Below are 72089 nucleotides of genomic sequence, written 5' to 3' on the forward strand. Positions count from 1 at the left end.
TCGGAGCTTTATGAATCTTTTGTGTCGAATCATGATTCGGATCGCGCGTCAAACTGCCAAACTGCTGAAATCACGTGACTTTGGCGCTCCGAACCGCTGATTCGACACAAAAGATTCATAACGCTCCGAAGCTTCCTGAAGCAGTGTTTTGAAATATATAAGCCGTTATTTTGTTTTTTTTGGCGCACCAAAAATATTCTTGTGGCTTTATAATATTAATATTGAACCACTGTACTCACATGAACTAATTTAAATATGTTTTTAGTACATTAATGGATCTTGAGAGAGGAAATGTCATTGCTCAGGCCTCACTGAGCCATCGGATTTCATCAAAAATATCTTAATTTGTGTTCTGAAGATGAATGAAGGTCTTACGGGTGTGGAACGGCATGACATTATTTTCATTTTTGGGTGAATGAACCCTTTAATACATCAGTTATCATGAACTAACAATGAGCAATGCACAGCATTTATTAATCTTTGTTAATGTTAGTAAATAGAAATATAATTTGTCATTGTTAGTTCATGTCACAGAGCATTAACTAACGTTAAACATGTATTAGTAAAAATTAAAACTAACATTAACTGAGATTTATAAAAGCATTAGTTCATGTTAACTAATGGTAACAAATGAAAGCTTATAGTAAAGTGTTGCACAAAGTAAACGCTGAAGTCATTTGAAGGCTCGTCTCATTGTTTGTGGAGAACTCTGCGTTCTGTCAGGCGTCCAGAAATGAATCGATGTGGAAGCAGACCAACAACGCACCTGCGAGCGATTCTTGTTTATTCTGCACAAATCTGTGCCGACAGCTTACTTAAACAGTCAAAACACAAATGACACACAAATACCACAATCATTCACAGTCAACAGCTGCAGCTGCGCAACATCTGGAGTGGAAACATCCCTTCACTGCTGCTCGTCTTCCTCCTCCGCCACGATCCTCTCGATGGCGGCCCAGTCCAGTTTGCTCAGAACGCTGCCGGTGCTTTGAGAAAGAGCGTCCAGATCCAGATCTGCGAACGTTTCATCGCCCTGGAGAAAACAAGAGTCACATGAGCTTCTGTGCAGAACGCAATACTAGTGTCATGTTTCCTGCGCAGTGTGTACTGCAACCCTCTGGTATTCATTTCACTATTATTATTATTATTATTTATTAAATTTACAAAACAAGGAAACGATAATAAATAAAATGCAAACAAGGAACAGATACTGACAGCACTGCTTATAAACACTGCAGATCTCCATATGACAAACTAATAGAGACAGAAATTATTGAGTAACCCTGATTGTGCCGTCAAAACCGACCGAAGACAACTAGATGAGTAAAGTTTGATGACAAAGCCAGGTCTGAACGTTTAAAATAACTTTGAACGGCATGAAGTTTGAAGGTTTTACTCAGAGAAAGTAAAAAAATATATAATTACTAACATGTTTTAACATATTGCTAACATGTTTTAGCATGTTGTTAGAATGAATTAGTAGGTTTTTAACATAAATTAGCATGCTGCTAACATGTTTTAACACATTCCTAGCATTAATTAGCAAGTTGCTAGCATGTTTTAATATGTTGCTGACATAAATAAGCATGTTTAACACATTCCTAACATGAATTAACATGTTGCAAACATGCTTTAACACATTGCTTGCATAAATGAGCATGTTTAAATAAATTGCTATCATGCTGCTAGCATGTTTTAACACATTGTTAACATGATTTAACACTACTAACATGAACTAGCATGTTGATAGCATTTTTAACACATTGCTAACATGAATTAACAATTTGCTAACATAAATTAGCACATTTTAGCACATTGCTAACATGATTTAACGGTTTGGTAGCATGAATTAACATGTTAACACTGCTTGAGCATGTTTAAATAAATTGCTAACATGAATTATCATGCTGCTAGCATGTTTTAACACATTGTTAACATGATTTAATGCTTTGCTAGCATGTTTTAACACATTGTCAACATGATTTAACGCTTTGCTAGCATGAATTAGTATGTTTTAGCACGTCGCTAGCATGAATTAGCATATTTTAATACATTGTTAACATGAATTAGCATTTTTCTAGCATGTTTTAACACTGTTAACATGATTTAACACTGCTAACATGAACTAGCATGTTGATAGCATTTTTTAACACATTGCTAACATGAATTAACAATTTGCTAACATGAATTAGCACATTTTAACACATTGCTAACATGATTTAACGCTTTGCTAGCATTAATTAACATGTTTACACACTGGCTTGAGCATGTTTAAATAAATTGCTAACATGAATGATCATGCTGCTAGCATGTTTTAACACATTGTTAACATGATTAGCGCTTTGCTAACATGAATTAGTATGTTTTAGCACGTTACTAGCATGAATTAACATGTTTTAATACATTGTTAACGTGAATTAGAATACTGCTAGCATGTTTTAACACATTGTTAACATGATTTAACACTTTGCTAACATGAATTAGTATGTTTTAGCACGTTACTAGCATGAATTAACATGTTTTAATACATTGTTAACGTGAATTAGAATACTGCTAGCATGTTTTAACACATTGTTAACATGATTTAACACTTTGCTAACATGAATTAGTATGTTTTAGCACGTTACTAGCATGAATTAACATGTTTTAATACATTGTTAACGTGAATTAGAATACTGCTAGCATTTTTTAACACATTGTTAACATGATTTAACACTTTACTAACATGAACTAACATGTTGATAGCATTTTTAGCACTTTGCTAGCATTAATTAACATTTTGCTAACATGAATTAGCACGTTTTAACACATTGCTAACATGATTTAACGATTTGTTAGCATGAATTAACATGTTTTAGCACGTTGCTAGCATGAATTGGCATGATTTAATACATTGTTAACATGAATTAGCATGTTTCTAGCATGTTTACCATGTTAATAGCACATTGCTAGCATGAATTAGCATGCTTATATTAGTATTTTCAAACAATTACTTTTATCATGTTTTGCACTTGGATATACTATATATATATACACATTTAGAATACTTCATTGTGGCTGGTTTGTAGATTGTACCTCAAATTGCTCTGGATTTTCGTATTTTCTCGTTAATTTCCTATCATTTCTGGCCATTTAGCATTTTGTCAGAAGTTTTGTCAAGTCAGCAAGTTTTGTGCCGTTAAAAATGAAGAAAATGTCTTGGTCTAAAATGACCGAAGACAACCAGAGGGTTGAAAGGACACAGACTGAACTAGGTTTTGTTAGTGTTTGTGAACTTCTCACGTGTGTGACGTCATGATCCTCCAGCAGAAGAATCCTGTGGGCGTCTCGGTCCTCCACATGTGTCTGATCGTTCTCTTTCACTGCTCTCTGTTTGGATGTGTGGAGCCCATTTTTCATCCCTACAGAAGAAAAAAAACGTATGAAACATATGAAGGAATGCCGTATATTTGCATATATCCTTGTATAATTATATCTGTGTATAGATTATGTTGTATATACATTATTTGTCTAGTTTGTATTCGGGTCATTCTACAGAAGTGGTTCAAAGCCAGAGTTGGGGACGTCTTGGGGAAAAAAAAGTTTGTTTTTCCACAAATTTTGTATGTATGCAAATTGTGTAATATCCAAGATACACATTTCTAGTAATTGTGCAGTTAATTCTCATATTGTATTTTCAAAAAGTTTTGGAATATTTTTCCTCTCGCCAAATTTGTCACTACCGAAACACAATAATAAATTATTTAATAAGAAGGGTCACATTGATCTATTAAGATGTATTTACCATGTAAATATATATTTTGCTATTTTTTGAAAACGTTTTCACATGTAAATCAATAACAATTACAATTTTAACAATATTTCAAGTGTAATTTATGAGATTTGTTGTATTTTGAATCTTTGTAAAAGTCATAAAGTTTATCACACTGATTTCAAAGTGAAGGATCCATTAGTTTGAATAAACATTGAATCAAACACTATAATAACATCTTAGATGATAAATCAGTATACTTTATTTTTGACAAAACATCCCATGATTCGGTCGTGACTGCACATTTTCGGTAGAGACAGTAATGTGTTGGTAGTGACCACATCACATGACACGATTTAACTCGCATACTAAAACATATTAATGATTTACATAACTGCATTAAAATTGTATTTATTTCCCCCAAATAAATGACTGTGTTTCCTTTTGTCACTACCAAAACAATGATGATTGTTTCGGTCGTGACAATTTTAGACACTTTTGAGCCGCTCAAAGATGCTAATCAGCACATGGTTAGCTAGCACAGTTCTGAACAGTTGTACACACATAAAAACTACATTTTATTGAGTAACACCCAAAAAAGTTTGCTTAATTGCAGAAAAAAGGTGTTTGTTAGTGACGTTCCTTAAAGTTCCACACAGATTTTCAGACTTTTGAACACATTAAACTCAAAATATTTTAAAGGGGTGGTTCATTGCGATTTCACTTTCTTAACTTTAGTTAGTGTGTAATGTTGCTGCTGAAAAATTCATAAACGTCCATTAAAAGCCGTGCTTGCAGAGATTCTGCTTGACCCTCTTCATCGTTTCTGCTATTCTGCTATTTCGGGCTCAAATTGATACGGCAATATTGATGCCGTTATTTACATTCCCTCCTAAACAAAGACTGGACCGAAGCACATGCGATGTTTGCCTGTAACGGTAAGGGGCGTGGGCGTGACAACGTATTCCAGACAGCGAATCGCAATACATAGTGCCAACTAACCAATCTCAGCCCATTGCGTATTTCTGAGGGAGGAGCTTCATAGAACCAGGAACTTAGAGCGTTTTTAGCAGAAGAGAAACAGCGGTGTAGAATAAAAGTAAAATATATGAATATGGCGTTTTTTTAAAAAACGAAGCATTAAGACATGTTAAACACAATCAAGCCTAGAAAAACAAAAACAGTGAACCACCCCTTTAATATAATTTTCACAAGTTGAAATTTAGGGGTTAGGGTTCAGGACAGACACCTCCCAATTGAAAGTACCCAATAAATTATGATTTTTTATATATTGAGCTTACTGATATTTAAATATTATTGTGGGATTCAATAGATAATAGATCTAACATTTGAATACTTACATGCTTTTTAAATCTGTTTTTTGGTTGTGGGACAGCAGTTTGCACCAATTTTGTAGAACGGCACATATACATATATATATATATATATATATATATATATATATATATATATATATATATATATATATGAAGAGTTTGGTTCCAAAACGCAATAACTCCATTTTGATTAATTTGAGTAAAAAGGTGTTTTCTAAAAAACCACTATTTTCTGTTTCAGACTTTCACATAGCATCTTTTGGTAATTAAAACATTAAACATTCAAATCTACATTTTGATTTTAAAAAGTTTATTATAAAAACGTATTATTTTTTTCCCAAAATGCAATAAATCCATGACACTTTTTTTTTCAAAATGCAATTAATCCATCAATATAAAAGTTATTTTTCAAATTGAAAATACACAACAAAGTAAGTTGATTCACATATATGACAGAGTCTGAACTTTGCCAATATTTATCTTATATACAGGCATTTTATTAAAAATACATTCAGCCGTCGCTCCCAAAATGAATTCAACGGGTCATCTTGTTAATTATATAAATTATTTGTTATTACCGATTAAAGAGTATCTGGTTAAATAAACACATTTGCCGAGTACATTGGTATTAAAAACGGCTTTTTAAAAAGCCTTCGATGTTTACAGTGCGTGGAATGGTGCGCTGTGATTGGTTGAGAGCGGATATATTGCGTTCTGCAGAAAAAGGAGACTGGCGTTTGTCGCGTTTTGGAAAGACAGGGAGAAAACATTACAGAATAACACGACGGATATCGCATTTTGCGCAAAATTAATAAATGACTTTTCAATACTGACCAGATACAATACTAATTTGGGTGGAAACTCATTTTTTTGAAAATGGCGTTTATCGCGTTTTGGAACCAAACTCTTCATATATATATATATATATATATATATATATATATATATATATATATATATATATATATATTGTTTACTAGAAGTTTCACCAAGACAAATTGCTCATACTTAGCAATCAATCTCACACTGATTCTGATATTTTTACAAAAACACATTCAAAATCTCCATACTCTGATGAACAGTCTTCGTCCCTTGTCTGGTTCTCAGGTCGGACAGCATCCCACGGCGAGTAACCTGGGATAACCGATCGCCTGGAAGATCGCTGGCTGAATGTGAAACATGGGATTGAAGCGATACTCGGTTTTCAAATGATCACGATCAATATTAATAACCAAAATCATTAAATTATACAATATGAACCTGGTCTGTGCAGCCCGAGCCTCCCGCTCAATGAGCCGCGGTCTTTCGCAGCAGATTTCCTCTGAAGCACAACAGTCTTTCCGAGAGAAGATGCCGAGCGTCTGTGTGGTCCGCTGTGGTTCTTCGGAATTCTCTTATTTTTCCCAGAGGATTGACTTCTGCTCCTGAAACACAGAGCAGGACATTAAGCGTGATTTGTGCTCCTTCTCCAAACAAAACATTGGCTCTGTTATCAAAAACACAAAGAGTCGCCAAAACGTTCCTGTAAAGATGCATCACATTTAGCCGATTTTGCAGAAGGAACAGTAACACTGACCTGAGTGTCTCGTGGGGATTTGTGGGAAGGTTCAGCGGCGTCGTGAGCAGGTCAGTGATCAGACTGCAGGCGTCACGAGCTCTCTGTTCATGATGCTCCTGAAGAACCATCCTGAGAGCACATGGAATAATATGAAGCATGTGGGAAACCACTGGATAGGTGCTCAATTCACATACTTGTGCACCATTTTGTAGTATAAATAGCTATCAGACTCCGACGCTCAATGACAAAATCGGTAAGTGTATTGAACACAACTAATGTTAGTTTAACACACATAAACACAGAATCATACCTGTCTCTTTCTTCTTTGCTTTTCCTGTTGGTTGCCAGATCTACAGAGGTTGGATTCTGCAACGGGAGTGAATTATTCAAGAAAAGTAAAGTTATCAAGAGTTTTGTGCAAAACTACAGCTTCAAGCTTTCTTTATAGACTTCAAAACATTAACCCTCAGGGGTCTGAGGATTTTTGGGGCCCTGAGAAGTTTTGACATGCCCTGACATTTGTGCTTTTTTCAGTTGTTCATAAACATATTAATGGAAAAAGTGTCATTACACTGTATTCAGCACAAACTAGGCTACCATAATATGTGAGGAACATGTATGTACATGTTTGTGTTTTTGAAGGAATAACATTTATGCGTGGTTATTGAAAAAACAAAAAACTTAAGTCACTGAAATAAGGCCAAAAAAATATTAAATTTGTGTTTACAAGATTTCTGGGTAGTAGACTAGAGTTTTTGCTTCAAAATGATGTAAAATTATCCTGCCTACTCATTCATATAAAACAATATATTGATTTATATTTATATATTGATTTTTGTAAGACACTTTTTGATAAGAAACACAGTATGCATGGAGGCGTGAATCATCATGAATAATGCTGTGATTCACACCTGAGAAGAAAAAAGAATCGCATAATGAGCTGTAATAACCTGCATATTAATGAGCTCTTTCAGTCAGGTAGGTTGTAAAAACCCTTTCATGATCATGCTGATAACAGGATTAATGTCCACACTTGACAAAAAACATGATCATGTGAAGAAAATTTTGTATAGGCCTATGTTAAATTACTGTACCAGTCAAAAGATTACAGAAATAAGGCTTTGCATGAAGAAACCGTAAAGAAAAACTAAGAAATACTGATTCTGACTGATTGACAATCAGTAACGTTTGTTCTGAAGCGTCTCACGTGTGTAAGAGGAGAGATGAAGGGTCTGCGCTCGCTCTCTCTCTTCTCTTCTCTCTGTTTGCGGTATTCTATCAGTCGCTCTCTCTGCTTCCTCCTCATCCACATCCTCAGATCCCTTCGCTCATCCTCCATCATGGCTCCGCTCGGCTTGACCTCTGACCTGCCGCCCACCACAAATAAACAGACCAATCAAATCCATCAGTAAATATGTCACACATCGCTCACTAATCTTACTTAGCAGGGCTGATGTTAGCCAATCATAACAGAGATCATTTACATTTAGATTCATCAATCAGACACTTTTATCCAAACAGGGTAAGTATTAGACAACTAAACTATTCAAAACAATTTTTGTTACATTTTGTTATATGAAATATAAATAAAATAAATTAATTAATATTAAATAAATGAAGTAAAATAAAAAATAAATTAAGGTAAACTAAAATAAAATAATAAAATAAAGTAAAATAAAAAAGAAGGTAAAGTAATTTAAAATAAAGTCAAATAAAGTAAAATAAAAAAAGAAGGTAAAGTAATTTAAAATAAAGTCAAATAAAAAATAAATAAAATAAAGTAAAATTAAATTAAAAAGTAAAGTAAAATAAAGTAAAAAAATAAAATAAAATAAAGAAAAATAAAATTAAAAAGTAAAGTATAATAAAGTAAAATAAAATAAAGTTAAATTAAATTAAAAAGTAAATTAAAATAAAGTTAAATAAAAAATAAATAAAATAAAGTAAAATAAAATTAAAAAGTAAAGTAAAATAAAGTAAAAAAATAAAATAAAATAAAATAAAATAAAGAAAAATAAAATTAAAAAGTAAAGTATAATAAAGTAAAATAAAATAAATTAAGTAAAATGTAAAATAAAAAAAATCTATAAATCTAAAAATATATTTTTTAATTATTTCAGTTATTTGCAAAGGCAACATTTCTAATTTATGTTTAGATTACTTTGAAGTACTAAAATGACTACAATTAAAACTGAAAATGAATAAAAACAATATATACATATTTAAAAATACACAAAAAAAAAACTAAAACATTAACTAAACTTAAAAATGAAAATGCTAAACGTAAAAATAAAAACTAATTCAAAATATTAATAAAAACTACTAAATTACCAAATTAACATTGCATCTGAGTAAAAACTGCTTATGAAAAACTAATGACTAACACCTTAATATGATTCCAGGGGAAGAAATATATGTTACAACTCCTATCAAAATTGTAGAATTAGGATTAAGCATCCTAGTTAGCAGGATTATTGTGAATCTCACCTGCTCAGGTGAAGCGTTCCTGATCGAGACAGATCCAGCGCTGATCGAGATAAAGCCCCGTCCCTGATTAACTCACACAAGATGTCCTTCACGTCGCTGAGGCCGCTCACACCCAGAGTCTCCTCCGCCAGTCTGATCAGAGACAAACAGAGGGATGAAAAGGAGGAGAATCACAGTGACAAATAAAGAGACTGGCATCACTTTAATACAAACTTACTTCCCAGGATCCTCAAGCAAAGACTCCGTCAAATCCTGCAGGGGCAGAATCAACAACACAGACATCCATGAATGCAGCTGTAGGTGTGTGTGTGTGTGTGTGTTTGTATGTGTGTGTGATGCAGGTCTCTCACCTAGATCACTATCTCGCTCACGCTGCTCTGGTTTCACTGAAAACAACAAGATCATGTTAAACTGAGGACCTGAGGAACCTAAACCACACCAGTGAACATGAGTGTCTGAAACTGGATTAATACACAACGCAATGCAGTCGACATCTATTACACAAAATCTAAAATAGAAACGATTTACAGGCGAAGTGTGTGTAAGGCTGGGCAAGTCGTGTCCCCTGCCTTCTGCTGGCTTTTAAAGGGAAATGCTGCCATAACTGCTGGTCTAGGATCAGTTTTCTCCATAATAGTATATCGGTGAAACAGATTTGGCAAGCGATTAAATGCACTTGAAAAAATTAAAGTATGAAAAAGTTACAGAAGTTTAAATTTACTGTAAATCTAAACATTTTTTATTTTATACAAAATGTATATTTTATCAAATATATTTGACTCTGAAGTTGCTATGAAATGAAGCCATGTCTAACAAGTTGTGTTCTAAATTTGAAGTTGTTAATTTATGCTAACAATGTGCTAAAAATGCTGACAACATGCTAAAATATGCAAATGTGTTAAAACATGATAGCAACATGCTAAATTATGCTAACAACATGCTAATTCAATGCTAACAATGTACTAAAAACTGCTAACATGCTAATTAATGCTAGAAATGTGGTGAAACATTACAGCATGCTTTAATGTTTTAAATCATGTTAAAACATGCTTGTAACATGTTTAGTCATGCTATCAATATTAAAACATGCTAATTCACATTAGCAGTTTGCTAAAACATGCTAGCTTGCTAATCTATGCTAATAATGTGCAAAATCATGTTGGCAAAACATGCTAATTCATGTTAACAAAGTGTTAACATGCTAATTCATGCTAAAATATGCTAACATGTTAAAACATGATACCAACATGCTAAATTATACTAACAAGATGCTAATTCAATGCTAACAATGTACTAAAAAATGCTAACATGCTAATTAATGCTAGCAATTTGGGCGAAAACATTACAGCATGCTTTAATGTTTTAAATCATGTTAAAACATGCTTGTAACATTAAAAAACAGGGTGTGCTAAAACATGCTAGCTTGCTAATCTATGCTAATAATGTGCAAAATCATTTTAGCAAAACATGCTAAGTCATGTTATCAAAGTGTTAACATGCTAATTAATGCTAAAATATGCTAACGTGTTAAAACATGATAGCAACAAATGCTAAATTATGCTAACAACATGCCAATTCAATGTTAACAATGTACTAAAAAATGTTAACATGCTAATTAATGTTAGCAATGTGGTGAAACATTACAGCATGCTTTAATGTTTTAAATCATGTTAAAACATGCTTGTAACATTCAAAAACATGCTAACAACATGTTAAGTCATGCTATCAATATTAAAACATGCTAATTCATGTTAGCAGTGTGCTAAAACATGCTAGCTTGCTAATCTATGCTAATAATGTGCAAAATCATGTTAACAAAGTGTTAACATGCTAATTAATGCTAAAATATGCTAACGTGTTAAAACATGATACCAAAATGCTAAATTATGCTAGCAGCATGGTAATTCAATGCTAACAATGAACTAAAACATGCTAGCAAACATGCTAATTTATGCTAGCAATGTGTGCTAGCAAAATAACAACATTCTATAATGTTTTAAATCATGTTAAAATATGCTTGCAACATTCAAAAACATGCTAGCAACATGTTAAGTCATGCTATCAATATTAAAATATGCTAATTTATGTTAGCAATGTGCTAAATAATGTTAGCAAAATATTAATTAATGCTGAGTGTTAACATGTTAATTCATGCTAAAATATGCTAACAACGTGTTAAAACACGGTAGCAACATGATAAATTATGGTAGCAACATGCAAATTCAATGCTAACAATGTACTAAAACATGTTAGCAAAAAACTTGCTAATTAATGTTAGCAATGTGGCGGAAAATTACAGCATGCTATAATGTTTTAAATAATGCTAAAACATGCTAGCAACTTGTTAAGTCATGCTAGCAATATATTAAAACATGCTAAGTTATGTTAGCAATGTGCTGAAATAATGTACCTGCAGGAGGAGAGCGCTCGTGATGGACTGAACTTCGGCTCAATACAGAAGAAGACAAAACCTCATCTTCTCTCTGTGGGTCGGCCGTCCTTCCAAACCGATGCGGTGAAGGACAGTAACTCCTCACTGTTCACAGATTCAGTACAAACACAAAAGTGCTCAACGACCTTGTTTATTTTATCTATATATAAAGTTATGAAAGTTTTCTAACCTTCTTGTACGACTCTGAGCGAGCTGGAGAGAGGTTTCTTCTCCACGCCGGCCGTCATTGAGGGGCTCAGAGACTCAACAGTGTTCACCAGCTGAAGAAGAACAAGGGCACAAAACAGTAAATCATGCTAGCAATGTGCTAAAACATGGTAACATGCTAATTAATGCCAGAAAAATGCTAAAACATGCTATCAACATGCTAATTCATGCTATCAACGTGCTAAAACATATTAACAAAATGTTAAAACATGCTAATACAAGCAGCATTTTTAAAACATACTAACAGCATCCTAAAACATGTTAGCAAAAAAGTTAAATCACGTTAACAAAATGTTCATGCTAACAAGCAAAATGCTAAAACATGTTAGCAATGTGTTAAAACATGTTAACAACATGCTAATTAATGCTAGCAACATGCTAATTCATGTTAACATGCTAACAACATGCTAACAACATGCTAGTTCATGCTAACAAAATGCTAATTCATGCTAAAAACATGTTAAAACATGCTAACAATGTGGTAATACATGCTAGTCAAAAGGTAAATCTGGCTAAAATGTTAACAACATGATAATTCATGTTAACAATAGAGTTAAAAATGCTAACTGCAAGCTGGGTAATAAAAAATAATTCTATAAACTATAATAATATGCTATAAAATTTATAATAGTAACTATAAAGTATTACAAAATCAATATAGCTTTAAAATAACGGATTTAAAAACAGAATCAACTGTCAAAAAATCATAATAAGGGTGTTTTAATAAAAAATTTTCTCTGTGATTTAGATTTGAGATTGTTTGTTGTTTGATTCACTCACCAGTCTGGTGTTGGCGAACTCTTGCTCCATGTGATCGGCGATGCTCTGCAGTCTGAGCAGCTGAGCGTCCATCTCTGAGAGCCGCGCTGAGATCTGACTCCTGGACATCAACGCTCGCTCCAAACCAGGCGTCTGAACGGCCTTCAGCACGCTCAGAGTCACGGGGTCTCCGCCGAGCACAGCTTCAGGAGAGTCGCACACTACTGAGGGCCCTGCGGGAAATAAACACCAGTTAGTCTGGATAGTCCTAGACATGCTAGCAAAATGCTATCAACATGCTAATTAATGCTAACAACATGTTAAAAAATGCTAACAACATGGTAATTAATGCTAGCAGCATTGCTAAAACATGCTAGCAACATCCTAAAATGCTAACAACATGTTAAATCATGCTAGAAATTGAATTTATGCTAGCAACATGCTAAAACATGCTAGCAACATGCTAATTCATGGTATTAACATGCTTAAACATGCTAGCAATATGCTATCAAAATGCTAATTCATGCTAATAAAATGCTAAAAAATGCTAACAACATGGTAATTAATGCTAGCAGCACTGCTAAAACATGCTAGCAACATCCTAAAATGCTAGCAACATGCTAAATCATGCTAGCAAAATTATAAATCATGCTAGCAAAAAAATGCTAATTCATGTTAACAACATGCTAAAACATGCTAGTAGCATGCTAATTAATGCTAGCAGCATGCTAATTAATGCTAGCAACATTGCTAAATCATACAACCTCCTAAAAATGCTAGCAAAATGTTAAATCATTCTAGAAAGGTAAATTAATGCTAACAAAATGCTAAATTAATGCTAACGTGTTAAAACATGCTAGAAACGTGTTAAAACACACTAGCAACATGTTATATCATGCTAGCAACAGGCTAATCATGCCAGCAAACATGCTAATTCAATGCTAACATGTTAAAATGTGATAATTTTCTGATTAATGCTAAAAATGTGTAAAACATGCTAGCAATATGCTAATTCACGTTAACAGCATGTTAAAAAATGCTAATTCATGTTAACAACAAGCTAAAACATGCAGGCAACATGCTAATTTATGCTAGCAATGTGTTAAAACATGCAAGCAACATTCTAATTGATGCTAGCAAAGTGCTTTATCACATCAGAGAATGTGCGGTTAATTATTACTGAAATATTAACTTATATATTTAGGTCAAAGGAATTTGATGAGACTTCCTGTAAATGAACAATGTACCTGGAATCTCTGCAGCCGGATTCTCAGTAAAGTGCTCAGTGTTGTTTGGGGCGGGGTTATGGGCGGGGTTTACGACAGAAGCTGCTAGTAGGTGGAGCTGAGCAGATGATGGCGGTGATGGAGGCAGATTCTGAAGGAGAGAGTCGTCTGTCAGATCGATCACATTGAGAAACCTCCGTCCCTCAGGATTCTACAGTAAGAACACAGAGAGAATTACTAATCAAACTCGCAATAACTGTCAAAATATTGATTGATTAGATTATAGTCTGATGGTTTTATTGCAGCATTTCCCTACAGGATCTGCGTTCGACTCTGCAAGCCTTCTGGTTTCCGGCTGGTCTGATGATTTGTCTTTAGAGTAGAGAAGATTCAAGAACACGTCTGGAGGAACGACTGGAGGAACATCAAGCAGCCCTCCTTCAGCTGTGAGTGTAGAAACAAATCAGAAGAGCAACAAATAATGAGCAAATAATGATATATATGCACACACACACAAATATATATATGTGATCAGAGCTTGAGATCACATTCATCTCATGAACTTACGAGCAGACGGCATGCTGGGAGATGACTGAGGTTGGACAGAAATGGCTGTATCTGTGATGGAGCGCAGCGGCTCTAGAGTAAAGGAAAGCAGAACTGACATTAGAGAAGATAAAGTGTGTGATATCAGGTGCTGGGACACGATCAGACCACATACCCGCTTCAGTGTTCGTACAGGCGTCCTGGATCTCAGGAGGTCTCTTCTGCGTGGAGGCGAACGCATGGAGCTCGGCCGAGGTGACGTACACCTGATCCAACAACGGCTGTCCGCTCAGAGCCGACTCAAAGCTGCCTGCAGCACAAACACATTTGAGGAAAATAAGGAAGACAGTGATGTTGTTGTTAACAAAAACTAAAACTATTACATTTTTGGTAAATGGAGTTAAAAGCTTAAATCAAATCAAATATAAATATATTAGGTAATTATCACATATATTTATATAGTCAAATATATTAGACAAAAAACTTATAGAGTTTAATAAAGTTTAAATTTAAGTACTAAAATTGCTAAAAACTAAAACTGTAATAATAATGAATTAAAATTAAATAGAAATATTAAAAATTACTAAAAAAGAAAAACTGTAAACCGTAATATATATTAGACAAACAAACAAAAACTGAAATAAAATAAGTAATAAAATTACTAAAACTGAAATAAAAATGAATTAAAACTAAATAGAAATATTTAAAAAATGACAAAAGCACATAAAATTACTAAAACTAAAAGAAAACTGTAAATATAAATATTAGATAAACAAACAAAAATGAAAATGTCTTTCAACTAACTGAAATAAAATAAGTTTAAATTGAAGTAATACAATTATTAAAACAATAGAAATATTTAAAACAGAAAACCGTAAATATAAATATTAGGTAAGCAAATGAAAATGAAAATGTTGTCTTGGCAACTAACTGTAATTAAACTGAAGTAATAAAATTATTAAAACTAAAACTGAAAAAAAATGAATTAAAACTAAGTAGAAATATTAAAAAATTAATAAAAATGACAAAAGTACAAAACAAAATTACTAAAAGAAAACTGAAAATATAAATATTAGATAAACAAATGAAAATGAACATGTTCTGGCAACTAACTGAAATAAAATAAGTTTGAATTGAAGTATTTCAATTATTAAAACAAACTGAAATAAAAACGAATTAAAACAATAGAATTTGTTTTTAAATTATATAGAAAACTGGAAATATAAATATTAGATAAATGAAAATGAAAATGTTGTTCTGGCGACTAACTGAAATAAAATAAGTTTAAATTGAAGTAATACAATTATTAAAACAATAGAAATATGTAAAAATAAAAATAACAGAAAACTGTAAATATAAATATTAGGTAAGCAAATGAAAATGAAAATGTTGTCTTGGCAACTAACTGTAATTAATCTGAAGTAATAAAATTATTAAAACTAAAACCGAAAAAAAATGAATTAAAACTAAGTAGAAATATTAAAAAATTTATAAAAATGACAAAAGTACAAAACAAAATTACTAAAAGAAAACTGAAAATATAAATATTAGATAAACAAATGAAAATGTTCTGGCAACTAACTGAAATAAAATAAGTTTGAATTGAAGTATTTCAATTATTAAAACAAACTGAAATAAAAACGAATTAAAACAATAGAATTTGTTTTTAAATTATATAGAAAACTGGAAATATAAATATTAGATAAATGAAAATGAAAATGTTGTTCTGTGACTAACTGAAATAAAATAAGTTTAAATTGAAGTAATACAATTATTAAAACAATAGAAATATGTAAAAATAAAAATAACAGAAAACTGTAAATATAAATATTAGGTAAGCAAATGAAAATTAAAATGTTGTCTTGGCAACTAACTGTAATTAATCTGAAGTAATAAAATTATTAAAACTAAAACCGAAAAAAATGAATTAAAACTAAGTAGAAATATTAAAAAATTTATAAAAATGACAAAAGTACAAAACAAAATTACTAAAAGAAAACTGAAAATATAAATATTAGATAAACAAATGAAAATGTTCTGGCAACTAACTGAAATAAAATAAGTTTGAATTGAAGTATTTCAATTATTAAAACAAACTGAAATAAAAACGAATTAAAACAATAGAATTTGTTTTTAAATTATATAGAAAACTGGAAATATAAATATTAGATAAATGAAAATGAAAATGTTGTTCTGGCGACTAACTGAAATAAAATAAGTTTAAATTGAAGTAATACAATTATTAAAACAATAGAAATATGTAAAAATAAAAATAACAGAAAACTGTAAATATAAATATTAGGTAAGCAAATGAAAATGAAAATGTTGTCTTGGCAACTAACTGTAATTAATCTGAAGTAATAAAATTATTAAAACTAAAACCGAAAAAAATGAATTAAAACTAAGTAGAAATATTAAAAAATTTATAAAAATGACAAAAGTACAAAACAAAATTACTAAAAGAAAACTGAAAATATAAATATTAGATAAACAAATGAAAATGTTCTGGCAACTAACTGAAATAAAATAAGTTTGAATTGAAGTATTTCAATTATTAAAACAAACTGAAATAAAAACGAATTAAAACAATCAAATTTTTTTTTTAAATTACATAGAAAACTGGAAATATAAATATTAGATAAATGAAAATGAAAATGTTGTTCTGGCGACTAACTGAAATAAAATAAGTTTAAATTGAAGTAATACAATTATTAAAACAATAGAAATATTTAAAAATAAAAATAACAAAACCGTAAATATAAATATTAGATAAACAAATGAAAATGAAAATGTTCTGGAAACTAACTGAAATAAAATAAGTTTGAATTGAAGTATTTCAATTATTAAAACAAACTGAAATAAAAAAAACGAATTAAAACAATAGAAATATATATATTTTTAAATTACATAGAAAACTAAATATAAATATTAGATAAATGAAAATGAAAATGTTGTTCTGGCGACTAACTGAAATAAAATAAGTTTAAATTGAAGTAATAAAATGATTAAAACAAACTGAAATAAAAATTAATTAAAACGACAGAAAACTGTAAATATAAATATTACATAAACAAATGAAAATGTTCTGGCAACTAACTGAAATAAAATAAGTTTGAATTGAAGTATTTCAATTATTAAAACAAACTGAAATAAAAACGAATTAAAACAATCAAATTTTTTTTTTAAATTACATAGAAAACTGGAAATATAAATATTAGATAAATGAAAATGAAAATGTTGTTCTGGCGGCGACTAACTGAAATAAAATAAGTTTAAATTGAAGTAATACAATTATTAAAACAATAGAAATATTTAAAAATAAAAATAACAAAACCGTAAATATAAATATTAGATAAACAAATGAAAATGAAAATGTTCTGGCAACTAACTGAAATAAAATAAGTTTGAATTGAAGTATTTCAATTATTAAAACAAACTGAAATAAAAAAAATGAATTAAAACAATAGAAATATATATATTTTTAAATTACATAGAAAACTAAATATAAATATTAGATAAATGAAAATGAAAATGTTCTGGCGACTAACTGAAATAAAATAACTTTAAATTGAAGTAATAAAATGATTAAAACAAACTGAAATAAAAATTAATTAAAACAATAGAAATATTAAAAAAAATGACAGAAAACTGTAAATATAAATATTAGATAAACAAATGAAAATGTTCTGGCAACTAACTGAAATAAAATAAGTTTGAATTGAAGTATTTCAATTATTAAAACAAACTGAAATAAAAACGAATTAAAACAATCTTTTTTTTTTTTTAAATTACATAGAAAACTGGAAATATAAATATTAGATAAATGAAAATGAAAATGTTGTTCTGGCGCCGACTAACTGAAATAAAATAAGTTTAAATTGAAGTAATACAATTATTAAAACAATAGAAATATTTAAAAATAAAAATAACAAAACCGTAAATATAAATATTAGATAAACAAATGAAAATGAAAATGTTCTGGCAACTAACTGAAATAAAATAAGTTTGAATTGAAGTATTTCAATTATTAAAACAAACTGAAATAAAAAAACGAATTAAAACAATAGAAATATATATATTTTTAAATTACATAGAAAACTAAATATAAATATTAGATAAATGAAAATGAAAATGTTGTTCTGGCGACTAACTGAAATAAAATAAGTTTAAATTGAAGTAATAAAATGATTAAAACAAACTGAAATAAAATTAATTAAAACAATAGAAATATTAAAAAAAATGACAGAAAACTGTAAATATAAATATTAGATAAACAAATGAAAATGTTCTGGCAACTAACTAAAATAAAATAAGTTTGAATTGAAGTATTTCAATTATTAAAACAAACTGAAATAAAAACGAATTAAAACAATCAAATTTTTTTTTAAATTACATAGAAAACTGGAAATATAAATATTAGATAAATGAAAATGAAAATGTTGTTCTGGCGGCGACTAACTGAAATAAAATAAGTTTAAATTGAAGTAATACAATTATTAAAACAATAGAAATATTTAAAAATAAAAATAACAAAACCGTAAATATAAATATTAGATAAACAAATGAAAATGAAAATGTTCTGGCAACTAACTGAAATAAAATAAGTTTGAATTGAAGTATTTCAATTATTAAAACAAACTGAAATAAAAAAACGAATTAAAACAATAGAAATATATATATTTTTAAATTACATAGAAAACTAAATATAAATATTAGATAAATGAAAATGAAAATGTTGTTCTGGCGACTAACTGAAATAAAATAAGTTTAAATTGAAGTAATAAAATGATTAAAACAAACTGAAATAAAAATTAATTAAAACGACAGAAAACTGTAAATATAAATATTACATAAACAAATGAAAATAAAAATGTTGTCTTGGCAACTAAATGTAATAAAATAAGTTTAAATTGAAGTAATAAAATTACTAAAAATGAATTAAAATAAATAGAAATATTGGTAATACTTTATAAAAAGGTCTCATTTGTTAAGTTAATGTACTAACAATGAAGTAACATTCTTAGTTCATGTTAACTAAAGTAGTTAACTCATGTTAACTAATGAAACCTTACTGTAAAGTGTTACCGTAGTATTTAATAAAAATGACAAAAGCACATAATTACAAAAATAAATGCTAAATATTACTAAATACTATAATGATAGTAAAAAATAATACAAAAAAAATCACCTATAGGAACGGCGTAAGCATCGTTCTGATCTGGCTCATCTTCTGCAGGCTGCAGACATGAAAAACAGAAACACACTGAAGATGACATCCTGACATCAAAAATACATAAATTCAGTTTTGGGACACGTGTACCTCATCTGGAGGAATGATGGAGTCCTCCGGTCTGAAAGTGACTCCGATCTTGTCCTCCTTGTTTTTCTCCTCTCTCCTCTTCCGTCTAAATGAGACAAAAGTCCAAATGTTAGACAAAAAACACAAATTTGCACACTAAAAAAAATCATATGTCACATGGTTTGAGCACATAAATCAAAACAGTAGAAGAATTCTAGGTCTGTCCATGACTAAAGATTTGTCTAGTCGCATGTTTATGATATTAATGTAGTAAATTAATGAGATCAGGGTATGGCGACGCGTCACCTCTTGCTGGACGGGCTGGTGGTGCTCTTGTTCTCCAGAACCGTGTCTGTCTTTAAGAGCTGTAGTTTGGTATCGGCACCCGTCTGCTTCGCTGCGGTCCATTTCATCAGCTCCTCCAGCGGGATCAGACGAGGCGCTCGTACTGGAGCTGTGCTGAACCGCAACTCCTACACCACAAACACACCGTCAAACCAAACATCTAAACATTAATGTTGTTTTGCACTGAATATTACAGAGAAATACAAGTTATGCCTGTTAGGCTGTTATTAAGAAAACCTTTAGCTGCTTTTGTTTGTTTTTGCGAGCTCTTAATGTTGAGTCACTTTCCATAAGGAACATATATAATGTTTTTGAGCTAAAATTTATTCGTTTGATGTGAATCTCATGGAATTTTTTTTATTTTTTATTATAAATTTATTTTATTATATATATATATATATATATATATATATATATATATATATATATATATATATTTAAAAATTAAAAATTACTTATAAATAAAGTGATGAGTAAATGTGATTACTGCTCAGAGTGAATCGTAAAATTAAAAGAAATCAATACATTTTCTATTATTTAAAATTATTATATTTTATTATAATTTTTTTTTATAAAAAATATTTTAAAATGTATTTTCTTGACTTATTTTCTTGTCATTTTATATGCTTAATGTTCAATAAAAATATGTTTAAAAAAATAATAATAATTTTTTTATAAAATATTAAATTATGTAAATTTATAGAAAATTATAAAAAATTCAGAATAGACAATTCAAAAGAAAAAATGTTTCAAATTAAATTAAATTTTCAATGATAATAATAATTATTATAAAATCCAATTATTATATAAAATTATAAATAATTTAATTATAAGTAAAGTGATGGATGGGTACATGTGATTACTGCTCAGAGTGAATAGTAAAAATCAAATATATTATTTGATTATTATAATTATTAAAATTATTATTAAAACTAGTATAAACCCAATTATTATACACTATTATAAAGACATTAATTTTAAGTAAAGTGATGAGAAAATGTCATTACTGCTCTCAATAAATAGTAAAAATCAAAAGAAAAAAAACCAAGAAATTACATTTTGAAAAATAATAAATATTATAAAATATCTTATACAAAATTATAAGTTTAATTATAAGGTAAATTTTAAATATATAGTAAAAATTAAAAGAAAATTAAAAGAAAAGAAATTATAATTTGTATTATCATTATTATTATTACTATAAAAACTATTATAAAACTATCCAATTATTATGCAAAATTATAAATAGAATAATTTTAAGTAAAGTGATCAGTAAATGTGATGCTCAGAGTGCCTAGTTAAAATCAAAAGAAAATAAATTATATTTGGCATTATTATTATTATTATTATTATTATTATAAAAACTAGTATAAAACCCAATTATTATAAAAAAAATATAAAGACATTAATTTTAAGTAAAGTGATGAGAAAAAGTGATTACCGCTCACAGTGAACAGTAAAAATCAAAAGCAAGAAATTAAATTTTGAATTATAATAATAATTATTATAAAATATACAATTAGACAAAATTATAAATAATTTAATTATAAGTAAAGTGAAAGGTAAATGTAATTACTTCTTAAAGTGAATAGTAAACATTAAAAGAAAATAATTATATTTTGTATTATTAATATCAAAACTATTATAAAAATATTCAATGATTATGGAAAATTATAAATAGATTAATTTTAAGTAAAGTGATGAGTAAATGTGATTACTGCTCAGAGTGAACAGTAAACATCTAAATAAATTATATTTTGTATTATTATTAATATTATTGTAAAATCTAACATAAAACCCAATTATTATACAAAATTCAGATCAAGACATTAATTTTAAGTAAAGTGATGAGTAAATGTGATTACTGCACACAGTGAATAAAGTACTCCGTCACAAACTAGAGAAAGTAATCAGTTGTTGGTGTAAACGGAAACTCACAGCAGCGGGTGGATCAGGATCTCTGTGCAGCAGCTGAATTCTGGGATAGTGGCCCGTGGCTGTGACGCCCAGGCTGGGTTTGGCCATGGTGGATTGTGGGATATGCGGCAACGTCACGGGTCGCTGGGTATCAGGGTGAAATCGCAGCAGAGGAAGAGCGACAGCAGGAGGAACAGGAGGCAAACGGAGAGGTTCCTGAGCTCCTCGCGTCATCTGTGTGTTATAACGGAGGAGTGACGGAGGAGCCACGGATGCTTCGGCTCGTGTCCTGCCTCTATCCTCGGCTGTTCCGGACAGATGAGGGTTCAGACTGACTAGGGAGGAAGTTGGCGTGAGATGAGGTGCGATTTGGACCCCAGGCGTCCCTCACAGGAAGATGGACAGGAGGAGGAGATCTCTGAGCCGGGTGTAGCTGCAGAAGTCTGAGTCCGTGTGTTATCGGAGCAGCTCTCGGATGGGCTTCAGAGACGCCATTAGAGTGATTACTGGCTGTGGTTAGAAGCCCTTGTGACGTCGGGATGAAACTCCTGCCGTGAGATTGACCGTCCTCTGGCCAGTCTGAGCGAATGGTCAACTGCTGAATTTCCTGTGAGAGATTCAATTAAAATACGGATGCACTCGATTGTCAAATTTACACTAAAGGTGGAAGAGAAGTGCTATTGAAGTGCCAATTTACACAGACTGTTTAATGCTGCTCAGAGGTGGAATAAAGGCATTTACTATTTTAATTTTAATAGTATACTTTTATACTAGGAGCTATTAGGTCTAATTTATTCTTTTATGCAGCATTACATCTTCACACAGAATTCTGAGCAGGCATTTAAATTAGCTGTGTAAAGATTATCTCAGTTATCACATACTGTATGCATCTGCAAATATTAGCATTTTTAATTTTTAATTAATGAATCTTTCTCAAAGGATAGTATGGAAGCTTGTTTTCAATTCCGACTTTATATCTTGCAATTCCGACTTTATAATTCGCAATTCCGACTTTATAATTCGAAATTCCGACTTTATATCTCGCAATTCCGACTTTATAATTCGAAATTCCGACTTTATATCACGCAATTCCGACTTTATATCTCGCAATTCCGACTTGATAACTTGCAATTCCAACTTTCCAACTTGCAATTCTGACTTTATATCTCAAAATTTCAACTTTATATCTCGCAATTCCGACTTTATAACTTGCAATTCCGACTTTATAATTCGAAATTCCGACTTTATAACTTGCAATTCCGACTTTATAACATGCAATTCTGACTTTATAATTCGAAATTCCGACTCTATATCTCGCAATTCCGACTTTATAATTCGAAATTCCGACTTTATAACTTGCAATTCCGACTTTATAACATGCAATTCTGACTTTATAATTCGAAATTCCGACTCTATATCTCGCAATTCTGACTTTATAATTCGAAATTCCGACTTTATAACTTGCAATTCCGACTTTATAACATGCAATTCTGACTTTATAATTCGAAATTCCGACTTTATCTCGCAATTCCGACTTTATAATTCGAAATTCCGACTTTATAACTTGCAATTCCGACTTTATAACATGCAATTCTGACTTTATAATTCGAAATTCCGACTCTATATCTCGCAATTCTGACTTTATAATTCGAAATTCCGACTTTATAACTTGCAATTCCGACTTTATAACATGCAATTCTGACTTTATAATTCGAAATTCCGACTCTATATCTCGCAATTCCGACTTTATAATTCGAAATTCCGACTTTATATCTCGCAATTCCGACTTTATAATTCGAAATTCCGACTTTATATCACGCAATTCCGACTTTATATCTCGCAATTCCGACTTGATAACTTGCAATTCCAACTTTCCAACTTGCAATTCTGACTTTATATCTCAAAATTTCAACTTTATATCTCGCAATTCCGACTTTATAACTTGCAATTCCGACTTTATAATTCGAAATTCCGACTTTATAACTTGCAATTCCGACTTTATAACATGCAATTCTGACTTTATAATTCGAAATTCCGACTCTATATCTCGCAATTCCGACTTTATAATTCGAAATTCCGACTTTATAACTTGCAATTCCGACTTTATAACATGCAATTCTGACTTTATAATTCGAAATTCCGATTCTCTATATCTCGCAATTCTGACTTTATAATTCGAAATTCCGACTTTATAACTTGCAATTCCGACTTTATAACATGCAATTCTGACTTTATAATTCGAAATTCCGACTCTATATCTCGCAATTCCGACTTTATAATTCGAAATTCCGACTTTATAACTTGCAATTCCGACTTTATAACATGCAATTCTGACTTTATAATTCGAAATTCCGACTCTATATCTCGCAATTCTGACTTTATAATTCGAAATTCCGACTTTATAACTTGCAATTCCGACTTTATAACATGCAATTCTGACTTTATAATTCGAAATTCCGACTCTATATCTCGCAATTCCGACTTTATAATTCGAAATTCCGACTTTATATCTAGCAATTCCGACTTTATAACATGCAATTCCGACTTTCCAACTTGCAATTCTGACTTTATATCTCAAAATTCCAACTTTATATCTCGCAATTCCAACTTTATAATTCGAAATTCCGACTTTATAATTCGAAATTCCGACTTTATATCTAGCAATTCCGACTTTATAACATGCAATTTCGACTTTCCAACTTGCAATTCTGACTTTATATCTCAAAATTCCAACTTTATATCTCGCAATTCCAACTTTATAATTCGAAATTCCGACTTTATAATTCGAAATTCCGACTTTATATGTAGCAATTCCGACTTTATAACATGCAATTCCGACTTTCCAACTTGCAATTCTGACTTTATATCTCAAAATTCCAACTTTATATCTCGCAATTCCGACTTTATAATTCGAAATTCCGACTTTATAATTCGAAATTCCAACTTTATAATTCGAAATTCCAACTTTATAATTCGAAATTCCAACTTTATATCTCGCAATTCCAACTTTATAATTCGAAATTCCGACTTTATAATTCGAAATTCCGACTTTATATCTAGCAATTCCGACTTTATAACATGCAATTCCGACTTTCCAACTTGCAATTCTGACTTTATATCTCAAAATTCCAACTTTATATCTCGAAATTCCGACTTTATAATTCGAAATTCCAACTTTATATCTCGCAATTCCGACTTTATAATTCGAAATTCCGACTTTATATCTAGCAATTCCGACTTTATAACATGCAATTCCGACTTTCCAACTTGCAATTCTGACTTTATATCTCAAAATTCCAACTTTATATCTCGAAATTCCGACTTTATAATTCGAAATTCCAACTTTATATCTCGCAATTCCAACTTTATAATTCGAAATTCCGACTTTATATCTAGCAATTTCGACTTTATAACATGCAATTCCGACTTTCCAACTTGCAATTCTGACTTTATATCTCAAAATTCCAACTTTATATCTCGCAATTCCGACTTTATAATTCGAAATTCCGACTTTATATTTCGAAATTCCAACTTTATATCTCACAATTCCAACTTTATAATTCGAAATTCCGACTTTATAATTCGAAATTCCGACTTCATATCTAGCAATTCCAACTTTATATCTCGCAATTCCAACTTTATATCTCGCAATTCCGACTTTATAATTCGAAATTCCGACTCTATAGCTCGCAATTCCGACTTTATAACTTGCAGTTCTGACTTTATAACATGCAATTCCGACTTTCCAACTTGCAATTCTGACTTTATATCTCGCAATTCCAACTTTATAACTAGAATTGTGCGATATAAACTCGCAATTAATTACCAATAATCACCAATATTACCTGAGTTTTGAGGGGTTTGTTTCTCTTTTCCATCTCATTATTTGGATTGAGAGCAGATCCAGAGTTCACATTCACAGGATGTTCGTCATCATCCTGGCTGTTATTAACTCTTTCAGGCCTGGTAGCTCGTGTTGGGAGGTTGGTATCATCACATATAGTGTGTTGGGCATTCTGGGTAAGAGGGATGGGCTGAGACTGATGCTGTGCAGGTAAATTCACATTAGACTGATGCATGTTGGCTTGAGACAGCGGCAGGTTTGCGAAGGACGCGCCCACCACCTGCATGAGGCTCATGAAGTTGATCTGCTGCAGCTGAAACAAGGATAATCAGGAAACTGTAATGGCGTCCAAACCAATGTTTTCCAGCATTAGAATTAACAAGGAAAGTCATGAAGCTCAAATGCACCTGCACTAGTCTGAATAACTCGTCCTGGAGCAGCTGTCTGACGGGGTCTGTCTGTGTTTGGGGTTGGATGACCGCTGCTGAGTCTCTCTGACTGCGGTGGTGTCATGGTCGGTGTCGGCCCGACTGCCTGCTGAACTGATGCAGAAACCTCAGGCCTGAAAGGAAAACACAGATGATATTACAGAGAGAAAATCTCAAATCCTTCTTCGTGACAGTGAGATCTTCCTCACCTGTGCGCTCCACAGGAGACGTGATTTCCCTCGAAACGAGATCTGAAACAAAAACATCAGCTGATATCAAACAGATGAAGGTAAACCGAGTGTTTGAGCTTTGTTTATAGTCGCCATGACAACCGAAACACTGCCTGTAATAAATGACTCTGAAAGCTACATGAGCATCAAGCATGTTCCAAAAGGTTAAAGTTCATGTATGCAGACTCACTGTGAATGTATTGAATGTTCATCCGAGTCCGGACACTCGAGATCAGCCAGTGTTAATGTCTGTGGAAACATCGGGAGAGCTTGTTTTACACACGGATCTGGCACTGATTAGAAGGATGGATCTACTGAACTAACTGTAGATTTTCATGCTTACAATACAGCTATTGTCAACTTATTAAAATATATATTATTTATAATTATTATTTATTATTAATAATTTAATAAATATTATTGATACATAGATAAATAGTAATTAAACATATATATTAAGTGTAAATTATTAATGATAAATAAATAAATGTATTAATTAATACATATTATTGATATTAATTGATAATATATATTAATAATAATTTATTAATGATAAATAAATGGTAAATAAATAATGGTAAATAAATAATGAAAATAAATAGATTTATTAATTAATAAATTAATAAATATTATTTTTATTGATGGATAATATATATTAATTATAATTTATTAATGATAAATAAATTATGTATTAATTAATAATTGAATAAATATTTATATTGATAGATGAAAAATACATATAAATTATACTGATAAATAAATAATAAATGAATAAATATTAATATTGATAGATGAAATATATATAAATTATACTGATAAATAAATATTAATAAATGAATAAATATTGATGTCGATAGATGAAAAATATATATAAATTTTACTGATAAATAAATATTAATAAATGAATAAATATTATTGATATTGATAGATAATATGTATTAATTATAAATGATTATTAATGATAAATAAATGGATGTATTAACTAATAAATGATAAATATTGTTGATATATATATATATATATATATATATATATATATATATATATATATATATATATATATATATATAAAATTATACTGATAAATAAATATAAATACTAGTAAATTAAAAATATTATTGATAGATAAAAATATTATAAATAAATGTATATATAAAACAATTAATTATATGAATTATAAATGATTATGATAAATTAATAAACAAATACATTTGATTTAAATAAAATTTAAATTATGTTATGATGTGAAAAAAAAAAAAAAAAATCACCTAACTGAGACAACGATCAATTACACAGTTTATGATCATTAGACTGAATGAATGAAGATTGATGTGTGTAATGTCTTTCTTTAACAGTGTTTACCCCAAAACATTCAAAACAAACGAGCTATCAGTGATGCATAGAATCATTAATTCATCCTTGATTTATAGGGCAGCACATAATCACCTGATCTCTGTGAGCTCGGCTCTGATTGGCCCATGATGCCTCGGTGACATCAGCAGCACTGCTATCACCTGTAAACCAAACAACAATGAACAACAGTGGATTATATGCTCTTAATCATTCAGTAATAGAAACATAAATAATTAACATTAATCGTAATCAGTATAAAATGATTCATAATTTATGTAAATGACAGAATTAAAATAAAATGTCTTCTAAAACAGAAGCCTGCAAAACAAAATAAAGGCATGCAAATGTCTGTGTAAAACCGAAGACTGACCGTCTTCAGCTGCAGACGTCTGTCTGATCTCTCTTCTGATCTCAGTGATGTTGATCTGTTCATCAGAGATCATCGTGTCTTCATGTTCAGACAGCTGATCATGTGTTTGATCCACGACAGCCTCGGCTTCACACACACTGTGATCAAACATCACACAACAGCCTTAAAACTGCATGTTTATTTGTTAATTCTATCCAGTTGCTTTTAATTATGGTTAAACGCGCTTTCATGTTGCTTATAATTACTTCTGACATCTTTAAAAGCTTTGATTTGATTGTTTGAAAACATTTGACTGGATCAAGACAAGGAAGCTCAAATACTGTATGAGAGTTTTCATTTTTGTCACATGGGTACATCATTCATAGTGTTACTTCACAGTTATCGATACCTTGACTTCCGGTGAGACGGGAACGCTGGCGCGTCTTGGCTGCCGCTCCTCTCAACCTACACTTGTTTTATCGTTGTTTTCTCTTAAAACTTATTTCTTTAGACTGGCTTATATGTAATCTGTATTTTTATTTCTCTTCTTATTTTGTATTGACTGTTTTTTAACTTTGTACTATGTGTAAAGTGCTTTGAGAATATCCTTTTAAAGGCGCTATATAAAATAAAGTTTATTATTTATTATTATTATTATCACATTAGATAGATAGATAGAATGATAGATAGATAGATAGAACGTTAGATAGAACGATAGATAGATAGAATGATAGAACGATAGATAGATAGAATGATAGAATGTTAGAACGTTAGATAGATAGAACGATAGAACGATAGATAGATAGATAGATAGAACGTTAGATAGAACGATAGATAGATAGAATGATAGAACGATAGATAGATAGAACGATAAATAGATAGATAGATAGATAGATAGAACGATAGAATGTTAGAACGTTAGATAGATAGATAGAACGATAGATAGATAGAACGATAGATAGATAGAACGATAGATAGATAGATAGATAGATAGATAGATAGAACGATAAACAGATAGATAGATAGATAGATAGATAGATAGATAGATAGATAGAACGATAAACAGATAGATAGATAGATAGATAGATAGATAGATAGAACGATAGAATGTTAGAACGTTAGATAGATAGATAGAACGATAGATAGATAGATAGATAGAACGATAGATAGATAGATAGAACGTTAGATAGAACGATAGATAGATAGATAGATAGATAGATAGGTAGATAGATAGAACGATAGAATGTTAGAACGTTAGATAGATAGATAGAACGATAGATAGATAGAACGATAGAACGATAGATAGATAGAACGATATATAGATAGAACGATAGATAGAACGATAGATAGAACGATAGAACGATAGAACGATAAATAGATAGATAGGATAGATAGATAGATAGATAGATAGAACGATAGATAGATAGAACGATAGATAGATAGAACGATAGATAGATAGAACGATAAATAGATAGATAGATAGATAGATAGAACGATAGAATGTTAGAACGTTAGATAGATAGAACGATAGATAGATAGAACGATAGAACGATAGAACGATAGATAGATAGAACGATATATAGAATGATAGATAGATAGATAGATAGATAGATAGAACGATAGACAGATAGATAGATAGATAGATAGATAGATAGATAGAATGTTAGAACGTTAGATAGATAGAACGATAGATAGAACGATAGATAGTACGATAGAACGATAGATAGATAGATAGATAGATAGATAGAAAGAACAACAGAACGATAAATAGATAGATAGATAGATAGATAGATAGATAGATAGATAGATAGATAGATAGATAGATAGATAGATAGAAAGATAGAACGATAAATAGATAGATAGATAGATAGAACGATAGAATGTTAGAACGATAGATAGATAGAACGATAGATAGATAGAACGATAAATAGATAGATAGATAGATAGATAGAACGATAGAATGTTAGAACGATAGAACGATAGAACGATAGAACAATATATAGATAGAACGATAGATAGAACGATAGATAGATAGATAGATAGATAGATAGATAGAACGATAGATAGATAGATAGATAGATAGATAGATAGATAGATATATAGATATATAGATAGATAGATAGATAGATAGAACGATAGAATGTTAGAACGTTAGATAGATAGATAGATAGATAGAACGATAGATAGATAGAACGATAGATAGATAGATAGATAGATAGATAGATAGATAGATAGATAGAACAACAGAACGTTAGATAGATAGATAGATAGATAGAACGACAGAACGATAGAATGTTAGAACGATAGATAGAACGATAGATAGATAGAACGATAGATAGATAGAACGATAGATAGATAGATAGATAGATAGATCAACAGAATGTTAGATAGATAGATAGATAGATAGATAGAACAACAGAACGTTAGATAGATAGATAGATAGATAGATAGATAGATAGATAGAACGACAGAACGATAGAATGTTAGAACGATAGATAGATAGATAGATAGAACGATAGATAGATAGATAGATAGAACGATAGATAGATAGAACAATAGATAGAACGATAGAACAATAGATAGAACGATAGATAGAACGATAGAACAATAGATAGAACGATAGATAGAACGATAGATAGAACGATAGAACGATAGATAGAACGATAGATAGAACAACAGAACGTTAGATGGATGGATGGATGGATGAACGCACGATAGAACGATAGACTGTGGACTCACTCATGGCTGTGTTGAGCGTCCAGCTCCGGGAGTGTGATGGGCGTCCCTGCTGACCCCGGGTAGCCCGTGTCCACACTGCTTTCTCTGTCCCTCCTCCAGCCTGTGATTGGCTGCAGCACTGGAGCATCAGGCCCCTCCCTCCGATGGATCTGCTTTGAAAACAGAGTTCGGTTTCACATTTCTGCTTAAGTCCCTGTGGTGTCATGTTTTTGTCAGCTGAACTAAACGTATTAACGTATCCCTTAAGGCTCTGGTATTATCATCCATCTCGGTGATCACTCGAGAGAGACACTCCATGTGACCACAGTGACTGGATTTGATTAATGTGGACCTATAGCGCCCCTTTAACAAGATGTAATATCAGTCTCTGGTGTCTCCAGAATGTGTCTGTGAAGTTTCAGCTCAAAATCCCCCACAGATCATTTATTATAGCTTGTCAAATTTGCCTCTATTTGGGTGTGAGCAAAAACACGCCGTTTTTGTGTGTGTCCCTTTAAATGCAAATGAGCTGCTGCTCCCGCCCCCTTTCCAGAAGGGGTCGGAGCTTTAACAGCTCAACAACAACAAAGCTGGAGAATCTCACGCAGCCAAAATGAGGATTGTCAGTAACGGTGTTCAGCCTTACATTGTTCAAACCGGAGTCGACACTGATGGAGAGACTCAGGAAGAAGTTACAACTTTTAGACGTTTCTGAATGGTTAGTGGATAAATTGATGTAGTTGCTGTGGAGTTGATTCAACTCATCCACTAGCATGTGCCGTCATGTTCATCTTTTGTGTTGAATTGACCCTCGTTTGTGAAGCAGTCCGGCGTAAAATGATGGCATGACAATAACACTCTACTACAACAACTCTTCCTCTTCTCTAAAGCAGCCCAACATGGACCCGCCCCCTTTGTTGCGTGTTCTCGGGGGCGGGGTTTATGTAAATGTTAGGGTTAGTGACATCAGGAAGAAGCTCGTTGTAGTCCCTACCAGCCATTTATTGTAAGAGAATTCTTTAAAAGAAAATATCTCTTTGCATTTATTTGTTTTGATTTTTAATTTTGTATTGGCATTTCTATCAAAACGTAGTTCCATCATGATCCATTAGAGATCTTTGTTTATGTTAGATATGTTAGATCGGGAAGTCTGCCACTTAAAATCAAAATAGACACCCCATCTGTTATGGAGAATACAGAATAAACAGTTTGATCAAAAGCCTTACCTTATAATGGGAGTGATTTGTGTTTTCTACCAGAAGGGCGGCGCTGTATCTCTGCTCTAGCAGCTCCAGTGCAGACAGCACTGCAGGGGTCGAGCCTTTGACCCTGATGACCACCGAATCTCCTCCCTCTGACGTCTTTCCGACTGGCTGGGAGAGCAGGACCCGTCTGTCGGCCCAGCGCATCATCCACTCGAGCAGCCGAGCCAGCTGAGGAAAGCGGTTCTCGAACGAGGAGTCCAGCTGGATCTGAACACCTAATTCAGCCTGCGAGAGGATCTTAAAGGCCGTAGAGTCGACATCTGAGCTGAGCGAATTCACTTTGGATGCAGCGTGTTGACGAAGGCCGAAAAGACTTGGATGTTTCCCAGCATGGAGTCCAGGAAGAGTCGCGTGAGTGTCGGACTGAACCGGACCGATGGATGGTGGCGGTTCAGGGGTGACCGGGAGAGTCTGGAAGCAGTGACCGGCGCGGAACAATGGCAAACGTGCACCTCGCTTACCCCCATCCTTCTGACGGCGTTTGAGAGTGGTCAGCATGTCAAAGGTCACCGAGTGCAGCTCTCCAGTACGGAGACGTTGTGAGAAACTACTCAGCAAAGGCACCTCGGACTCCTCTGCGTCTAGTCTGTCCTTTCCCAGCACATAGCTGAGGAACAAATCTAGGAAGAGCATGTACTCCTCATCCTCCAACTCAAATTCCCAGGTTCCCACTGTGGGTACGGAAGAACCCCTAAAGGTCGACTCTGGTTCTTTGGGCTCCACTGAGCCGTTTCCTTTTCTGTCTTGTTTTGATTTCTCAGGTGCATCATGAAACTTTGCTGTCTTGGAGCTACAAATACCAAAAAGAGGTCAATTTAATTCCATACTTCTCTATTTTTGCAGTATGCAGCATTTATATTGTGCAAAGTAAACATGTAATTATATAGAATTAGTGGGGCGATTTTTCGAGAAGTGCATCTGCATAGAAAAATATAGCTGCAAGCAACAGTTATCGGGGTTCAAGCTTTAAGGTCTTATGCGTAAAAATGCATTATGTTTTAATTAGCAAGCCTGTAACAATGATTATAGATGGAAAAGACCATTTACAGGCAATTTATCATAGGAAATATATGTTTATAAAGCTTTTTAACAGTTATCAAGGTTGAGCCAAAAACCTACGACTAGATCGCCAAAATTGTTTTTTGAAATAATCTCCAATATTTAACGAACGATTTGATGGACATCGGTGGTCCTAGAGGTAAAGTTGCTCAGCATGAGGAGTTCTACCATGTGGTATGAATATCATGGGCATGTGCGAAAAACCGCGTGATTTACTATCCTACGTACGTGAAAAACGTGATGTCGCCCCTTAGTGGCTGTTTTCTCTTTTGAATTTCTCACAGGCCTCTAGCAGAAATTTTGTCAGTTTTGTTAATTTTGTCCATCCTGAGCCAAGGATTCGAACGATATAAGACACCTGAGTCTATGGCGAACGGTTTCGTACTTTTGACAGCTGTAGCGCCCCCATCAGGCCAATCGGGGCAAGCCTTGGTGACTTTGTAGACGGCGTACTACCAGCCCTCAAAGTTTCAAGTCTCTACGACTTACAGTTTGATCTTTCCGATCACTTTTAGGGGCGAGTGCTGATCCTTGGAAATTTGAACAATTACAATAGGATTTCAGCGCTATGGATTCAACGAATTTTCTGGTATTTTGGATTTTCTGAAAAAACTACTTTTGCAAACTAGTCCTACGTTTTTCACCCGATCGCAACCAAACCAGTGCAGCAAGATTCTTTGGAGTCTGTCAATAATTATTGAACAAATTGTCAAAATTTCTATTCAAAATATTCAAAGTGGGCGTGGCCACTTTTACTAAAACGGCTATGCCTCTTGAACAGAATACCATGAATTTCTTGAATTTCACCAAACTCGGTACACCTATGTACATGCTCAGTCTGTGGTCATGTGAAAAAGTTTGCGGCGACTGGCCACTTGGTGGTGCTATAAAATGAAAAAACAAACAAACATGAAAATGGTTATAGCTATGCAACAGTCAGTCCGACTGATTTGAAAACTGGCATGCGATGTCTTTGTCCAAGGTGCCACGATTGTCTAAGAGGAGATTTGCGTATTTCGTAAAAAACACGGCCGCCATCGGCCAATGAAGTTTGAGTGGCTGTCAGACAAGGTTAACATAGGTCGATCGGAATGAAACTCCCTGGGCATGTTTGAATCATGGCCCTAGTGGCCTGTGAGAAATTAGAAAGAAATCGGCCACTGGAGGGCGCCTTCGCGTACCGTACCTGTGCGCAAAGGATTGTTTGTAACGCAATTTTTCGCACACACCCACGTCATTCATACCATATGGTAGAACTCCTCATTCTGAGCAACTTTGGCTCTAGGACCACCACTGTCAATCGAATCGTTCATTAAATATCGGAGATTATTTCAAAAAACAACTTTTTTTAATCTTACTATTTTTATAGTAAAGTGTGTTTTGGCTGTAAATGGTCTTTTTATTATAAATAATTTATTATGTTTTTATTGTGAATATTATTCAATTAAAACATTAAACAAAACAAGAAATATATTGAAATAATACAAATGTACTGTAAACTAAAAAAAGTGTGTGTATATATATATATATATATATATATATATATATATATATATATATATATATATATTTTTTTATTATAAACTGTCAAATTACTACATACTAATATTTACTTAATTTAAAAAAAAAAAAAAATTCAAAAGTTAACTCAAAAGTTAAACCAGCGTTACCTGTGTGCAGATTTGGTCTGCAGCTCCGGAGAAAGAGGCTCTGATAGCGTCTCGGCTGTGTCTCCTTCACTGTACACTAGGGGGCGTCCACAGTCCGTCAGTGTGCTGTCACTCAAACTAGTCCCGAGAGAGAGTCGCTTCAGTATGGAAGCAGCACCACCTCTGTCCTCCTCCTCCTCTCTCTCCCAAAGGTACGGCTCCGGTGTACCCAGATACTTTACCAGGCGGCGAAGCTCCCGGCGTCGCTGCCTCAGCTGATCCTGGATCAGAATCATCATGGTATCGCCGCCCTCATCCTCCCTCTCACTGCCTGGCGGAACATCTGTGAACATGAGCACAGCTGGTTAAGGGCTGAACCATTGACCAGATGTTCTACTTTCTAAACAAAGCAAAGAATCATCATTTTGGGTGAGTTATTGCTTAAAGCAGCTCTTGCCTGGTGTCGAAGCGTCTGGCACCATCACGGGTCTCAGTCTCTGCACCAGTGATGTGTACTTCTCCCGCAGCGGCACGCGAACAGACTCGGTCTCATCAGGAAACACTCTCGCTAGAGTTTCTGCTGTCTGAACATCAGAAATGACACCCAAGTTTTGAGTGACTGAGCAGGTGAGTGATGCACTACAAAAGTACTGTGATGGTACAGTGATCTATCAGATACAGTTGTTTAGATTAGACTTTGATATTCACTACGATTGTTTTTTGAACATGTGTCATCGTAATGTTTTAGTATTCTCTGAGAGTTAGTTAGTTGTATTTAACCAGGTTAAATTTAGAGATTACTAACCAACTAATTAACTCCCAAGACATTATAATGTAAACAAAGTACTAACATGTTAGTTAGTACCTTTATTTTAAGCTGGTTAAATAAAGATTACCAACTCCCAAAGAATACAATGACATTACAAAGGTGCATGTCCAAAAAACAAACAAACAAAAAAACATGTTAGTTAGTTAGTTTGAAACCTTTATTATATCTTGATTATAATCTGATTATATAAAGGTTACCAACTAACTCCCAAAGAATACCAAGACATTACAAAGGTGCACGTCCAAAAAAAACTACTAACATGTTAGTTAGTAAACTTTACTAGTTATTAACCTGGCTAAATAAAGGTTACTAAGAAATTACAATGGTGCATGTCCAAAAAACTACCAACATGTTAGTTAGTTAGTTAGCTACTTAGGTAGTAACCTTAATTTACCAGGTTAAAAATAAAGATTATTAACTAACTCCTAAAAAAATTCTTGTCCAAAAAACTACTAACTTGTTAGTTAGTTAGTTAGTTAATTAGTAACCTTTATTAGTTATTAATCTGGCTAAATAAAGGTTACTAAGTCATTACAATTGTGCATGTCCAAATAAACTACCAACGTGTTAGTTAGTTAGTTAGCTAGTGAGGTAGTAACCTTAATTTACCAGGTTAAAAATAAAGATTATTAACTAACTCCTAAAACAATTCTTGTCCCAAAAAACTACTAACTTGTTAGTTAGTTAGTTAGTTAATTAGTTAGTTAGTAACTAACCTTAATTTACCAGGTTAAAAATAAAGATTATTAACTAACTCCTAAAACAATTATTGTCCCAAAAACAACTAACTTGTTAGTTAGTTAGTTAGTTAGTTAGTAACCTTTATTAGTTATTACTCTGGCTAAATAAAGGTTACTAAGTCATTACAATGGTGCATGTCCAAATAAACTACCAACGTGTTAGTTAGTTAGTTAGTTAGCTAGTTAGTTAGGTAGTAACCTTAATTTAACAGGTTAAAAATAAAGATTATTAACTAACTCCTAAAAAAATTCTTGTCCAAAAAACTACTAACTTATTATTTAGATAGTTAGTTAGTTAGTTAGTAACTAACCTTAACTTACCAGGTTAAAAATAAAGATAATTAACTAACTCCTAAAACAATTCTTGTCCCAAAAACTACTAACTTGTTAGTTAGTTAGTTAGTTATTTAATTAGTAACCTTTATTAACCTGGCTAAATAAAGGTTACTAAGTCATTACAATGGTGCATGTCCAAATAAACTGCCAACGTGTTAGTTAGTTAGTTAGTTAGCTAATTAGCTAGTTAGGTAGTAACCTTAATTTACCAGGTTTAAACTCCTAAAAAAAGTATTGTCCAACTCCTAAACTCCTAACTCCTAAAAAATTATTGTCCAAAAAACTACTAACTTGTTATTTAGTTAGTCAGTTATTAACCTGGCTAAATAAAGGTTACCAAGACATTACAATGGTGCATGTCCAATAAAACTACCAACATGTTAGTTAGTTAGTAACTATAATTTACCAGGTTAAAAATAAAGATTGTTAACTAACTCCCAAAAAACATTATTTAGTTAGTAACCTTTATTTTTTAACCTGGCTAAATAAAGGTTACCAACTAACTCCCAAAGAATACTAAGACATTACAATGGTGCATGTCCAGAAAACACTACCAGCATGTTTGTTAGTTAGTTAGTTAGTTAGTTAACTAGTTAGTTAGTAACCTTAATTTACAAGGTTAAAAATAAAGATTATTAACTAACTCTTAAAAAATTATTGTCCAAAAAACTACTAACTTGTTAGTTAGTTAGTTAGTTATTAACCTGGCTAAATGAAGGTTACTAAGACATTACAATGGTGCATGTCCCAAAAAACTAGCAACATGTTAGTTAGTTAGTTAGTTAGTTAGTTAGTTACTTAGTTACTTAGTTACTTAGTTACTTACTATAATTTACCAGGTTAAAAATAAAGAGTGTTAACTCCTAAAAAAAAATCTTGGCCAAAAAACGACTAACATGTTTTAGTTAGTTAGTTAGTAACATTTATTTTTTAACCTGGCTAAGGGTTACAACAAGCCATAAGTATCCTAAATGAGTGTAAGTTTAGATTAGTGATGTATATTACCACATGACTGGGCGGCAGTTCAGACACCAGGCTGAGCACTAAGTCCTGCAGTGCTTCTTCTGCATTCAGGAAACGGCAGAACGGCAGGAGGCGGCGCGCCCAACACAGAGCCTCAACACACAGATCTGACACACTCACGTCACTGATCTGACACACAAAAACATGGATTGACACATGGATCTGGCATCTTTGCAACATTCACATATGCTTTCTTTAAACTCACCTGAGTGTCTCTCTCCCGTGTTCTTGCAGTCTGGTACCGTCTACAGGAAATGGTGAGCTGGTCCCTCACATGGAGCATCCAGCAAAGAGCACACACCTCACGGAAACATACTGGCACAAAATCATATTAATGCACAAAACTTCAAACCGACACTACTAACTAAAAGTTCTGATAGATAATTAAATTAAACATACTTATGATTTGTGTGGTGACACTATCCATGTCTTTGCTGGGCCCTGATTGGAAGAACCCACGATGAGAGAAGAATTTTTTCAGTCCATCAGGAATCAGTTCAGCTTGGGGTTCGGACACTTTTTTCTGGATCTACCAACAGAAAACAAAGGGGAAAAAAAGAAAAAAAAAACATGTTAATTGTGAGGTGGACATTGGGAAACGTCAGAGAGAATATTAAATCTGATCGCACCTTGTGCTGTAAGTGTCTGCAGCGCTGCAGGTTGCTGATGTACCACTGCGCAGCTGGCAGAGAGCTGTGTGCCGCCCGGAAGATCATCAGAACCTTCTGAACCAGCCCAGAAACCTGACAGCGGGACTCCGTCTCCAGAACCAGAGCTGCATCTCTCACAGAGTCCTGAGGAGATCAATATACAGCTAAAGATGAGATAGACAGAGAAAGACGTGACAGTCGGGCATCTCTGTGTGTGACCGACCTGTGTGTTTGGTGAAGGCTGTGGACAGTACAGAGGAGGAGCAGGCAGGTAGAACACAGGAGGAACCAGAGCAGGAAGTGATGTCGCTCGATCTTTGGCTGCGTTCAGCAGTCGTGTTAGAGGCTGAGAGACGACGTCCACCTCCGCCATGACGGACGCCTTCAGGATCTCGTGCACAGAGACTTGAAGCAGATCCACGTCCTCAACTGAGTCTAAAGAGAAGAAAAACAAGCAGTCAATATGTAGACTATATAATATAATCAATTTTATTTTATATATATATATATATATATATATATATATATATAATTTATTAATATTTTGAATTATTTATATAACAGTTTTATTTTGTTTATATAATAGTTTTAACACTGAATATTATATATTATTGTCATTTTACTATTATATTATATTCTACCGTTATTATAGAATTTATTAATATTAATTAATTAATGTTAATAACAAAAATATTTTGAATATTTTTCACTTTTTCATTTAGTACTTTTACATTTTATTTTATTTTTAATAAATGTATTTTATTTATATAATAGTTTTAGAATAACAACACTGAATATTATATTATATTATATCATAAATATTTTGAATTATTTATATAATAGTTTTATTTTATTTATATAATAGTTTTAACACTGAATATTATATTATATTATATTATATTATATTATATTATATTATATTATATTATATTATATTATATATTATATTATATATTGTGTCATTTTACTATAATATAATATATTACCGGTATCATAGAATTTATTAATATTTTGCTTTTATTTTGTTATATATACAGTTTTAATTTTAGTTTTAGTAATTTTATGTGCTTTTGTTATTTTTATTATTTTTTTATATTTATATATTATATATTATTACACTTTAATTTATTTTTGTTTCAGTGTTTTGGTCATTTTAGTACTTCAGCTTAAATACTTATTTCAGTTTGTTGACAAAGTAACATTTCTAATTTTTTTCTCATTTTCATTTTCATTTAATATTTATATTTATTTATTTATTTATTTTTATTTATTTCACATTTAATAAATTTATTTTATTTATATAATATTTTTAGTTAACTATAACAACACTGTATATTATATTATATTATATTATATTATTTTATTTTATTTATATATATATATATATATATATATATATATATAATTTATTAATATTTTGAATTATTTATATAATAGTTTTATTTTGTTTATATAATAGTTTTAACACTGAATATTATATATTATTGTCATTTTACTATTATATTATATTCTACCGTTATTATAGAATTTATTAATATTAATTAATTAATGTTAATAACAAAAATATTTTGAATATTTTTCACTTTTTCATTTAGTACTTTTACTTTTTATTTTATTTTTAATAAATGTATTTTATTTATATAATAGTTTTAGTTAAGAATAACAACACTGAATATTATATTATATTATATCATAAATATTTTGAGTTATTTATATAATAGTTTTAACACTGAATATTATATTATATTATATTATATTATATTATATACAGTGTGTGAATTATACAAAGTTTTTTGTTTTAGGAAGATAAGCATTTTTACAGATATTTCAGTCAGTCAGTTAAGGTATATGTATTAAATGTATTAAAGATTTTTAAAACAAAACACTAAAGTTGTGATGTGAAAAACTATAATAATGTGATAAACAATGACAGTACTTAAGTTTTGTTTATGAACCATCTTACGGTATGCTGACGGAAAAGGCCTGAACCTGATGAAGGTGAAAATACGCCCTCTAAACACTTTAGATGTTTCCAAAATGTTCCTTATGTAATATGCAGAATGAAAACCTTATGTTTTGACTTAATCATGGGGTATAGATCTCATAATTCACACCCTGAATATAAATATCATATTTGTACCTTTGTTACCATCTCCTTCAGACCCAACCATTCGGCCCAGTAACATCTCCAGCTGATCCTGGAATATGACCGCAGGCTTGAGCTCGGTGGGAAGGTGCAGCTCTCTCCATGGCAGGCTTGAGGACCAAAAAATGAGAAATACGACAAACAAAATCACTGTGGCATCTGAAGCGAGAGGATACCAGACCTTCATGCCCACAACAAACCTGCTCAAGTCTAAATGGCCACTGCAGTAGTTGGTGTACGCCAGGCCAAGGGTGGCCGCCATCTTCCAGTCGCCCAGACGCTGTGCCATCCACGCGGCCTCAGGGAGCAGCCCGCCCAGCAGGAGGAGCTCTAGAGCGTAATCCACCGTCCACACCTCCGACAGCTGCTCAGAGCGGACCGACGCTGCTGCACGAGCCTGAGACAGCTCCACCACACGCCCACCTGCGTCTGAGCGCATTTCAGTTCAATTACATCATCTCATTACACACTGATTTATTAGCCACATGACAGGAAAACTAGCATATCATTTAAGATCATAAAATATTATGTGAAAGTGTGCAGTGTCTCAAATATGTGCATACTACATTACAGTCACCAGTGTTATTTCAGCATTATTTAAGGTCAAGGTACCATTTATTGTCTCCCTTAGGAGAAATTTGTCTTGGATGATTATTCATTTGTCTTGATTTTATTTATTTATTTTACTATTTACTTTTACCATTTATTTATTTACCATTATAGAATTTTTTAATATTTTGAACTTGCTTTTATTTGTATATTTTCAGTGTTCATTTTCATTTTAGTTTAAGTTTTAGTAATTTTGTCATTTTTAATAGTTTTTTTTTTAACTTAATTTAGCTTTCATTTATTTTTATTTCAGTTTTAGTCATTTTAGTACTTCAATAACTCAGTTAGTTGCCAAGACAAAATTTCTATTTCTAATTTTAAAATTACTATTATATAAACTTTAAACTTAAAAAAACTTTTAATTTCATTTTAGCTTAAGTTTTAGCAATTTTATGTACTTTTGTCATTTTTAATCTTTTTTTTTACTTTAAGCTTTCATTTTTTTCAGTTTTTCATTTAATATTTATTTTTCAGAGTTTATTTTAAGTATGAATTAGTATTTTTTTTCTGTACTTTTGTCATTTTTAATCAGTTTTGTTTTTTTAACTGAATTGTTTTTATTTCAGTTTTAATTTGAGTAATTTTAGTACTTCAACAACGCATACTTATTAATTTCAGTTAGTTGCCAAGACAACATTTCTAATTTTCTTTCAAGTTTTTCATTTAATATTCATTTTTCAGAATGTAAGCATAATTGATATATTATATAAAATTTAAACTTAAAAAAAACTTTATATATTTTCAGTTTTTATTTTCATTTTAGTTTAAGTTTTAGCAATTTTATGTACTTTTGTCATTTTTAATCTTTTTTTTTACTTTAAGCTTTCATTTTTTTTTCCAGTTTTTCCATTTAATTTTTTTTTCATTTAGCAATTTTTTCTGTACTTTTGTCATTTTTAATCAGTTTTGTTTTTTAACTTAATTAAGCTTTCATTTATTTTTATTTCAGTTTTAGTTTTAGTAATTTTGTTACATATTTTTGCCATTTGTATTAGTTTTAGTTTTTTATATAATTAATTAAGCTTTATTTTTATGTCAGTTTAAGTTTTAGTAATTTTAGTACTTCAACATCTTTTTTTTTGTATTTCTATTTAGCTTTAATTTATTTTTATTTCAGTTTTTGTTTTAGTAATTTTACTCCTTAAACTTATTTCAGTAAGTTGCCTAATTTATGTTTCATCTAATATACATCTTTTATTTTATTTAAGCATTATTTCAATTAACGAAAATGATTTGTAAGTTTTTGTTTTTGTTTAGTTAACAATAACAACACTGGCTGTCACATGACATCATTACATCACTGCATGTTTAATTCAGTAATCCAGTTATCATCTCAAAAAACTCTTTTTTTTTGGATTTGAACCCAATTTTGTGTAAAAATGTCTGAACTTTTGATAGTCAAATCAAGAAATAGATTTAAAATCGTTTCAGATTCAACCGTCAAGTGCAATGCATTGCATTATGGGATACAGTATGTCATGCAGTGTGCTCTGGTTGTACACTACACATTACACACAATCCGAAAATGAGCATACTGTGCACAGAAATAGCACACATTCATATTTTGGTTTCCCTGAACTCACTGTGCGGTAAGTGAAGAGGCGGCAGGACGTCCACGTTGTGTGGCGGGAGGATGCAGAGCGGGCGGTTGGTGAAGTACGCAGCCATAAACCTGCCCAGAGACTGAACCACTGCGCAGGCCGCTTCATGCCCCACCGGCCCCGAGAGCCAGCACTCAAACACGGCCTCATCTGCAGGACACAAGGGATGGGAGAAATCTTGTACTGTCCTCACAATATACACTGCTGTTCTTTAAATTGATACTGTTATTCAACAAAGATGATTAAAATGATCAAAGGTGACAGTAAAGACTTTAATAATGTTACAAAATACTTCTATTTCAAATAAAACGCTGTTCTTTTGGACTTTCTATTCATCAATGAAAGAAAGAAAGAAAGAAAGAAAGACATTGCTATCACGAATTAACATGTTTTAACACATTGCTAGTATGGATTAACATGATGCTAACATGTTTTAGCATTTTACTAGCATGATTTAACACTGCTAGCATGAATTAACATTTTAAACACATTGCTAATAAGCATAGCATGTTGTTAACATGTTTTAACACATTGCTAACATGTTTTATCACATTATTAGCATGAACTGGTATGTTGCTAACACGGTTTTACACTTTGCTAACATGAATTAGCATGCTTTGACGCAATCCAAACATGTTTTAACATGTTGATAACATTTTTTAAGATGTTGCTAACATGATTTAACATGTTGATAGCACAATTATCATGTTTACTAACATGTTTTAGAATGCTGTTAACATGTTTTAACATTCTGCTAACATGAATTAACATGTTGCTAAAATATTTTTGCACATTGCATGTTTTAGAATGTTGCTGGCATTAATTAACATGTTGTTAACATTTCTTAACATGATAGCATTTTACGATAATGCTAAAATGTTTTAGCATTTTACTAGCATGATTTAACACTGCTAGCATGAATTAACATTTTAAACACATTGCTAATGTTTTAACATGTTACTAGCATGAATTAGCATTTTGGTAACATTTCTTAACATGATAGCATTTTACATGTTAAATGGTAACATGTTTTAACATTTTACTAGAATGTTTTAACTGCTAACATGAATAACATTTTAAACACATTGCTAACATGAATAGCATGTTGTTAACATGTTTTAACCCATTGCTTACATGTTTTATCACATTATTAGCATGAATTAACATGTTGCTAACATGTTTTACCATGTTGCTAACATGAATATGCATGCTTTAGCACACTGAAATCATGTTTTAACATGTTGATAACATTTTTAAGATGTTGCTAACATGTTTTAACATGTTGATAGCATAATAATCATGTTACTAACATGTTTTAGAATGCTGTTAGCATGTTTTAGCATTCTGCAAACATGAATTAACATGTTGCTAGAATATTTTTGCACATTGATAGCATGAATTAGCATGTCGCTAACATGTTTTAGAATGTTGCTAGCATGTTTTAGAATGTTGCTGTCATGAATTAACATGTTGTTAACATGTTTTAACACATTGCTTACATGTTTTATCACATTATTAGCATGAATTAACATGTTGCTAACATGTTTTACCATGTTGCTAACATGAATATGCATGCTTTAGCACACTGCAATCATGTTTTAACATGTTGATAGCATAATAATCATGTTACTAACATGTTTTAGAATGCTGTTAGCATGTTTTAGCATTCTGTTAACATGAATTAACATGTTGCTAGAATATTTTTGCACATTGATAGCATGAATTAGCATGTCGCTAACATGTTTTAGAATGTTGCTAGCATGTTTTAAAATGTTGCTGTCATGAATTAACATGTTGTTAACATGTTTTAACACATTGCTTACATGTTTTATCACATTATTAGCATGAATTAACATGTTGCTAACATGTTTTACCATGTTGCTAACATGAATATGCATGCTTTAGCACACTGCAATCATGTTTTAACATGTTGATAGCATAATAATCATGTTACTAACATGTTTTAGAATGCTGTTAGCATGTTTTAGCATTCTGTTAACATAAATTAACATGTTGCTAGAATATTTTTGCACATTGATAGCATGAATTAGCATGTCGCTAACATGTTTTAGAATGTTGCTAGCATGTTTTAAAATGTTGCTGTCATGAATTAACATGTTGTTAACATATTTTAACACATTGCTAATGTTTTAGCATTTTGCTAGCATGAATTAGCATGTTGCTAACATTTCTTAACATGTTGATAGCATTTTACGATGTTGCTAACATGTTTTAACATGCTGCTAACATGAATTAGTATGTTGCTAGCATCTTTGGTAGCAAGTTTTAACACATTGATAGCATGAATTAACATGTTGCTAGGAGGTTTTAGAACATTGCTTACCCGTTTTAGCATTTTGCTGGCATTAATTGGCATGTTTTAACATATTGCTAGCTTTTTTAACATGTTGATAACATTTTTAAGATGTTGCTAACATGTTTAGCATGCTGATAGCATGAATTAGCATGTTGCTAGCATGTTTTAACACATTGGTAGCATGAATTGCCATTTTGATAACATGATTTTACACTTTTCTAACATGAATTAGCATGCTAACACATTGCAAGCATGTTTTAACATGTTGCTAACATGATTTAACATGTTGCTAGAATATTTTTGCACATTGATAGCATGAATTAGAATGTTTGCTAGCATGTTTTAAAATGTCGTTGGCATGAATTAACATGTTGATAGCATGAATTAGCATGTTGGTAACATGTTTTAGCATGCTATCCTAGGATAGTCATTAAGCTTTGTTAGAGATTGATAGCTTAAATACTCTATAAATATTATTCTACAAAAGTTTTGACCCTTCAGTTTTAATTGTCCGTTAAACGAAAATCGTATGTTAGAAAAGATATAGCGCACACAGAGTCAGAGTTTGGTGGCTCTATCTTGAAAGCTCTAGGAGGAGATACTGTTTAAAATTTATTCTCAGAAAAAGAAGCTTAAATAGTAGATCAGTATAACCTTACCAGCCCCTCCTGGCACTTCCTCTTCCTCTCGTCCTGCATGCGGCTGTAGTTGACGTGCCAGATGGTCACAGAGACCCTGAGCCTCTCGCAGTCGATACTGAAACAGCTGCGCGTAGAGAAGAGCCAGACAGTAGCGTGTCTCCAGGTAACACTTCATTGGACCTGCTGTGGGATGCAGGACGGATGCAGTGAGTGACATGTGACATTTAACATGATCATGTGAGCTGGACTGAAAACAGTGACTGACCTCTCTGTCTCTCTGCACACAATTCAGCCCTCCAAACCTGAACGCTCTCCGCATATTCGCCTAAAATAAAGTGCCGTTCACCTGAGGATGGACAGCAGCAAAGCATCATTATAATATCATGGTGATATATAAGACACTTCTGTTGTGGTTCCTCATGCTCACCGGTGAAACTGTGCAACGTGTGGCTCTCCTCAAGACGATCTCCGGCAGACTGTAAAGCTTGCTGGACTTTAGATATAATAACTGACATCTTCTCCAACTCATTTTTGACGCCCCCTTGACCTCTTTGGTGACGTAACTCCTCCTGGTATCGCAAAGCCAATCTGTACAGCTCACGCCAAATAACCACCAATCTGAAAAACACAACACAGACCTCAGGCCAAACAGCAGTTATTAGGGTGTTCTGGGTGGTTGCTAAAGCTAAGACAATCTGAGTGTTTTTATATGTTGCTATGAAGTTACTAGGCTCTTCTGGGTGGTTGCTAGGGTGTTGCTATGCGGTTGCTAATATGTTCTGAGTGTTTTTTATATGTTGCTATGAAGTTACTAGGTTGCTCTGGGCAGTTGCTAGGGTGTTGCTATGTAGTTGCTAATATGTTCTGAGTGTTTTTTATATGTTGCTATGAAGTCACTAGGGTGTTCTGGGTGGTTGCTAAGGTGTTGCTATGTGGTTGCTAATATGTGCTGAGTGTTTTTATATGTTGCTAAAAAGTTACTAGGGGGTTCTGTGTGGTTGCTAAGACTAAGTGTTTTTTATGTTGCTATGAAGTTACTTGGTTGTTCTGGGTGGTTGCTAGGGTGTTGCTATGTGGTTGCTAATATGTGCTGAGTGATTTTTATATTTTGCTATGATGTTATTAGGGTGTTCTATGTGGTTGCTGAGACTATCTGAGTGTTTTCTAATCAAGTATACCAAAAAATAGTGAGTAGTGCTTGGCATGATGCTAGCGTGTTGTGGTTGGTTTGCTAGGGTGTTGCTATGTGGTTTTAAGACGTGCTGAGTAGTTTTAATATGTTGCTATGAAGTTACAAGGGAGTTCTGGGTGGTTGCTAGGCTATTGTTATGTGGTTGCTAATGCTAAGTCATTCTAAGTGTTTTTATATGTTGCTATGAAGTTGCTAGGTTGCTCTGGGTAGTTGCTAGGGTGTTGCTATGTGGTTGCTAAGACGTTCTGAGTGTTTTTTATGTGTTTCCATAAAGTTACTAGGGTGTTCTGGGTAGTTGCTAGGGTGTTGCTAAGATGCTGAGTGTTTTTTATATGTTGCTATAAAGTTACTAGGTTGTTCTGGGTGGTTGCTAGGGTGTTGCTAAGATGTTCTGAGCATTTTTTATATGTTGCAATAAAGTTATAGGTTGTTCTGTGTGGTTGCTAGGGTGTTGCTAAGACGTTCTGAGTGTTTTTACCTGTTGCTATAAAGTTACTAAGTTCTTCTGGGTGGTTGCTAAGGTGTTGCTAAAACGTTCTGAGTGTTTTTACATGTTGCTATAAAGTTACTAAGTTGTTCTGGGTGGTTGTTAGGTTGTTGCTAAGACTATCTGAGTGTTTTTTTATATACAAGTGTTTTTTTATGTTGCTATGAAGTTACTAGGTTGTTCTGGGTGGTTGCTAGGGTGTTGCTAAGACGTTCTGAATGTTTTTACATGTTGCTATAAAGTTACTAAGTTGTTCTGGGTGGTTGCTAGGGTGTTGCTAAGACGTTCTGAGTGTTTTTCATATGTTGCTATAAAGTTACTAGGTTGTTCTGTTTGGTTGCTAGAGTATTGCTAAAACTTTCTGAGTGTTTTTACATGTTGCTATAAAGTTACTAAGTTGTTCTGGGTGGTTGCTAGGGTGTTGCTAAGACGTTCTGAGTGTTTTTCATATGTTGCTATAAAGTTACTAGGTTGTTCTGGGTGGTTGCTAGAGTATTGCTAAAACGTTCTGAGTGGTTGCTAGGTTGTTGCTAAGACTATCGGAGTGTTTTTTTATATCCAAGTGTTTTTTTTTAAGGTGTTCTGGGTGGTTGCTAGAGTGTTGCTATGTGGTTGCTAAGTGGTTGCTAATATGTTCGGAGTGTTTTTATATGTTGCTATGAAGTTATTAGTGTGGGGAAAAAAAATAGTTAGGAAAAAACCTAATACTCAAGAACACCAAAAATTACCTATGAGAAGGTTGTTGCCTGGCTGTTTGTGTTACTGTCTCATTGTTTTCTTGTAATATTGGAACAGAAAACATGTCAGAGGAATACATTAGCTGGCCATCCTCCCCATGATGCACTGCTCTTGACGGGAGGCTGTAGGTCAGATCCACACTCTGAGACGCTTGCTGAAGGACGAGGAGTGCTGCGCTGAAGTTCTGGGAGGATAGTGCTAAATCTGATGATGAAAGTGGGACGAACATGTCTACGAAACACCTGGTGAGCTCCACTGTGACGACCAGACAGCTGCTGCCTGCGGTGTGTGTAGCGTCCCACGGCAGAAAGGACAGGAGAGTCCTGAGGGTGTGAAGGGCATGTGTGACCCATGTGCTCTTACTCTTTCTGCCGGTTGAGTCGCTGACCCTGAGAAGCTTTATGAGTCGAACGATGCAGAGGATCGTGTATTTGAGGAGACGCTCTCTCTGCTCGATGGACCCACCCAGAGAAACGGCCAAAGCCCAAGCTCTCAGCAGGTTCCTGTGAACCCGGTTCAGATCCTCCTGCAGACCTGCGGATGCTGGTTCTGGATCCGTTTGTGCCTGAGCATGAAGAGTGTCAAACATAGACGCAAACTCAAGCTTGCCTCCATCTTCCATGTGTGAGCAGGCGTACGGATCTTCATCAGAGTCATGATCTTCCTCATCATCCTAAATGTCAAAAGATCAAGACAAACTTGCTTCCTCATGTCATGACCCTTTTTAATGACCATTCATATGGAAAAAGCGTTTGATATTAGCTTACCTGAGCTCTCTCAGTACATTGGTCTCCTGTATCTTGCAGGTACAGAGGTAGAGTCGACAGAGGCATTTCTTTCTCTTTAAGAGCTAGAAGACTTCCTGTGAACGTCAGAGAGGACATGGATTCCAGCCTGGACCTGAGCTGAGGCTGAAACACCCAGAAGACACTAGTGAACCATCAAAACAGCACTGCAACATGATAAAACATTAATTATCATCCCCTCTGCTGACCTGAGAAGAGCCCAGGACCTCCCGTATGTTCTCCAGTCCTTGAGCAGCGTCCAGTAGGAGGGCGCTCATGATCGCAGCAGCAGACGGCCGTTTGGTCATCCTGAGCAGAGTCACCATGTAGCCGTCGGACACGATGAGAAACGGCTGGCGAGGATGCCAGGTGACGGAGTACCGCTGTCTCATGGGGTCACGGAGCGACACGCTAGAGCTGGAGAGGCCGCCATCCTGTGTCTGCAAAGGCACTGGAGGTCTACGGATGAAAGTGATATAAAGCTTGCATTCATATTCGTGCATCTAAAACCGCATGAGGAAGACATGATAGAGTACAATATCAACTTCCTTAAGAAACATTTAGAAGAGGAACTGATCAAATCACCTGTAGGTGACCAGCGGGTGAAGAGGCAGGAAGTGGGCGGCACCGAACTCAATGCTGCATCCTGTTGTGGACAGAGAGACGAGTCCACCCAGACGTGCCAGCATGAGCAGAGAGCCTCTCTTGAGCACACAAGCCAGATAAAGTCCTTCTGGTGTCCAGCTGACAGAACCCACCCAGTATGACCTGCAGGAAACCGTAACATTTCTCATTTTCAAGATTCAATTTCTCACTTGTACTTCACTATACTTTGCTTTGTTTCTCCCTCGCAACATACTTTTTATTTTACCATTTTTGCTATTTATTTATATTTAATGCACATCTCTTTTTTTTACCATTTTTACTTGCTATTTATTTATATTTAATGCACATTTTATTTTACCATTTTTACTATTTATTTATATTTAATGCACATTTTATTTTACCATTTTTACTATTTATTTATATTTAATGCACATCGTATTTTACCATTTTTACTATTTATTTATATTTAATGCACATCTTTTTTTACCATTTTTACTTGCTATTTATTTATATTTAATGCACATTTTATTTTACCATTTTTACTATTTATTTATATTTAATGCACATCGTATTTTACCATTTTTACTATTTATTTATTTATATTTAATGCACATCTTTTTTTACCATTTTTACTATTTATTTATATTTAATGCACATTTTATTTTACCATTTTTACTATTTATTTATATTTAATGCACATCGTATTTTACCATTTTTACTATTTATTTATATTTAATGCACATCTTTTTTTTTTTTACCATTTTTACTATTTATTTATATTTAATGCACATTTTATTTTACCATTTTTACTATTTATTTATATTTAATGCACATCGTATTTTACCATTTTTACTATTTATTTATATTTAATGCACATCTTTTTTTTTACCATTTTTACTTGCTATTTATTTATATTTAATGCACATTTTATTTTACCATTTTTACTTGCTATTTATTTATATTTAATGCCCATTTTATTTGACCATTTTTGCTATTTATTTATATTTATTGCACATCTTATTTGACCATTTTTACTTGCTATTTATTTATATTTAATGCACATTTTATTTGACCATTTTTACTTGCTATTTATTTATATTTAATGCACATTTTATTTGACCATTTTTACTTGCTATTTATTTATATTTAATGCACATTTTATTTTACCTTTTTTACTTACTATTTATATTTATTGCACATCTTATTTTTCCATTTTTACCAACTATTTATATTTAATGCACATTTTATTTTAACTACTAATTATTTATGCACAATCTAAGCAGCTGACCAGGTTCATAGGTTTAATTAACTGTGCATGTGACAAATAAAAATCTTGAATCTTAAAGATGGGAAGGGAAACCACCTCACAAACTGCATCAATATCAAATGTGTAACTGTAGCAGTCTGGGAACATTTTTCTCTACGAGCTAATATGTGTGTGCACTTGGATGGATGAAATGCAGAGCACAAATTCTAAGTATAGGACACAATACTTGGCTACACGTCACTTTCACTTTCATATAAACCTGTGCATAGAGCCAGCCAATCAGATGCCATCTAACTAAGACTTTTTAAACACTCACCTCACATATTTAGCTGGAATATTGAGCGTCTTAATGCCACATCCTCCTAACAGGCTGGACACCGTCACAAAGTTCTGAGTGCTGATGAACAACACCTGTGTCGCCTTTTAGAGAGATCACAGATAAAAAGACTTATCACACACAAATCTAGTGTGCGTCTCAATCAGCTCCCTAGTTCAGTAGTCAGGGCACTGATCAGGGAGTCGGCCACATTCATTTACACAATATACAGATTCACAATCTAGGAAGCTAGGGATCTGATTGAGAGCAGGGCTAATTCCTGTGCTTGTAGGTCTGATTGACTGGTAATGAATGTAGTGGTGAGTTTACCCTCGGGTCCTTCTGGTTCAGGACTACTGCTAGCAGCTGAGCATCTGGAGAGAACGCTGGAACTAGAGCACCTCTGGACTTCACCGCTTTACATGGAGGCAGGAGCTGGTTGAATGGGAAACACTTGGAGGCCCAGTGAACACTGAAACCTACTGAACTGTCAAACAAAACAAAATAAAGTAATAAAGAACAAGAGGCCTAGGAATGCGTCAACTGATGAAATATATACCTTGAATACAGTTGCTTTGGATAAATAGTAAATTGCGCACACAATTTAGCAAATCGAGGGAACGATATAGCAATTCGCGCGCACTATTTAGCAAATCGAGGGAACGAAATAGTCAATCGTGCACACAATTTAGCAAATCGAGGGAACGAAATAGCAAATCAAGCGCACTATTTAGCAAATCGAGGGAACAAAATTGCAAATCGTGCGCACTATTTAGCAAATCAAGGGAGCGAAATTGCAAATCGTGCGCACTATTTAGCAAATCGAGGGAACGAAATAGTAAATCGTGCGCACTATTTAGCAAATCGAGGGAGCGAAATTGCAAATCGTGCGCACTATTTAGCAAATCGAGGGAACGAAATAGTAAATCGTGCGCACTATTTAGCAAATCGAAGGAACAAAATTGCAAATCGTGCGCACTATTTAGCATTATTTAGCAAATCGAGAGAACGAAATTGCAAATCGTGCGCACTATATAGTGCTATTTAGCAAATCAAGGGAACGAAATAGAAAATCGTGCACCATTTAGCAAATCGAGGGAAAGAAATTGCAAATCGTGCTCACTATTTAGCAAATCGAGGGAACGAAATTGCAAATCGTGCGCACTATATAGTGCTATTTAGCAAATCGAGGGAAAGAAATTGCAAATCGTGCTCACTATTTAGCAAATCGAGGGAACGAAATAGAAAATCGTGCGCACTATTTAGCAAATCGAGGGAGCAAAATTGCAAATCGTGCGCACTATTTAGCAAATCGAGGGAACGAAATAGTAAATCGTGCGCACTATTTAGCAAATCGAGGGAACGAAATAGTAAATCGTGCGCACTATTTAGCAAATCGAGGGAACGAAATAGTAAATCGTGCGCACTATTTAGCAAATCGAGGGAGCAAAATTGCAAATCGTGCGCACTATTTAGCAAATCGAGGGAACGAAATTGCAAATCGTGCGCACTATTGAGCAAATCGAGGGAACGAAATTGCAAATCGTGCGCACTATTTAACGCTATTTAGCAAATCGAGGGAACGAAATTGCAAATCGTGCGCACTATTTAGCGCTATTTAGCAAATCGAGGGAACGAAATTGCAAATCGTGCGCACTATTTAGCAAATCGAGGGAACGAAATAGTAAATCGTGCGCACTATTTAGCAAATCGAAGGAACAAAATTGCAAATCGTGCGCACTATTTAGCATTATTTAGCAAATCGAGAGAACGAAATTGCAAATCGTGCGCACTATATAGTGCTATTTAGCAAATCAAGGGAACGAAATAGAAAATCGTGCACCATTTAGCAAATCGAGGGAAAGAAATTGCAAATCGTGCTCACTATTTAGCAAATCAAGGGAACGAAATAGAAAATCGTGCACCATTTAGCAAATCGAGGGAACGAAATAGTAAATCGTGCGCACTATTTAGCAAATCGAGGGAGCAAAATTGCAAATCGTGCGCACTATTGAGCAAATCGAGGGAACGAAATTGCAAATCGTGCGCACTATTTAACGCTATTTAGCAAATCGAGGGAACGAAATTGCAAATCGTGCGCACTATTTAGCGCTATTTAGCAAATCGAGGGAACGAAATTGCAAATCGTGCGCACTATTTAGCAAATCGAGGGAACGAAATAGTAAATCGTGCGCACTATTTAGCAAATCGAGGGAACGAAATTGCAAATCGTGCGCACTATTGAGCAAATCGAGGGAACGAAATTGCAAATCGTGCGCACTATTTAGCAAATCGAGGGAACGAAATTGCAAATCGTGCGCACTATTTAGCGCTATTTAGCAAATCGAGGGAACGAAATTGCAAATCGTGCGCACTATTTAGCAAATCGAGGGAACGAAATAGTAAATCGTGCGCACTATTGAGCAAATCGAGGGAACGAAATTGCAAATCGTGCGCACTATTTAGCAAATCGAGGGAACGAAATTGCAAATCGTGCGCACTATTGAGCAAATCGAGGGAACGAAATTGCAAATCGTGCGCACTATTTAGCAAATCGAGGGAACGAAATTGCAAATCGTGCGCACTATTTAGCGCTATTTAGCAAATCGAGGGAACGAAATAGTAAATCGTGCGCACTATTGAGCAAATCGAGGGAACGAAATTGCAAATCGTGCGCACTATTTAGCAAATCGAGGGAACGAAATTGCAAATCGTGCGCACTATTTAGCAAATCGAGGGAATGAAATTGCAAATCGTGCGCACTATTGAGCAAATCGAGGGAACGAAATTGCAAATCGTGCGCACTATTTAGCGCTATTTAGCAAATCGAGGGAACGAAATAGTAAATCGTGCGCACTATTGAGCAAATCGAGGGAACGAAATTGCAAATCGTGCGCACTATTTAGCAAATCGAGGGAACGAAATTGCAAATCGTGCGCACTATTGAGCAAATCGAGGGAACGAAATTGCAAATCGTGCGCACTATTTAGCAAATCGAGGGAACGAAATTGCAAATCGTGCGCACTATTTAGCAAATCAAGGGAAAAAAATTGTAAATCATGTGCACAATTTTCATTTTTTTCTCTGCATGTCATGCGCAGTACTCCGTATATATAAATATAAAAATATAAACATGACAAAATCTCTATAAAGCCTCACGTAGCTTTATATTTTCACAAAATAGTGCCGAAAGCAATATAATAAAAAAGACCAATTTATTATTAATTATAACATTCACCATAAACAATACTTCCAAGTCAAATGAACAAACGATGCTGGAATTATAATAAATAAAAGCATATTTAACATTATCTGACCTGAGTTTGTTGTCCCATGTCGAGTCCCACTGGATTTTCAGCAAGGTGACAGTGAGCTTCGCATCAGCGGTGAAAACAAACGCGCTCAGACACACATCCCCAACTGCCTAAAAACATCCACAGTGAAATATAACACAAGTACAAGAAACATAATCAACATTAAGACACTTTTTTCACTGTTTTTACCTGGTTCTTCACAAACACACTCTGAACGGAAGCCTCTTTGTCCTTCGCGGTGGGCAGTTGAGTGTTTTCATGGTAGGATATGTGACTCCAGCGTCCCGTGATGGTGGCGTCCCGCGGGCCGCTGAGATCCTGAGGTGTCGTACACTCCCAGAGGAACACCTGTCCTGTAAGAGCGGCCAGGAAAACTCTCTGTGCGTTCTCCGAAACCAGCAGAGAAAGTCGCAGTGTAGTCGAGGAACCTTCGCAAGACAAGCCGTGTTAGTTTGAGGATGATCACCGGATGTGCGTCGAGAAAAGCAGAACTCTTACATGAACCTTTGATGGAAGAAACCAGCTGATGAACCGCAGGAACGGCTGAGACCATCTTTAGCAAATCCTTGTCTTTGTTCCACAGGAAGAGTTCTCCAGAGACCAGAAGACCCACCAGCCACACACCTGCAAATAACATTAATGAACACACGCGTGACCTGCAGCGCTGAAGATCCCATCACGACACACACATAATGATCGTTTACCATTCTGAGACGCTGACATGGTCACCACCCTCTGCAACAGCGGCTGGAGTTTAGGGGTCTTCTTTTTGGTCCGTCCCGAAAGCAAATGTATTTCACTGATCCGGTTGTCATCTAACAGAAAAACACCCTCCTTTTCCTGAAAGAAGTGTTGACATACATCAATGTTTTTGAAAGAGTCTCAGGATAAAATACAGTAAAAATAGTGAAATATTTTTACAATTCAAAATATCTGTTCATTATGTGAATATATAGTAAAGTATAATTTATATCTGTGATCAAAGCTGAATTTTCAGCATCATTACTCCAGTCTTCAGTGTCACATGATCCTTCAGAAATCATTCTAATATGATGATTTGCTGCTCAAGAAATATTTATGATTATTATCAGTGTTTAAAACTGTTGTCAGGATTCTTTAATCAATAGAAAGTTCAAAATAACTTAAATTAGAATCTTTTGTAACATTATAAATGTCTTTGCAGTCACTTTTGATCGATTTAATGCATTTTTGCTGAATAAATGTATTCATTTCTTTAATTTCTTTCCAAAAAAAAATATAACTGTTGAATAGTAAACAGTTCTTTCTATTTCAGATAAATGCTGTTCTTTTGAACTTTCTATTCATCAAAAAACAGAGTTCATACAGATACTGTAAAATTAAATTCCAGGACTTTAAGCATTACTTTTTTGGATTTCAAGACTACAATCAGAGATCTCACTTATCAAACAAGATCTTTACTATCTTTGAAATTTTGAAAAAGGTAAATAAACTAATAAAAAAATGGTACAAATAAAGTGCAGCACATGCAGTGACTTTAACCACTGAAAGAATACTATGACAAAGATATTGCTTTCCTTATTCAAACTGATTTTTTTCCCATAAATATATGATTGACCTAAAGAATGAAAGCTGTATCATATACTTGGATATTTATATGAGCAATATCACACTCATAGCCAGGCAAAATGGCTCTATATGTATATCAGACGAGCTGCAGCATTAATTTGGCGTGAAAAGATTGTTTTATCGATAAAATTAAACACTAATTTTATATGTTGTCTTTCAATAATTCAAGCACATTTCCAGTACCTTTTCATTAAATTTCAAAAATAATAATCATAAATTTTTTTTGAGCATCAAATAATCATATCAGAATGATTTCTGAAGGATCATGTGACACTGAAGACTGGAGTAATGATGCTGAAAATTCAGCTTTGATCACAGGAATAAATTACATTTTACTATATATTCACATAGAAAACAGCTATTTTGAATTATAAAAATATTTCACTATTTTTACTGTATTTTTGATCAAATAAATGCAGTCTTGATGAGCAGAAGAGACTTCTTTCCAAAACATCTCATCGATCTAAAACGTTTTAACAGTAGTGCATATTGGTGTTTGTTTAAATGACATTAGCTTCAAAGCATTTAAAAAGGAAAGTAGTATGATCTGACCCTGCCAAGCCAGCAGAATCTGGGCCACGGCTTCCTGCGCTTGATGCTGGACGACAACAAAACCTCGAACTTCACTTCCATTCTGGGCACTGATGGCGAGTTTCAGAGGACGTCCAGGTCTGTATCCTACAATATTCAGCTTCATGTGGTTTGTGAAAATCAAAAAGTGCAAACAGAGAGAATCAGTGAAATCTACTCATATTTACAGCCCACATAACATATTAAAGGTGCAATATGTACGATTTTTGTCCGCTAGAGGCCTATTCAAAACAAAGGCGTAGCTTGATGACACCAAGTTTGAGTGTGGAATCTTGGGACATGTGGTCTCCACCTCAACGGCCGGTGCAAAAGAATAGGGATTGGACTCGGGAAGAAATCATGTTCATGGATGTGATTATTAACGTTACTGTAGTATGAAGCAGAGCAGGAGCGAGTGTTGTGGAGCTGAACGAGGAGCTGGAGCGATTGATCAACACACGCCTCACGAGCAGCGGGACTTTTATTATGACACAGTCGCCGGCGCTGCTACCGCTTTTCCGGTCATGAGTATGAGGTAACGCAGCTCTGTTTATCATATTAGATACATTTGAGTGTGTTGAAAATGATGTTATAACGTTACTCTGAGCGTTCGCTCGACGGCTGCTGTGAGACACTGTTACACACTGCAGTGAGATAGATCGATTTTACAATATCATATTAAATGCTGGATGATTGTGTTGATAAATGGCATGAAATTAATTTTAAAACGTATTGTATGATGGAGAAAATGCTGTATTACTGTTACTAAAAATAAAGCTGCATCTGATTATGCTATGTTAGCTACTTCACAAAATAGTGTTTTTCTCTGAGGCGCGGTGAAGCATGGTACTCGCAAAAAATCAAGAAAATTAGATTTAAACAATAAGACTAAACGTGTTGAGCTATATAACAATAATTAGTTTTCTGTCTATAAATATATCAAAACAGTTGTTCCCTTGCCTATTAAAGGATTAGTTCACTTTCAAATTAAAATTTCCTGATAATTTACTCACCCCCATGTCATCCAAGATGTTCATGTCTTTCTTTCTTCAGTCGAAAAGAAATTAAAGTTTTAAGAAAGAAAGACATGAACATCTTGGATGACATGGGGGTGAGTAAATTATCAGGAAATTTTAATTTAATTTGAAAGTGAACTAATCCTTTAAAACATGTAATATACTAAAGCGTCTTTGGTTTTTCCCATGGTTTCTACAAAATAAAACCGGAAATCGAGGGTAACGCGGATATGACGCCATTGACGGGCGACTCCTCGCACGTCCCGGAGCCTTGGTTAAAACTGCAATTTTCTCACGATTTACAAATATTGTAAGTACTCAAGTGAACAAAATATATAACACTGGCCTAGTGGTTTTTGGATATTTTACTGCAAAAATCTTACATATTGCACCTTTAAACAAGATTAAACAGCTTTATTATCAGTATAATACAGACTTTGAATCATATGCAGCTGGTTTACAGCTAAATTATCAGTACAAACACAAATAAACTTACTTATTTTGATATGAAAGTGAATGCTTATAATTGAATATGACTACAAAATACAACCACAGCTGTCAGTCTGTCAAATAAATCAAATATAAGTAAATAAACTTGAATCTAAAATTAACCATATTATTATTATTTCACATAATTAAACCGTAGCAGTCAGATAATAAATCAAAACAAATCAGCAGCCAAAATACAGCAGCTAAATGATTAATAGTATAACACATCCTTTTTTCCCGACGAAAGAAACATTTGTAAATGTTAACAAGCCAAGAAACTACTTCTCTATTATCATTCAACATCAATAGCTGTCATTAGCATGAGCAGTAATACCGTTAGCTGCAGTTTGTCAACACAACATCACACACGAGCATACTGAAGGTCTGTTCAGTCCTACACTAATATTAAAGTGTCTTTATACTCTACCATCATGCCATGACTTTAATAAACACATTCCGCGTCTGTTTATTCCGCTGTGTTTCGAATCTCCCTCCACTTCCGGTTTTCCAAACAGCGAACACAATTCCCATGCTTCCCGCTGCGTTTCCATAGAAGCAGACGCATTCCGAGCGCATGCGCGATCAGAGGGTGACGGACATAGATGCGTAATATACATAGATGCCTCATTCCACCGCTACAGACACGTCAGAGCGTCCGCCATCTTGCAACGGTCAATAAACGGTCACAGTGAGAATCAATGATGGCACAACATTGCGCAAATTCTCGACAAACTTTCAAAGGTGAGAATGTGTTGGTTTGTGTTCTTTATGTATTAACTCAGTGTTTTTACTATGGTACTTTTAAATGTTTTTACTTTTACTATATGATAACTTTTTAATGTTGTGTCAGCTAAAGCTTTCATCTTGATGTATTGTCAAAGTCCCTTTAAGACAAGTCATTTCACTCGGCGGCCATCTTTGAAACGCCTCTCGGGCATCCTGGGCATCATGCAATCTCTTCGAATGGGGAAACATCAAATTCTCCAAAACTGTTCGCCAACCTTACGATTAAATTTCATATTTGAAATCACCAATGAAATCTAACAACAACCGGCTCATAAATTTAGTTTCTAAACGCTCGAATCATGACAAAAAAAACTATTTTTCAGGCTGGATCAAGCTAATGCGCATGCGCAGACCTAAATGCGCGTCTCTTCGGAGGCGAGCGTCTGACTGTTTCTATAGAAACCGGTGATTCTAACGGCCGCTGAAGTGACGCGATGACTTTACCAGTCGGCGATTGGCTCTATTTAGAAGGCGGGACTTATTCCGCCATATTGCGCGTTACACTTTCTCCCATTCAAAACAATACGAGTGACACGTCTTGTGTTATTCTATAGTCTTTGGTATTGTTTAGTTTAGCGACATCATCTGCTGACGTCAGCAAGGCTCGCCCCGATCGGCCTAAAGGGGGCGCTACAGTGCTCAAAAGTATGAAATGGCTCATAACTCCTAAACTGTAAAGCCGCGGTCACACTAGACTTTGAACGCGCGAAATTTCATCGGATGCTGCAACGGTCATGATATGACGTCATACGTTTTTATAAACATGAATTCAACATATAACTTAAAATAATACATTCAAAATTTAAAAATATAGAACCTACTCGACTTTACTGTAAATATATCATTCTTTTAATTCAGCCAAGAGAATCAATCTTCTACTGTTCGCACGTCTTCATGTGATGCGAAGTCACAGGTCAGAGTTCACCAAACTTGAACTTTGAAAAGTAGCGAAATGCGAAATATTTTCAAACGAGCTTGCGTTTCCGGTCTGACGCATTCACATGCGTTTGAATGGAAGTCAATGGAACAAAAAGTGCAGTGTGATTGCACCTTAAGGCGTAGGCTCAGTTGTCTTATGTCATTGGCTAAAGACGGACAAGATGCGATTCAAATTTCGATTCACGGACCCTAAGGGACGCCAAAACGTTCGAAGTGGGTGAAGCCACTTTTACTAAAATGGCTATAACTCGTGAACGGAATAAGATATTTTCACCAAACTCAGCACACCTATGTAAGAGCTCATTCTGTGGTCACGTGAAAAAGGATTGGGTGACTGGCCACTTGGTGGCGCTATAACAGGGGAAAAAACATGAAAACGGCTATAACTACTTCACCGTTAGTCCGATCGAATTGAAAATTGGCATGCAGTGTCTTCGTCCGAAGTGCCATGACTGTTTATGAGGACATTGACGCATCTCGAAAAACATGTCCGCCATCGGCCAATGAATTTTGAGCAGCTATCAGACAAGGTTAACGGAGGCTGATTGGAATGAAACTCTCTGGGCCTGTTTGAGTCATGACCCTAGAGACTTGTGAAAATTCTAAATAAATCAGCCACCGGGGGCGCCTTCGCGTTTTTCATGTGCATAAAGGATCTCTCGCAATTTTTTTGCACTTGCCACAGCATTCGTACCACGTGGTAGAACTCCTCATTCTGAGCAACTTTGCCTCTAGGACCGCCGATGTCCATCGAATTGTTCATTAAATATTGGAGATTATTTCAAAAACCAACTTTGGCAAACTAGTCCTAGGTTTTTGGCTCAACCTCGGTAACTGTTAAAAAGCTTTATAAACCATATATTTCCTATGGTAAATTTCCTGTATTTGATGTAAATGGTCTTTTCCATCTATGATCGAGATGGTTACAGGATTGTAAATTTTAAACATTATACCTTTTTACGCATGTAATTTTATTACAAGCTTAATTCAATTATTATATAATTAATGCACTTAAAATACAATTATAATTATAAAGTCGATTGAAACCGATCCTGACATATTAGCGGCCACTCAGAAAAAGAGTTATTGTTATTGGAGAAGTTCTGCATGCGTTACATGAAATCATGCATTATTTTAATTTATATAGTTGTACTTTTTGTTATACTTTTGTTAATGTAAAAGCAAAAAACTTTATTTTATTGCTTGTCCTTCTGTTTTACTCATATTACATGCACCATGTTGGTATGTTTGCATTATTTAAACTATTATGTAAAACTACTGAGTGGAAGCTTTTCAGTATGGAATATTGGTTTGTTGCATGACTATTAAGTTACAGTGTGACCATGACAACACTGATAATATATTCTTGATGACGTCATTGTGTTCTGGATGACGTCAGCCAATCACACCTTATAAACTTAGTCTCGAACCAGCTGAATTGTTCACTGAGCTCTTCACTCCCACAAGAGACCTGCTGCTCTCTGAGATGGAGGCTCAAGACTGGATTGAATTATCTATGAGAGCTTCTTTCTGCTTAACCGGTATTATAGGGAACGGTTTGCTGGGTTTACGCTCTCTGCCCAAATCCAGATCTCAACTACGCACCGGCGACATCCTCTTCATCAACTTGGCCGTATCAAATCTGATCACAAACTGTCTGGTGGATCTGCCGGAAACAATGGCACACTTTGTGAAAACCTGGCTTAAGAGTAAAGAATACTGTGGCGTGACTCAGTTTTCTCATGAAATCTCCGAGACCAGCAGCATCTTCTCCACCATGTTCATCAGCATGTACTGGCACCAGAAACTAGTGGGTTCCACCAGACGTGGAGGAGCTCCGGTGCAGATGGACAACCTGCGGCTTGTCGCCATATTGCTTGGTGGGAGCTGGACCGTAGCGACTGCGTTCAGCCTTCCACACATTTTTATAGCAGAGCATGATGGGAACGAGAGTTTGGAAGTTTGTGAAGAACTTTTCCCATCACCTGCAGCCAAGCAGACGTTTGACGGAATGTACCTCACTCTGGCTAACGTTGTTCCAATCGTTGGGATAACTTATGCAACCATTCAGATTGTCATAACGCTACTCCGGAGTCAAAAACGAATCAAGGATCGCTCCAGTGGAACAAATCCACCACCTTCATCTGTAGCGCAAAGACTGGAAGGAACCGCAGAACGCAGCATGGAAGCGTCCTCAGAAAGATCTCCAATCTCCAATAAAATCTCTACTCATCAACCAGCACCTCAGAAGACGCAGGTCAGATCCAATCCGTCCTCCGGCAACCATGTGCGGGCGGCCAAAAGCGTGGTGGCGGTGGCCACGATCTTCATCTTCTGCTGGTTCACTCACCTCGTGCTCCGCATCTACAGCAGCTTCAGAAACTCCATCCTGGCTGTGAAGTTGACCAATTTTATAGGAGCATCTTACGTGTGTTTCGTCCCATACGTCTACCTGCATGGGGTGAAGAAACTCAACTGCCCGTGCTGGTAAGGAATGGTGTGGTTATTACAAGCTGTGCATTGTGGGAAAGCATCGTTGCATGCACAGTCACCAAAAGAACATTTAGTCTTAAAGCAACACGAAATTTTGACTAATAGATTTCAACTTGACTTATAGAAAATGCTGTCAACAGACAGAATAAAATATATATATTTTCACTATTTTTTAGGAATAAAATGTTATATAAACAAGGTGGAAATAAAAATGTAAAGTTTGTAAGTGCTACTGAAGTAAAGAAAAAACTCACGGCCTTTAAAGATATGTACTGAAATTGAAAACCACATATGCAAATAGATAAAGTGCAATAAAATAAACACTTAAATGTGCATTTGATATGTTTTCTTTCCATTATTCTGAAAGAAGACAAGTTGTGGAAACAAAATAGCCAAACATCTCAAAATTGACTAGTGCTTTGCCTTTAAAAATGAAAGCAAAATGTTTAATAATTCTGAGGCATTGTACAAATGCTTTAAACATGCAGATATGAAAGATTTTGTTAGAATGAATTTGTGAATTGCACTAAGACTGTGAAATATCTTGTGCACCACCAAAGGAAAGAAATTGAAAATGATTGTTCTCTTGTGCTTTGATAATTACAGCCAGACGTCACTGCAATTATGTTTGTTAAGCCATTGACGAATTAAAAACATGCTTATAAGCGCAATTATTGTCGTGTTATTTTTTTGCCGTCAAATAAGCACAGAACTCCTTGTGTCAGCCAAGATGATGAAGTGCACTGGACCTTAAAACAAAACAGCATTAAGGTGCGGTCCGTTTGTTCGGTGAGAGAAATCCAGTCATTTCAATAGGAAACCACGCAATTTGGAATTTCGAGCGAGGACGAAAGATTTCCCCTGGCACATTTAGCAACCCGTTACACAGATTTGTCGCATTTACCAACAGAAAGCTGCTTGGTTCGAAAGTGACTTCTGTGTGAGCTGTGCTTCATGCTTCTCTACACTATTGACAATAGACAATGGACCTTTTCCCCCACTAAATTTCGCCTTTAAAGTGTTAGCAAAATAGGCGTAATGTATGTATGAAGCACATCAAAGTCACTTTCAAACCAAGCAGTGTTACATAATCAATTACTTTTTGATGTAACGAGTAAAGTAACACATTACAAGTAATGTGCATTACATGATCACATTACTTTTTGATTTAACTAGTAACGAATTACAAGAAACATGCATTACATGATCAGATTGCCTTTTTGATATGACAAGTAAAGTAACGCATTACAAGAAACGTGCATTACGTAATCAGATTGCCTTTTTATGTAACGAGTAAAGTAACGCATTACAAGAAATGTGCATTACGTAATCAGATTGCCTTTTTATGTAACGAGTAAAGTAACGCATTACAAGAAATGTGCATTACGTAATCAGATTACTTTTTGATTTAACAAGTAAAGTAACGCATTACAAGAAACATGCATTACATGATCAGATTGCCTTTTTATGTAACGAGTAAAGTAACGCATTACAAGAAACGTGCATTACGTAATCAGATTGCCTTTTTATGTAACGAGTAAAGTAACACATTACAAGAAATGTGCATTACGTAATCAGATTACTTTTTGATATGACAAGTAAAGTAACGCATTACAAGAAACATGCATTACGCGATCAGATTACTTTTTGATGTAAAAAGTAACGCAATACAAGAAATGTGCATTATGTTATCCGATTACTTTGTGATGTAACAAGTATAGTAACGAATTACAAGAAACGTGCATTACGTAATCAGATTAATTTTTGATATGACAAGTAACACATTACAAGAAACATGCATTACGTAATCAGATTACTTTTTGATATGACAAGTAAAGTAACACATTACAAGAAATGTGCATTATGGGATCCGATTACTTTTTGATTTAACAAGTAAAGTAATGCATTACAAGAAATGTGCATTATGGGATCCGATTACTTTTTGATTTAACAAGTAAAGTAATGCATTACAAGAAATGTGCATTACGTGATCAGATTACTTTTTGATTTAACAAGTATAGTAACGAATTACAAGAAACATGCATTACATGATCAGATTACTTTTTGATGTAACAAGTAAAGTAATGCATTACAAGTAATGTGCATTACGTAATCAGATTACTTATTGATATGACAAGTAAAGTAATGCATTACAAGAAATGTGCATTATGGGATCCGATTACTTTTTGATTTAACAAGTAAAGTAATGCATTACAAGAAATGTGCATTACATGATCAGATTACTTTTTGATGAAAAGAGTTGAGTAACGCATTACAAGTAAAGTGCATTACATGATAAGATTAGTTTTTGATGTAAAGAGTAAAGTAACGCAATACAAGAAATGTGGATTATGTTATCCGATTACTTTGTGATGTAACAAGTATAGTAACGAATTACAAGAAACATGCATTATGTGATCAGATTGCCTTTTTGATGTAAAGAGTTAAGTAACGCATTACAGGTAAAGTGCATTACATGATCAGATTACTTTTTGATGAAGAGTTGAGTAACGCATTACAAGTAAAGTGCATTACATGATAAGATTAGTTTTTGATGTAAAGAGTAAAGTAACGCATTACAAGTAGCATGCATTACATGATTAGATTACTTTTTGATATAAGTAAAGTAACGCAATACAAGAAATGTGGATTATGTTATCCGATTACTTTGTGATGTAACAAGTATAGTAACGAATTACAAGAAACATGCATTACGTGATCAGATTGCCTTTTTGATGTAAAGAGTAAAGTAACGCATTACAAGTAGCATGCATTACATGATTAGATTACTTTTTGATATAAGTAAAGTAATGCATTACAAGAAATGTGCATTACGTGATCAGATTACTTTTTGATGTAACAAGTATAGTAACAAATAAGAAATGTAAATTTCGTGATCAGATTAGTTTTTTGATGTAAAGAGTAAAGTAACACATTACAAGTAACATGCATTACATAATCAACAAGGGTTTTTGTAAACAACATTACAGACTTGCAACATGCCATATCTAATGCTTTTACTGTGTGCATAAAAATACACCCAGTTTGAGTTCTGTGTTTATTCCATGATGTGTAATTAATGCTCAGCATAGTGGGAGGAGATTTTAGTGACACGTGACCACAGACAAGAACTTCATACCATATAAAGTTCACCGTTAACCACTGGATCTGCAAATGCAGAGTCTTTCCCAAACCGACTCTCTCTCTTGAGATGGAGGTTCAAGACTGGATTGAATCATCTATACGAGCGTTCTTCTGCTTGACTGGCATTACAGGCAACTTCTGGCTGGGTTTGCGCTCTCTTCCCAAATCCAGATCTCAACTGCGGCCCAATGACATTCTCTTCATTAACCTGGCCGTGTCCAATCTCATCACAAACTGTCTGGTGGATCTGCCGGACACTTTGGCACAGTTTGTGAACAGCTGGTTCATGGGCAAAAATTACTGTGGCGTGCTCCAGTTTTCGTCTGATCTCTCGGAGACCAGCAGCATCTTCTCCACCATGTTCATCAGCATGTATTGGCACCAGAAACTAGTGGGTTCCATCAGACGTGGAGGAGCTCCGGTGCAGATGGACAACCTGCGACTCGTCGTCATATTGCTCGCTGGGAGCTGGATTGTGGCGTTGATGTTCAGCGTTCCCCACTTTTTTATTGCAGAACATGATGGGAACGAGACTTTAGAAGTTTGTGAAGAACATTTCCCAACACCTGCAGAGAAAAGGACATTTGATGCGCTGTATCTTATTCTGGCTAATGTCGTTCCACTTGTTGGGATCACTTACGCCAGTGTGCAGATCGTCTTAACGCTGCTGCAGAGCCAGAAACGAATCATGGGTCACTCCAAAGGAGCAAATCATGCACCTACAGAAGCAAATAACTCAGGAACAAAAGCAGCAGCCACTAAGTCTAAAGTCGTGAATAACACCATCAATCCTCAACAACAGAAGACGCAGGTCAGATCCAATCCGTCCTCTGGCAACCAGGTGCGGGCGGCTAAAAGCGTGGTGGCGGTGGCCACGATCTTCATCATCTGCTGGTTCACTCACCTCGTGCTCCGCATCTACAGCAGCTTCAGAAACTCCATCCTGGCTGTGAAGCTGACCAATTTTATAGGAGCGTCTTACACCTGTTTTGTTCCATACGTCTACCTGCATGGGGTGAAGAAACTCAACTGCTCATGCTGGTAAGGACTGGGGTGAAATATTCTGTGCAACATCAAAAAGGCAAGGTGAACAGAATCAAAATTTATCATCATACTTTTTTAGCATTACAAGTTTTCTGAAATGTGTTTCAATATGGAATAAAATGTTATATAAATCAGGTAAATTATACAATATGAATAATCCCCTCAGTAAAAACCTTCAGAATATAGGCAGGAATAAATCTGTAAGTTTTGGTGTTTGTAAGTGCTGCTGAAGTGGAGAAAAAACTCTTTAAAGAAATGTATTGCATATGAAATCTACAGACGCAAATAAATAAAAGTGCAATAAAATAAGTGTATTTTGGATGTTTTCTTTCCACTAGTATGAATAAACATGATATGAAAAGCCAAACAGCCTTAAAAATTGACCAGTGCATGAAAAAACTGTAGCATCTCGCTTTAAAGATTAATGGCAAAAGCATGCACACAAAGTTTGAGAAATTAGTTTGTACACAACATGCATTTGTTTTGGATGAAATGTACGTGTGAAATGTAGCGAAAGAAGGAATAAATAACTGGTGTATCGTTTTTCCACCACCAAAGCAAAAACTGAAAATGATTGTCCCTCCTGTGCTTTGGTAATTGCTGCCAGCAATTACTGTAATTATGTTCGTTATGCCACTTTTCTGCATATGAATGCAATTCTTGTCATGTTAAATATTTGCTGTGATATCAGCATAAAGATCTGTTTACAAAAACAAAGAATAATAAAAGATACATTTATATTTATATATATATATATATATATATATATATATATATATATATATATGTGTGTGTGTGTGTGTGTGTGTGTGTGTAATTTGCAAATTACAAATGTCAATATAGCGTGTACATATATATATATATATGAGAGAGAAAATTGTTAAAAATTAATACATTTCAACATACAAATTGTTTAAAATATATATATATACAGACACATACAGACACCATTTATAATTTGCTATCTTCAATTGTGTGTGCATATTATATATATTTTAAACAATTTGTATGTTGAAATGTATTCATTTATAACAATTTTCTCTCTCTCATATATATATATTATATATATATATATACAGTACAGTCCAAAAGTTTGGAACCACTAAGATTTTTAATGTTTTTAAAAGAAGTTTCACCTGCTCACCAAGGCTACATTTATTTAATTAAAAATACAGTAAAAAACAGTAATATTGTGAAATATTATTACAATTTAAAATAACTGTTTTCTATTTGAATATATTTGACAAAGTAATTTATTCCTGTGATCAAAGCTGAATTTTCAGCATCGTTACTCCAGTCTTCAGTGTCACATGATCCTTCAGAAATCATTCTAATATGCTGATTTGCTGCTCAATAAACATTTATGATTATTTTCAATGTTGAAAACAGTTGTGTACTTTTTTTTTTCAGGATTCCTTGATGAATAGAAAGTTCAAAAGAACAGCATTTATCTGAAATACAAAGCTTCTGTAGCATTATACACTACCGTTCAAAAGTTTGGGGTCAGTAAGAATTTTTATTTTTATTTTTTTGAGAAGAATTTAAAGAAATTAATTTTTTTTTCAGCAAGGATGCATTAAATCAATCAAAAGTGGCAGTAAAGACATTTATAATGTTACAAAAGATTAGATTTCAGATAAACACTGTTCTTTTGAACTTTCTATTCATCAAATAATCCTGAAAAAAATATTGTACACAAATATTTTGTACAATTGTACACATTAAATGTTTCTTGAGCAGCAGATCAGCATATTAGAATGATTTCTGAAGGATCATGTGACACTGAAGACTGGAGCAATGATGCTGAAAATTCAGCTTTGCATCACAGGAATAAATTACTTTGTCAAATATATTCAAATAGAAAACAGTTATTTTAAATTGTAATAATATTTCACAATATTACTGTTTTTTACTGTATTTTTAATTAAATAAATGTAGCCTTGGTGAGCAGACGAAACTTCTTTTAAAAACATTAAAAATCTTAGTGGTTCCAAACTTTTGGACTGTACTGTGTATATATATATATATATATATATATATATATATATATATATATATATATATATATATATATATATATATATATATATACTGTGTAAATTAAAAAGAATAAAGTCAAATTTTTAAAAATGCTTACCTGTCAGAAATATGCTAAAACAATTCCTTGGAAAATTATAAATTTTACACAATTGTAATTTAAAACAAATCTTTCTTTTATTATTTTCAAATCACTGCCATACAGATATTACACAAAACTAAAGAATGGTTGAAAACGATTCAGACTTTCATAAAAATGAGTCCTTTTCATAAAACAGTCCCCTGCTAGTACAAAACGCACAAGAGCATGATGCTTCCTTTCAGAAGAAACAAACAGAATTCATGGGAAATTTGCCATAGATACGGTGAATATTTCAGTGGGCCTGCTTTATCCTCAGCATTTATCCAAAGTTTGCACAAATAAAAATGTTACCGCACTTTCAGAAAGTGTTTTATCAGTAGAAAATATCTAGAATAAGTGCCTCATGGGACAGTTTATGAACAAATACTGTACAGATACCAGTTATTAACCATAAACATGACAAATGATTTAGCAAGATTTCTAAATATGAAATTAAAATGTATTCAACACCCTCATATCTGGAATTCTCAGCACTGAGGACCACAAAAACTTCTGCAAACCAAAGAACAGACATCTGAAGTGTTTATTTTGGCTGTCCGTTGGGCATTTCCATGGCTGGATGAGTGAACATTAAATTTCTGGCACAAAGTGAGCTGTAACTATAAAGACTGAAGACCTGGTGTGATGAGATGCATCAGGCTACTGTAGTATAGGATGTCCATCAAACTCTTACATGCTGACAGCGAGAACAGAACATTCACAGTAGGTCAGTGACCTTCACTGTCCTCAATGGAGCTTCTCCAGTTTGGCCTGAAGGGATTTAAAGTTGCGTATAATGTCCTGCAGGGCAGCGTTCGGACTCAAGGACTGCAGCTCCACCAGATAACCACAGATATTATCCAGACAAGCGTTGGTAAACCTCCGTCTGCAATGAACCCCAGAGTGAGTGAATGAAGGCAAAATATGAAATACATAAAAGATCTGGAGGACAAGATGTTTACCTGTCATAGGTGGGCACACGGCTGGGATCATCCACATATCCCGACAGGAGCACATGGATGCACTGGACCAGGTGAAGGGGTTTCTTCAGGCGCTGCCAACACGGGTCCTAAAGAGAAACACAGAAATGATCGATTGCTGCAAAAAAGTCTAAGTCTCAAACTCAAAATGATGATTTGGATGCAAGAATCAACGCTTGTTTTTTTTGTGTTTTTTTATTTTTTACACATTTTACAGGGCTAGTAAAAAAGTAAAATAAAATAGATAATTTTTTAAAAATAAAACAAATTAATAAATATAGTATATAACTATAATATAAAACTACTTTAAATAAATATACAACTACTGCAAAGCAATCCTTAATAGAATTTGGATTAATAAAAAAAAAGAAAATACAATTTTTAAAAATTATGAAAATAAATAAGTACAAAAACAATCATTATTATGGATTAATAAATAAATAAATATGTTTTTAAAGTAAATAAATATATAACTACCATTAAGCAATCCTTAAGATGATTATGGATTAATGAATCAATAATAATAAAATAAAAAAAACTAAATGAAAAAAATATATTTTATAAAAATATTAAATAAATAAGTACACAAACAATTCTTAATCGGATTGTGGATTCATAAAAAATAAAAATAAAAATAATTGAAAGAAATGTTTAAGTAAATAAATATATAACTACCGTTAAGCAATCCTTAATATGATTATGGATTAATATTTTTTTTTAATTAAAAAATTTATTTTAAAAAAATATTAAATAAAAAAAATAAGCATACCTAAACAGTCCTTAAGAGAATTATGGATTAATTAATAAATAAATTAAAATTTAAGGTAAATAAATATATAACTACCCTTAAGCAATCTTTAAGATTATGGATTAATAAATCAATAATAAAAAAATAAAAAAAATACCAAAAAATATATATATATATTTTTTTTAAATATTAAATAAATAAATAAGTGCACAAAAATCCTTAATAGGATTATGGATTCATAAAAAAAAAATAATAATAAATGTTTAAGTAAATAAATATTTAACTACCAATAAGCAGTCCTTAAAAGGATTATGGATTAATAAAATATTTCTTTTTTTAAATATTAAATAAATACACTAAAACAGTCCTTAAGAGGATCATGGATTGATAAATCAATTAAAAAAAAAACCAAAAAAAGAAAAAAAAAAAAGAAAAAAAAAAAAAGGTAAATAAATAAGTACACTTAATCCTTGAGAGGATTATGGGAAAATGAGATATTGAGTGGGTGAGATGCCCGTCTAATCTAAATGCCACAGTAGTTTCCACTCAGTTCTCGTACCCTCGTCTTGAAGAGCTGGTCATAGACCTCCAGCATCCGCGGAAGCTGAACTCCAATTTCCTGCATGGTGAAGGTGACAAAGCCCACGTCCCAGTTTAACCGGCACACTTCCTGTTCCAGAAACTTCACCAGGAAGTCTGAAGATCACATAAAACAGCAGAAGATTAGATTATAAACAAGAGAAAAATCACTTGAGCTCCACAATCACACGGATCAGGGAAGCCAAACGGTACCTAACGGAAAGTATCGTGGTGTCCCAGCGTACAACTTCCCCAGCGACACCAGCTTTAGGCTCAGAGCTCTCATACGGTCCGCCGGACTCATGGCCACACTGTCGCTCAACTCTGAAACACAAAACAAGCCATCAGACACACGGATCCACACGAACACAGGAAGACGACCTGCCCGGAGAGGACTTACCCTTCTCAATGATCTCCTGCCACAGCGAGTGCACCAGGATCGGATCCGAATGTCCCGCACAGTGAATTATAGCCAGCTTACACTCCGACAACCGGAAATGATCCGCAAACTCTCCATACAGCTACAGAGGAAAACAGCAGAGGAAATGTTTAGATTAGGAGGAGCACCTGTGAGCGACTCAAACACCTTCACTTACCTTGGTAATGTCCATGAGCTCAGAGTCCAGCTGCGTAATGGCTCCCTGCACAGAGGGATGCTGGGAATACTGTCTGCGCAGGGTTTCCTGGATCTGCACCTGAATCCGCACCACCTGGAGGATCAAAGCAGCATTACAGGTTTCTGCAGTATTCATGACGGTACATTTAAGACTGTTTTAAGACCTTTAAAGGCCAAGTAAAGAAAATTAAGGAATAAATTAAATCTAAATGTTTACGGAGTATGGAAGCTTGTTTCTACCACCGAATGAAAAACCTAAAATGGTAATTGCGACTTTCTCACAATTGCGAGTTTACATCTTGCAACTCGGCCTTCTTTTCTTATTCTGCCAGTTATAAAGTCAGAATTGCGAGTTATAAAGTCCAATTCTGAGGGGAAAAAAGACTGACATTTTTCTCAGAATTGCGACTTCTGACTTTATATCACGTAATTCTGACTATAACTCGCAATTGACTAATTTGCAATTTTGACTTTATAACTCGCGATTTTGACTATAATTTGCGATTTAGACTAAATTTGGGATTTTGACTTTATAACTCACAA

At 33.7% G+C, this 72089-nt stretch overlaps 4 protein-coding genes across 7 annotated transcripts in view; 2 read left to right on the top strand and 2 right to left on the bottom strand.

The window, feature by feature from the left end:
- Positions 1-767: 767 nt before the first annotated feature.
- cplane1 (ciliogenesis and planar polarity effector 1) lies at positions 768-58642 on the bottom strand. The gene is given in 56 exon segments (XM_048181347.1): positions 768-1033; positions 3283-3401; positions 6159-6254; positions 6349-6512; positions 6665-6775; positions 6957-7012; positions 7854-8013; positions 9134-9265; positions 9351-9383; positions 9483-9519; positions 11544-11669; positions 11755-11845; positions 12573-12784; positions 13799-13988; positions 14094-14221; positions 14345-14416; positions 14499-14633; positions 19512-19560; positions 19644-19728; positions 19929-20095; positions 21906-22184; positions 22186-22491; positions 25730-26041; positions 26136-26192; positions 26194-26290; positions 26366-26407; positions 26577-26635; positions 27833-27900; positions 28110-28246; positions 30828-30976; positions 32033-32861; positions 34801-35122; positions 35237-35363; positions 37690-37836; positions 37913-38022; positions 38107-38236; positions 38337-38501; positions 38581-38792; positions 40498-40613; positions 40704-40932; positions 42696-42863; positions 45690-45854; positions 45937-46017; positions 46099-46289; positions 48079-48761; positions 48856-48999; positions 49083-49332; positions 49459-49641; positions 51063-51166; positions 51393-51549; positions 54380-54486; positions 54566-54804; positions 54881-55000; positions 55081-55216; positions 56537-56675; positions 58487-58642. Coding segments are annotated over 55 exon segments (8991 nt in total). The 5' UTR covers positions 56618-56675; positions 58487-58642; the 3' UTR covers positions 768-907.
- A 2448-nt stretch (positions 58643-61090) lies between these two features.
- On the top strand, positions 61091-62566 carry LOC125262996 (alpha-1A adrenergic receptor-like). Its single transcript, XM_048181830.1, has one exon. It carries the CDS (start codon positions 61271-61273, stop codon positions 62273-62275), a length of 1005 nt encoding a protein of 334 aa, XP_048037787.1. The 5' UTR covers positions 61091-61270; the 3' UTR covers positions 62276-62566.
- A 2822-nt stretch (positions 62567-65388) lies between these two features.
- On the top strand, positions 65389-67017 carry LOC125262997 (rhodopsin-like). The gene has a single exon (XM_048181831.1). The coding sequence runs from the start codon at positions 65489-65491 to the stop codon at positions 66464-66466; it is 978 nt and encodes a 325-aa protein (XP_048037788.1). The 5' UTR covers positions 65389-65488; the 3' UTR covers positions 66467-67017.
- Positions 67018-68657: 1640 nt separating this feature from the next.
- nup155 (nucleoporin 155) overlaps positions 68658-72089 on the bottom strand; it is a 27118-nt gene continuing 23686 nt past the window's right edge. For all 4 annotated transcript variants that reach the window (XM_048181351.1, XM_048181349.1, XM_048181350.1 and 1 more), the window contains 6 exons: positions 71527-71640; positions 71331-71451; positions 71144-71254; positions 70911-71047; positions 69586-69692; positions 68658-69509 (listed from right to left, as the gene is read on the bottom strand). In XM_048181351.1, coding sequence (XP_048037308.1) covers positions 69371-69509; positions 69586-69692; positions 70911-71047; positions 71144-71254; positions 71331-71451; positions 71527-71640 — 729 coding nt within the window. In that variant the 3' untranslated portion in view covers positions 68658-69370. The remainder of the gene's footprint in view (positions 69510-69585; positions 69693-70910; positions 71048-71143; positions 71255-71330; positions 71452-71526; positions 71641-72089) is intronic.

This window comes from Megalobrama amblycephala, linkage group LG2 (genome assembly GCF_018812025.1).
Source record: "Megalobrama amblycephala isolate DHTTF-2021 linkage group LG2, ASM1881202v1, whole genome shotgun sequence".
NCBI classification, from domain to species: Eukaryota; Metazoa; Chordata; class Actinopteri; order Cypriniformes; family Xenocyprididae; genus Megalobrama; species Megalobrama amblycephala.

Coding starts and splice junctions, on each gene's coding strand:
- LOC125262996 (XM_048181830.1), top strand. CDS start 61,271: ATGGAGGCTCAAGACTGGATTGAATTATCTATGAGAGCTTCTTTCTGC.
- LOC125262997 (XM_048181831.1), top strand. CDS start 65,489: ATGGAGGTTCAAGACTGGATTGAATCATCTATACGAGCGTTCTTCTGC.